General features: G+C 40.6%; 1 protein-coding gene and 1 long non-coding RNA gene across 4 annotated transcripts; one reads left to right on the top strand and one right to left on the bottom strand.

Annotated features, from left to right (window-relative positions):
* Positions 1-8,418: 8,418 nt before the first annotated feature.
* On the bottom strand, positions 8,419-26,663 carry PRDX4 (peroxiredoxin 4). Of its 3 annotated transcripts, XM_012784606.3 has the most exons (8): positions 23,613-23,970; positions 19,459-19,576; positions 16,284-16,400; positions 14,475-14,597; positions 12,341-12,471; positions 11,364-11,398; positions 8,757-8,803; positions 8,419-8,529 (listed from the first exon to the last, which is right to left on the bottom strand). In XM_012784606.3, exons 1-8 carry the CDS (start codon positions 23,854-23,856, stop codon positions 8,526-8,528), a joined length of 819 nt encoding a protein of 272 aa, XP_012640060.1. In that variant the 5' UTR covers positions 23,857-23,970; the 3' UTR covers positions 8,419-8,525. The 3 variants fall into 3 exon arrangements, with proteins under 3 accessions (XP_012640060.1, XP_012640063.1, XP_012640059.1); XM_012784609.3 differs by lacking the exons at positions 8,757-8,803; positions 23,613-23,970 and adding an exon at positions 26,180-26,663; XM_012784605.2 differs by lacking the exon at positions 8,757-8,803.
* Positions 25,054-30,203, top strand: LOC105882355 (uncharacterized). The gene is made up of 3 exons (XR_012916054.1): positions 25,054-25,267; positions 25,534-25,585; positions 29,920-30,203. It is a non-coding gene; the product is annotated as an uncharacterized LOC105882355 (long non-coding RNA).
* Positions 30,204-58,397: the final 28,194 nt, after the last annotated feature.

Raw genomic sequence — 58,397 nt, 5'->3', positions numbered from 1 at the left:
TTACTCCTCTCTGTTTTCAGATTTTGTTGTTAGCAGAGGGTAGATGAAAATTTGCGGTGAAGGGATTCAATAAAAGATACAGCATCCGTGAGATTCGTGCGAAGCTTTAGATCTGAAACCATACCATGAGGTGATCTAGGTGAGGAAACAGGACCATTTTTTCATTCTTTCATTCACCAGACAGCTGTTTAGTACACTGTGCTAGGGGCTGGGTAGGATATATCTGATTAAAAACAAGAACAATAATAAAATAGTTGCTTCTGCATATAGAACACTTGCCATGTGCTAGGTAGTCACTATCCTCAGCCCTTGGCATCTATTAGCTCATTTATTTCTTCCAATCAGCACTATGAGGCAGGTTGTGTAACCCCCTCATAGGGTTAAGCCACTTAGGAAACTGAAGCACAGAGAGGTTAAGTAACTTGCTCAAGGTCCAACAGCTAAGAAGTGGTAGTGCTGGGATTCAGAACAAGGCAATGTGGGTCCAGGGTACTCTTGGCTAGTACACTGTACTTGTTTCAAGGAATATAGCAAGGGAGATCATACCCAATATCACAATGTCACCAAGAAGCCAAAGGTAGGAATTCTCATTAATCTACAGCCAAGACAGTTTCTTTTTTTTTTTTTTTTTTTTTTTTTTGAGACAGAGTCTCGCTTTGTTGTCCAGGCTAGAGTGAGTGCCGTGGCGTCAGGCTAGCTGACAGCAACCTCAAACTCCTGGGCTCGAGCGATCCTTCTGCCTCAGCCTCCCGAGTAGCTGGGACTACAGGCATGCGCCACCATGCCCGGCTAATTTTTTTATATACATATCAGTTGGCCAATTAATTTCTTTCTATTTATAGTAGAGACGGGGTCTCGCTCTTGCTCAGGCTGGTTTTGAACTCCTGACCTTGAGCAATCCGCCCGCCTCGGCCTCCCAGAGAGCTAGGATTACAGGCGTGAGCCACCACGCCCGGCCCAAGACAGTTTCTTGATGGGAGGGGAACTTGAAGTTCAGAAGAGACCAAAAGCAGGCTACACAGAAGAAAAAAGTAATCTCTGAAAAAGGTACTCCTAGGAAGGAAGTAAACTTTAGTGTGTGAGTTCTAGATCAGTGGTCATAAAATTGACTCTGCCTCAGAATTAGCTGGAAAGCTTTTTAAAAATTTATATTAGTTTATGTAATGTTTATTGAAATCACAGTTAATAAGCACCTCTGACATAAATAGTCATGGGAACAAACCCAAGTGTCTCTTGGAGTTATGCAGTTTAACTCATGGAATCGAGAAATGCTGAAACTTGTCTCTCAACACTGTATTATCATCCTGAGATTTAGCTGGCCCTTTAATATAGCATTTTTCCTGTCTACCTATGACATGTTGGGGACTGGCAAGGCTAGGTAGCTATGGGAAGGGATGGGCCCTGGGGAGTTTTGTCAATGTGTTATGTGGAGTTCAGCTGAGAGACCTACTGCATGCTATTGTATAGATTATATTAATACATTATATATTTAACCATTTATTGCTGTATACTGAAACTTTCTAGAATTTTTTCTGCTATTATAAACAATGTTGTAGTAAATGTCCTAAATACCTAAAACATTTGATCCCTAAATTATTTACTTTAGAAAAACACAGAGAAGTGAGCTATCAGCATGTTGAAGGCTTTGAATACGTGTTTCACGTAACCCTCTGGAACAGTTGCACACATTCGCTTATTAGCAATTTCCCTGAACTTGCTGATTTTATCTTTTCTTTTTAAAACATCTTGCCATTTTGATAGGTGAAAAATGACACTCACTAATTGCCTTTCTTTGAATTCTGAAATTGAACTTAAATTGCTTATTGTCTTTTTAGTTGAATTGTTCAAGTAATTTTGGATATCAGAATCTTAGCCCAAAATCTGTTCTCATCTACCAATACAGATATTTATAAGAACTAGGGGTTTTTTTTTAATACAGGACTTTAAGAAGGTGACATGAAGCAAACTAAAGGATGTACAGTAGGTTCTGGATTATTAGTGTTCTGCCTTTCTTCCTTAAGGAATAGAAGAGAATTTTTAGTCAGTGCCAGTACTGCTAAATGTCTAGCATGGATCTTCCTCATGTGGGTCGGACATTGTTTTGTATTGAATAGTCTGTGCTGAGATCCCAATTTTACTTCAGGCTTTTATTACCAAGTTCTCAGTTTTTGCTTTGATATTTCTTCAGTGTGCAGTCTTAGAATATGGTGTCTTTATCATTGGTTTCTTTAGAAGAGTTTACTTCACTCTAGTATGATTTGCACTGTGTTGGGTATGTCCATGTGATGCTGTAGATCTTTTTTCCTGTGGTAACCCAAATGCTCTGTCTACATATTCCCTTTGGTACCGATATTCTCTCAGATATAATCTGCTTTCTCACACTTCTTTGAATAGAGCCAGGAGCTCAATTCCCGAAGAACTTAAGTTTTCACCCCACTTCCCTGGGATTTCAATGTTTTATTTTTCTTTTTGATGAATCTGTACATTTTATCTTTCTAAAGACATACTTGATTCTGTAAGATAGCTGGGCTCACCTGGGAGGTTCTTTTGCTCCATGTGGCATTGGCTGGAGTCACTCAGTCAGCTGTGTTCATCTGGGGCTGGGCATTTGGCGCCTTGGTTGGGATGGGTGGGGACTCTGGCAGGCTGGTTAAATTTCTTAAATGATGGCTCGAGGGCTCTAAGAGCAGCAAGACAGATTCCCAGGTCTTAACCACACCATCCTCCTCCTCCTCAAAGCCATTTTCATGGAGGGATCAATAGTGTCACTGAAGTTGGTAAGGATAAGCACTGGGAAAAGGCCACTGATTAGGTGACTAAGAGGTTGTTGGTAAGAAAAAGCAATTTCAAAAAAGTGATACAGCCTGGACAATAGCAAGACCCCATCTGTACAAAAAATAGAAAAATTAGCCAGGTTTGGTGGTGCACGCCTGTAGTCCCAGCTACTCAGGAGGCTGAGGTAGAAGGATCCCTTGAGCCTAGGTGTTGGAGACTGCAGTGAGCTGTGATGACACCACTGCACTCTAGTCTGGGCAACAGAGCAAGACCCAGTCTTAAAAAAAAAAAAAAGTGATGGTGTCTTGGGCCAGATGGCAAGAGGCTGAGTCATTTCAAGCACTTGTGTGCCATTCCCTGGTAAATTCCTCACTGGTGCTATCAAGATGCTCTTTTATAAAAGTTTTATTGACAAGAAACGTTAGGAAACAGTGCATGACATAACCCTCCTTGGGTGTTTTATAATGTATATTAGCTTACCAAAGACTGAAAATAGGGTCATAAAAAAAACCTTCACTTTTAAAAATCAGCTTTTGTCAAACATATTTGGCTACGGGTCTGTTTTTTAAATATATATACCTATGAACAAACTGAACACACTAGGAACTTTTATAAGTTCTTATAAGTTTTATAAGTTCTTATATAGCTTTTATAAAGCTGGGATCATACTCTATGTTTTTGTAACACGAAAAGGAAGTCTAGTATATTGTCCAAGGAGTGAGTGGTTATGTCCTCTTTTGCTTTGAAGAATCAAATAGTAGTGTTATGATTCTTAAAACCAAATTTAGGATGACATTTTAGATCTGACTGACTTTTCCAGCTTTTGAGGGTTGGCAGTCTTGCTTTTTAACAGGAGTATAATTGGTTGCTGTCACTGCTGATATTTTATAAAATGTTAACTTGTAACAATACATTTAACTTGACAACTTCTGAATAATCTTTTAGCATTATGACCCTTTTTACAGATGAGAAGAGGGAGGCAAAAGGAACTACATCAGGAGGATGGTAAAGATTATAAGATGTTTGCTTTCATTCTGATACAGAGAATACAAGTTTGTATCACTGATTTCTCTTTCTGAGCAAGAACTTCAAGCTAAAATTCAACAATGCATAATGCTTTAGCGTGAAAACATTTGGAAGGAATTAAGGGTTCTTTATTTGGTTATAGCACCTCATGGCAACTTGTATATTACTGAAGTGTGGCACAAACTTGGCAAAAAATCAGTTATAAGATGTAATCATCATAAGGTAAGAATTTTTATATACAACTAACACATTAGTTTCTTACTGTGTGTCAGGCACTGAGCTAATTACTTTAAAATATATACTCTCATTTAATCCTTACATTAACTCTTAGAGGTCAATGTCATTATCACCCACATTTTGCAGATGAGGAAACTGAGGCTTAGAGAGGGAAAATAACTTCTCAAAGCTCACCGTGTAACTATGTACATGGGATAGGCCCAGACTAGGTCTAAAATCTTGGTCCTTTGCCACATTTCTTACATATTTTCTCAGCTGTTATGCTAAAGGGTTAACTAATGCCATATATACATATACAATCGATTTTCAACCATAAGAGAAAATGATGGCTGAAATATTTTTGGCATTTGGTTTAATTTCCTCTTAGAATAAGCCTTTTATTACAGGTGTGATTGACTCCTTAAATTGACTTGTCAATGTTTTCTTTCCCTTCCCTTGGCAACAAATAATAAATTTACTATAAAATAGGTAACAGAAAAGAGAAATTAAAAGTAGGGATTGGGGCCGGGCGCGGTGGCTAATGCCTGTAATCCTAGCACTCTGGGAGGCCGAGGCGGGTGGATCACTCAAAGTCAGGAGTTTGAAACCAGCCTGAACAAGAGTGAGACCCCATCTCTACTAAAAATAGAAAGAAATTACTTGGCCAACTAAAAATATATAGAAAAAATTAGCTGGGCATGGTGGTGCATGCCTGTAGTTCCAGCTACATATGTATCTCCTCATCTGGCTGTTTATTTGTATCCTTTAAAATATCCTCATAAACTGGTAAATATAAGTGTGTTTCCCTGAGTTTAGTGAGCTGCTCTAGCAAATTGGTTGAGTCTAAAGAAGGGGGTTGTGGGAACCTCAACTTCAAGCCCATCAGTTGGAAGTTCTGGAGGCCCATACTTGCGACTCGTGTCTGAAGTAGGGGCAGTCTTGTGGGACTGAACCCTCAACCTGTGGGATCTGATGCTATCTCCAGGTAGATAGCATCAGAATTGAATTGGGTCAGAAGATGCCCAGCTGGTGTCTGCTGTAGAATTGCTTGCTTGCTTGTTCGTAGGGAAAAATCCCCACACCATGTAGTCACAGGAGTCTTCTGTGTTGATTGTTGTGGTGTGTGAGAACAGAGGAGAAATAGTTTGTTTTACAACCTAATATATGTATATCTGTATCAATATATATAGACACACAAATATATATATTTATATATATGCATTTTACATATGTGTGTATATATGTGTATATATATGCATATATATATACACACATATATATATATTCCCCCCAAAGAGACCTTTAAGGAGGAATTTACCTGAAATACATATTTTTCACACTTTATATATTAATAACCTTGTATTCAAAGATACTTCAGTGACATAATGTCACAAAGTTCATAGGTAACAAAATAATACAAAGATGCATTCCATGGAGGGGGGGAATAGGTTATAAAAATATTAAAAATAGTGGTTAATGTGTTTTAGAAGCAGATATACAACCTGGAAGTCTGTTGACAGATGAGAAGTTTAGGATGTAGGGTTAGATGCACCTGTGGACAGAGAAGAGATGATGGGGGGGGGTATGGGGAGTGATCCCTTGTATGAGATTCTGGGACAAATAAATCCCTCAGAGTGGTCCACCATGACCACTGAAAAGCTCAGAACACTGGCAAGACTTAACAGGGAAATACTTAACAGAAGACCAGGAATTAGAAGAAGCAGGGAATTACAGATGCATGGGAAAGACATAGCCTGATGTGTTTCATAGACACTTCAGATCACCTCTTGACCTATTATTTTGGATAATCTCCTACTGTCGTGGCATGGTTCTCACCTCTTACTGCACAGGCAGCTACAAAATGATACTGGTCATCTCCTTTCCTTAATCTATTGGCAGTTGTCTCTAGAGCAGGGTTTCTCAACCTCGCCACGATTGATATCTTGGGCAAGATATTTTTTTTTTTTTTTTTTTTTTTTTTTTTTTTTAGTCAATAAGGTATATTGGCACAAGATATTTCTTTGTGGGACTTTCCTGTGCATTGTAGGGTGTTTAGCAATATCCCTTGCCTCTACCCACTAGATGCCAGTAGCATTTCTGCAGTTCTGACAATAAAAACATCTCCAGACATTACCATGTCCCCTGGGGCAAAATCCGCCCCCCCCCCTTGTCAGTTGAGAAGCACTGTTCTAGATTATGGTAGGTCAGCATGTTTTGGGAGTCAGTGTCCAGTAGCTGCACCCTGGTCAGGCCCAAGGCCTGTCTCTCCAGTAGGGCAGGGGACTATCCTTTCTGAATACTTTTTCCAGTCTGCTGAAAAAGGCTACAGATCATCTTTAGATGTAATTTTGGACTTCATGGACTTTCAGAAGTCAGCTCTTTGACAGTTTATAAAAGGCACTGAGAAAAGGGGTGCTTTTATTATCCAAAGGCCATTTACTTCACCTAGTTAATATGAAAAGTGGTGAGCCAGAGTGTATTTTCACTTACTTGTTAAGTACCAAGAATGACTATATTATTAGTACCTGTTTCAGTAATCAAATACTACACTTCTTCAGGACAGAAATTTGCCATTTGTTCCACGGATGTATACTAAAGAAAGGAAACTATTAATCAAGAAGACAACATAAGAACCCCAGAGCTGCAGAATTAAAGAAAAGTCAAAACAAACTACCACAAGGTATTTTACAAACTGAGTGCCCACTGGCCTTCTCAGAGGTCGAATTTCCGTGTTCCATTCAAACATCAAGAAAACACGAGCAATCTCAGAATTGAAGATTGAACTGAATCTCTCCAGTTTCTCCCACTGCCTCAAACAATGTGTTTTAAAACATTTCAGACAATAAACTAAGCACTTTTCCTTTGCAAAAAGAAAAAAAAAATCAAGAAGACATAGGCTTATTCCAGAGTAAAAAATTTGTACTTTTCAGATCAGAAAGATGAAATCTGCTTATTGGATTTCAATTATATTGTACATATTGACAAGATTATCATAAACCTGTTTAAACAGCCAAGGACCAGCAGTCTTGAACTTTACTAATAGGTTGGTTTCTAAATTCCATCTGTAAGCTAGCATTTAGAACATACTTTGCTACAGAAAAATGCTATAAATTGGCAGCTGGGTTCCCATGTCCATCTACAATTGTCTGTCACTGACTACTTAGCACTTGTGACAGAACTCAGAGGCCCCCATCATTTCCAGTGATGGCCTTACTCAGGGAGGAGGGCTTTCTGTGAGTATTGAGAGGCGATTAGCATGGAAGATAAGATTAGGTTAATTCTCCTGGGTACCAGGTCCCTTAACTACATGGCATTATGTATAATTACAAATGAAGTAATTGCTATATTGGGGTGGCAAATGGGGTGATAAAGTAGCACTGGAGTTCAGCTTTGTATATGGTTGTTAAGAGCTAGCTATATATATTTAGGTATTCAACTTTTTTTTTTTTTTTTTTTGAGACAGAGTCTTGCTCTGTTGCCCAGGCTAGAGTGCCATGGCATCAGCCTAGTTCACAGCAACCTCAAACTCCTGGGGCTCAAGCAATCCTCCTGCCTCAGCCTCCCGAGTAGCTGGGACTACAGGCATGCACCACCATGCCCGGCTAATTTTTTCTATTTTTAGTAGAGACAGGGTCTCACTCTTGCTCAGGATGGTCTCAGACTCCTGGGCTCAAGCGATCCTCCTGCTTCGGGCTCCAAGTATTAGGATTATAGGTGTGAGCTACCGCGCCAGCTTGGGGATTCAACTTTTATTTGTTACACTAAATATAAACACATCACTTGTTACTTCTTAACAATTTGGTACACATTGAAAATGTAAATTTAGAGAGGGGGTAAAGGGCTTTATGTTATTACAGAGCAGTGAGTTATGGGGTTAGCTATCCCTATCATATTGCAGAAGGTGACTGTACTGTTCTTTACCACTACTCTCAAAGGTACAGAGAATACCTTTGCCACAGTGGAGTGTTAAAAGCTCATAAAGTAGAATTAGCCTGTGTGGGTACAAAGACTGATTTTTGCCTTTGCTAACTAGCTATGTGACTTTGGATAAGTAATTTATCCGAGCTTCAGTTCCTTCATCTGTAAAATAGAGAACTCAAAGAGTTGATATGAGGATTAAATCAAACAATGCATCTAACTTGCTTAACACAATGCTTGGCACATGGCATGTACTCCATAAATGTTATTATTGCTGTTACTCAGTCTGATTCAGTTAGACACTTCTTCCTTTGGAAAGATAGGGGGAATAACTACTTGTCTTTTGGCTTCAGTGTTTAACCTGAACACTACATATTTCCAAGAAATATGTATTTATATTCTCCAAGAGAATATACCTGAACACTACATATTTCCAAGAAATATGTATTATATTCTCTAAGAAATTACTGCTATAACACAGTGTGGTAATAAAACAGTGAACTTTATTGAGAAGTTCCAAGCATCATGACTTGAGGAAGTATTTCAATTCTGTTTATCGAAATACTTCAGTTTGCCAGCTGGATCTGGGATTATCTGTTAAAACAAAATAGCAAATTAATCACTTTAAAAGGCAAAGTACATCATCAGTAGTCTATATGTTGACTAAAGAAGATAAAGATTATTTTTGCATATCAAATTCTATCATATATATTTAAGAAAAACTATATTTTTCCTATCTACTAATTTCAGCTATTCCAAAAGAAATCATTTATTTGTTTATAAATTAACATCTGTACTCAAGCACCCCAAAATTTACTTACAGCTCTTCTTTCGGCCACCAGGCTTTCATGGTATCTTCAGGTTTGATCTAATTAAATCAAACACATTGAGAGCATGGCTACAGATGTTAATATATTTTTTAAATCATTTGCTGATAAAATGTTGGTATGCCACAATAACCTGAAAAGGGGATGGTGTGTTCATTAAGGATTTACTAAGGTCTAAAATGCAACTTTTTAGGATAATCTCAAGCTGCAAAGTAAAAAAAAAACCTCATATATATTAAGCATTACTGCTAATAATTAGTTAATGAATAAAAATACTCTCATGGTCTAAGAGCACAAGAGTATTTAGAAACCTATTACATTTAAAAAATTTCTTCCAGGGGCCGGGCATGGTGGCTCATGCCTATAATCTCAGCACTTTGGGAGAATGAGGTGGGAGAATTGCTCGAGGCCAGGAGTTTGAGACCAGCCTGGGTAACATACTGAGACACTGTTGCTGCAAAAAAATGAAAAAAAATTTTTCCACTATAATTTGACCTCACAATTAGCTATGTTACTTGCTAGTAAATATGTAAAGTAAACCTATCTTTATATATAAAAAATAATATAATCACTGTATTCACTGATTTTGAACTAATTTCTGATGGGTTTACAAAACAGCTTTGCCTTTGAGGTCAAAGTTAATGTTACAATAGCAACTTACTCATCTCTACATCCATTTGATGGATCTCAAAGGAAATTTGAAGCCATACATTATTTTGAGCACTAGGTAATTTAAACTATAGATTAGTCATTAGTTTACATTTATTGGCTGTGAGGCTCACAGGTAGAAATATGAATCAGAAGCTGCAGGCATAAAAAGTAGCTTAAGAAGCCTTAAAAAGCATTTCTCGATAGATCTTCAAGGTATAGGGCACTTCCCCTGGAGGTGTAGCAAAACCAACTGTGACTGATAAATAACATTACGTAACACTAATTATAGAATTGTGCTAGGTATCTAAGTCCCAACAGATCAGTGAGATCTTCCAAGAAATACAAATTAACTATGAAAGACATTACAGGATGAATAGTATACATTTCAGAAAACATGTTGACTTGATTAACTTTTGGAGGCCACAAACCCCTTTTGAGAATCTGATGAAAACAATCTGATTCTCCCTCCAGAAAAATGCATGTGTTATCATATACTGTATATGGTCATTCTTTTCTATTTTTAATTGACAAATAATAATTTTATATATTTATGTGTCTCATCATTTTTTCAACAGACCTGCTATTCAAACTATTATATAGCCATACAGTATTTATTAGTTAACAACATAGCCAAAGTCCCTGCCCTTGGAGTTACATTCTAATTCTAATTTTAGGTTGTGGTAAATGCTTTTAAAAACAGGTTGATGGGGCTAGGTGCTGTGGCTCATGCCTGTAATTCCAGCATTCTGGGAGGCCATGGTGGGAGGACTGCTTGAGGCCAGGAGTTCAAGACCAGCCTGGCAACATAGTGAGACCCCATCTCTACAAAAAATAAAAAAAAATTAGCCAGGCATGGTGGTGTGTGCCTATAGTTCCAGCTACTTGGGAGGCTGAGGAAGGAGGACTGCTTGAGCTGAGCCCAGGAGTATGAGGTACCCCAGCGTGAGTAACAGAGCAAAACCCTGACTCTAAAAAACCCTGACTCTAAAAAACAAAACTAAACAAAATAGGTTTATGGGATAGTTCCTGGGTGGGGGTAAAGTGGTGACAAAAGATTTCTAACATAACATTTGAGCTGAAATATGAGTAAAGAGAGGGAGCCAGTAATGCAGAGAGCAATGCAGAAAGAACAGCAAGGACAAAGGACCTCAGGCAGGAGCCAGCTTAGCATGTTCAAGGAATGGAAAGGAGGCACACCTGAAGTTATAAGAGTAACTGTCTACTTCTGATTGTCTATGGCTAATGGTACTTTTTTTTTTAAGTTTATTAAGGACAAAAATCTTAGGAGTCTATATTTTTCTATTATCTTAAGGTAACAATTTCCTCCTCCAATGCTCTAGTATTTTTCAATTTTCTAACTACAGTTTGGGTAAAACTCTTGATTTTTAGAAGATAAAAATGTTATTTCAAAAAAGGTTCAAGCGAATTTCTAAATTGTGTTTTGGCTAGAGACTACTACAAGGGCTGTTTATAAATTATATAGCCTCCCTAAATGAAAGAATATACCTGTTTCAATCTTTTCTTTCTTCATGACATGGAAAGAATCATTAGTTTCAGTATTAATTAAGCCAGATTTTCTCAAAAGCTTTTTATTACATATAGAACAGTTTTGCTTGTCACTGTTTTCTTTGCTCACAATATAAGAAGAAATTCCATACATGACCTCTAAGGCCTACCAATCTCCACTCTGCCTTTCTTGTTTTTTTGGAATTATATATTTCTCTGGATATTTGGTATTAAAATTCACAGCATTAAACCCCAAATTCTGCTTTTTCCAGTTTCAGCTACTCTTCCTACAGTCAAAAGAATGTCTGTACTCTATGATTTCTGCTTAGCAATGTTTACTTCATTTACAAAATCAAGACAGTTGTATTACAAGGAAAGATTATCCTAAGGTTGGCTTTTTTTGGCTTGAGCTATCCCTTTAACAGAAAAATCAATATGACTTACTGTTTCACTACCAGGTTTCCAGCCAGCAGGGCAGACTAAAAGGAATAAAAATGGGCAAAAGATAGTTTAAAAACAGAGTTCAGTTCTCTTTAGCAACTCTTGACTTTTTCTATTTCCATATGAAACCAAAATTAATAGACTATATTAATAAGAGTATTTCCAGACCACTGAGCACTTGACTTCTGTTAGCTTGCCTACTCGTACCAAGGAATTTTAGTCATGAAGCTTAGCAGCAGACAGCTCATCTATTTTCATTTTTACCAATTATGTTTAATAACATTTATAATGTAAGAAATCAAATTGAATGTCCCTCTAATCCAGTTGGAAAGTTTGGGAATCTGGTGAACTGAAAGTCCTGGGCACCGCTAAAATTCCTCTGAATTTACATAAACTTCCAGTAAGCTTGTGTACTACCTATCTTGTGGTATTTTGTACTGATGCTGTGGTTCACTGTTTGTCAAGAAACTTTAGGATATATCCAGACTCAGTTACTATTTTAGCAAAATGATGAACTGATAGATTACCAGAGTGTGATACTGAGTAAGCCTGAGGATTACATTATTACACTTGATCTTAGCCAAAAAGTCAAGAAGCAATTGAGGATTACATTATTTTAAAAAGCTAAATCCAATAATGTAAACATGCAAATAAAACCCATGTTACTAAATATTGCCAGATGGGCACATGCTAAGTTTACAGAAACATAATTTGAAAAATTGTAGTAGCAGAAACTTTTCTCTTTGAGCTTATCAAAAAGGACCATGCAGATAATGAATGCTTTTTGCATATTACTCAGTAAGCAGAAAATATTAGAGATATTTTGTTAAAAGCACTTTAAATTATAATTTGGTCTGCTAATAATTTATAAATAATCAGAAGACTTTGGAACCATCTAAATTACTTTTAGGATGAGAAACCAACTAATTATGCTGTTATCTCTCAAACTAAGATATCAAAAGGTTAGAAGGGAAGGGTACCTTCTCCATGTTTGTCAGTGTACTGGAATGCTTGAACCAAACGTAGTGTCTCATCCACCGATCTACCCACAGGAAGGTCATTCAGAGTAATCTGTCTAAGGATTCCCTTGTCATCAATAATGAAGAGACCTCTGCAAAACACAAGAATGGTAGAGGTGAGGCCATTTCTTCTCAGTTAAGACAAGTATTAGTTAATGTAAATTTCTGTACCATCCACACAGAATGATGCTATACAAAACAACATGCCTACTTTACTGGTGTATACATACACACCCCCCCCCCAACACCCACCGCCCCATCAATCTAGTATATAATTTGGGATTGTCACTGCTCAATTGTACCCTTAAAAATTTGTTTTTGGCTAAGAAATGTACTGTAGTATTATTTATGGTTGCTTAAGATAATCTGATTTAAAAAACTATGTGCATGTGTTATTTTGAAAATAAAAAAATAATTAAAAAGAAACTATTGGCTCAAATAAAATAAAATAGCTAGTATCAGGTAATTTTACTTGATTAATGTTTAAATAATTCCACATTTTAAAATTGCCTCAGTTTTTTCATACTCTTTGGGGATTAACTTAGTAATAGACTTTATTTATTTGGAGCAAAGAATCATTTTATATTGATTAAAGGTAGAACCTACAATGGAAATATTATATTCAATAACTTCTATAAGCCAAATGACATACCTTTAAAATATATAAACTTGATATTAGTCAAAAGGCCAAGAAGTGACACAAAGCACTTCTTGCAATCAGCAATATAACAAAATTATAACTGTTTTAGGCTAAAATTGCCCTCTTTTCAAATAATTCTATTAACATTTGTTAGCTCAAGTAACCTAGTGAGAGCTCCTGGGTAAAATATTTCCTTTTCTCACTCCGAAAATATAAGTGTGCTAAATACTATGATATTTGTTTTTAGAAAAAACATTACTAGAGTCAGTTTGGAAAAAGGAAAAAGAAATGAACAAGGAGTTGGGGGACCTAGGTTCAAGTCTGTGTTCTGCAATGAACTACTTATATAAATTTGGCAAAGTTCATGGAACTCCAGAATCTGTCTCTTTAACCTATAAAATGACAGGGTTAATGAAAGACCTCTAAATAATCTTCCAGCTCTAATAATCTATGACACTAACATACTTTAAGTAGGGCTATTGTAAATTAACATAGTTTAAGTTTAGCAATTTAATTATTTTTAAGGATATCTACAACATTTTTGCAAACAGAACGAAATAATATTTCATGGTCAAAACTTGTATCTTCTAACTCATAAATAACATTCATTTCTTTTTTTTATATATTTAGATTCAAGCCTTTATTTTGTTTAAATAAATCCCAGCTTTTGTTAGCTTAAAAAATGTCACCTTTACTCCAATATGTCAAAGGAACTGGGTACTAGATTACTACAAAGTTCTTTTTCCAGAAGACCTTGTAAGATAACATAGGAAGAAATATTCAGTACTGTAAATTCTAGACTGTGATAAGTGACAAATAAATTTACTAACACTGGTAATTTACATGGAAATCAGAGAAACAGTCAATCTAACATTACATTTCATTCTTTTTTTTTAGACAGAAGTGATTAAACATGTATATTCAAATTTAAATTATTCATAAAAAAATTTTTGATGTGCTATATCACCGTTGTTTCTTATGCTGGAGACTCAGACTTGTGGGGGGAGGGGAGGAAAGGGCATTTATTGAAACCTTAAAATCTGTACCCCTATAATACGCCGAAATAAAAAAAAATTAAAAAAAATTTTGTTAATGGGAGGTGAACAGGTGGAAGGGGGGAGAAGGGGAGGGGCACACACTTTCATGGTGGGTGCAGGGCGCACCACTTGAAGACTAGACACGCTTGAAGCTCTGGCAGAGTGGGGTGGGGAGGGGGGCAGGGGCAAGATATGTAACCCTAACAATATTTGTACCCACAGAATTTGGGGAAAAAAAGATTTAAAATACTTTGATTTATCATAAATTTGATATATGATTTATCAAATTAGCAAAACATTTATTTCTAATAATGCTTGAAGCTAATGCCACAGCTACTGTAGTTATGAATAACATTCATTTCAAGGAGGATTATAAATATACTTGGATTTGTCATAATGTAAAACCACTGAAAGGTACCTAAGAGTGTGGCCTGAGTCCTCTAGATATACACCATAGTCCTTTGAGATCTGATGGTTCAAGTCTGAAAGAAGTGGAATCTTTATTGGCCCAAGTCCTCCTTGTTTTCGAGGGGTATTAATCCTGTAACAGAAAACTTAACTCTCAGCTAAGTAAACAGCATATATTAAAACAGCACTCTTTCTCTGCATATGCATGTGCATACACACAAACACACACAATACATTCATTCTTCCTCTAACAAAAACAGGCTAATGTACTTTCTATTTTCTTGCTTTCCCCCCCACTTAATATATTCATGTCCTTTAAACATTAAAGATGAATATATACAACACATTTTTAATGTACGGACATACTGATGCTCTCCACTTAGGACAGGGCTACATCCTGACAAATCCATTTTAAATTGAAAACACTATATGCTGAAAATGCTCGTAATACCCTACACACCCATTGTAAAGTTGAAAAACTATAAATTGATCCATTGTAAGTTGGGTACTATCTGTACTATATTTTACTAATCTCTACTGACAGACATTTAAACTGTTTCCATTTTTTTTGCGTTTATAAACACTACTGGAAACATCCTTGTATTCTCATCTTTTTATACTTGTCTGATTAATTTCTAAAGTGAAACTGATAGATCGAAGGATATGTACTATCATAAGCATAACCTAAGAACTGTGATCACAAGACAAATCCTTGAGAGAGGCAGGATACAACTGGATGACATTTTAATATTCTGAGACAAAGAAACACAAAGTCCACTTGAAGTAGTGAAGGAAGTTATAATCTCAGATGTATCAGTCCTCAGATTTAAGTACAGGTTGAGTATCCTTTACCCAAAGTGCTTGGGGACAGAAGTATTTTGGATTATTTGCATACTTGCAAGTTAAGCATCTCTAATCCGAAATCCAAAATGTTCCAATGAGTACTTCCTTTGAGTATCATGTCAACACACAGAAAAATTCAAATTTTTTTGAGCACTTTAAATTTTGGATTAGGGATACTCAACTTGTATTCTGTAACTGGAAACCAGGAGATATGAGCTGGTACCCCAATGGGAGGGCACTGACATAAAAGCTAGAAAACAGGGCAATGGCCCCAGTTCTAACATACAAGTAGAAATCTCTGGTTGGTATAAAACCTATTCAGCTGAGAACATATCCCCAAATTCTCTTAGAAAAGTAATCCCAAATTATTTGGGATGACACTTTTTCCTTGGTGGACATGTGTTTTGATCCTAGGAAGATTTAGAATTACTATAGAAATAATGAAGTAAATTAAGCCTATAGTTTTAATATTTTTATATTAAGAAATAATTGGTATATATTTATATGTTATTTGTAATGTTTAAGAGAATTTGGCACATTAGAATTATAAACTTGTTTCAATTTGTAACTTTTACATTAATTTTTACAAATTACTGCTTGAAAATTATAAAATCTGAGTTTGACTTGCTATACTAGGCAACTATGTGACAGAGAAATGGTATATTTTAAAGGTTTTTTTTCCTTCAGATTAAGGTTACCCAATTAATCATAATAAAATAATCATATAATCCAGTGGCTTGTGGTATAGAAATCCTATCTATTGCATTTAACTTTTCCCTCTCATTTTGAAATGTCCTATAAAATCCTTAAGCATTTTTACCATGACTGAACTAGCAGCTTTTTGTATTACTCATATAAATCTATTCCGGAAATGTCTGGTAAATGACTATATTCCTATCATGTTAGGAGTTATCTGCCCATGATTTAAGAGTAAATCCATTTCTTTTTCCTACAAATATAAGTGTAAGGTACTGACCAGGCCAAATGGGTAAACTGTGAATCAACAGAGCATGCTACCACTTCAGTATTTATGGATCTGAATTCTTCAATTCTATCACCAAAAGCGATGATTTCAGTTGGACACACAAATGTGCTGAAAGTTAAAAAAAATTCATTATTCTCAAAATAAGCATATATCTGAACTTTCAAATGACTTTTTACAGATACCTTTAGTAAATAAAAATGCACATTAAGAACAATTTTATATATGAAACTTCCAATATTCCCTTCTCCCTTATGGTAGTACCTGCACCATTTTATTAGCTTTTATTGAATAATACCTTATATAGTGTTTTACAAAGTTAACATCATTGCACTATTTTTTTTTTGATACATTTCTATACCAACTCTATGAGCTAGATGCATCTGTCTGTATTCTGGAGATGAGACAGTGTTCTCTAGTCCATCCCTCCCCACCTCTTTTTGAAAAGGTCCTTTTCTACCTCATCTCCCAGTCCTGGGCAGCCAGGGATTTTACACCTTAATACCCTTATATTGTCAGAAGGGTATGTTTAGAGAATATTACCTGGGGCAGTATTTTCAAACCATGGTAGGGACTCCTTAAACCTGTTTAATGAGTTCCGATTAACATTTAAAAAAGTAAAATATGGCCAGGCACGGTGGCTCACGCCTGTAATCCTAGTACTCTGCGAGGCCAAGCCAGGCGGATTGCTCAAGGTCAGTTCTAAACCAGCCTGAGCAAGAGCAAGACCCCGTCTCTACTATAAATAGAAAGAAATTAATTCGCTAATTAATATATATAGAAAAAATTAGCTGGGCATGGTGGCGCATGCCTGTAGTCCCAGCTACTCGGGAGGCTGAGGCAGGAAGGATTGCTTGAGCCCAGGAGTTTGAAGTTGCTGTGAGCTAGGCTAAGGCCACAGCACTCACGCTAGCCTGGGCAACAAAGCGAGACTGTCTCAAAAAAAAAAAAAAAGTAAAATATAATAGAAAATATGAGAATACATTGTACATAGTATAGGTAAGTTATGAAACATATGTATACATAGATGCATATATATGTTTGTGTTCAACAGTGGTATTCAAAAATATTTAACAACCTTAACTCATAGTTGGCTTTAGCTCTGGAGGTTTCTGAAAGGGACCAGGTAGAAGGGGTAACTTGGAAAAGAAGGTGTGGAAGTGGCTATTTACCACCTGGTATGGAAGTTTTTCAGTATTTTAAGGAGCATGGCTTTGTTGGTACATATAGACTGAAGAATGATATTCTATATGTGTGCATGTGTATTGGGTGGCAATGAAAAATATATTTTCTACTGTGAGCCATGTTCAAAAAAGTTTGAAAAACATAGATTTAGGGGACAAGTTCCTACCAGAGCCCAATACAGGATTCTAAAATGTTTCAGTTGTTCAAGAACATGATGGCCATGTACAAGCAGACAGTTCTAATCTAGGAATATGTCCCAGGAAACCTGGGCTACAATATGTATTTTTAATATTTTCTAAAGGGTAGGAATGGTCAGTCTCTGCCTTCCTTCGTATTATCCAAGAAATACTACCTAGAGAAACATTTGCCCAACTTCTTAATGAAGACAGAGAAAAAGTTCTGGCAGAAAACTGAAGGGTTATGTTTGTAACTTTCCTCCTCATAGACTGTGGCAAATGCTCCAGAATTCTTCCTTTTCTAGCCAGGCCCAGTCCAGCATTACATAAAAACAGGAAGAAGCTATCTTAGCTCCTTGTCCTAGAAAACCATTGCTAATCTCATGCTCCAATTAGGTATGTCTTATTCATTATGGAGTTTTAAATAATACTAGAGAAACACAGAGCATATTTTTCTGCTGTGTTAGACTAATTTCAAAATTCAGAGTTAGCATTTGTTATATACATTTAACACACATTGTTAACTTTCTGGTTTTATAACATTAATTTGGAAGGCTTATCATTTTTTATATCTATTAAGATTTTTACTTCTGGTTTCTAATAGAAATTAAGTTATACTTTTTAGTTAACCAAGCCATAGTACAAGTTGATTAGAAAGAAGTAGGTTATTACTAATTTAAAAGACTATATATTATGCAGATTCATAACTTGTTTTAGTCTCAAAGTACTAATTTTTGGGACTTCTTCCCATTTGGCTTAGAGCAGGGGTTGGTAAACTTTGGTTGATAGGCCAAATCCAGCCTATTTTTTTATGTAGATAAAGTTTCAATAGAACAGAGCAACATGCATTTGATTTATGGTTGTCTGAAGCTGCTTTGTGCTACAATGGTAAAGTTCAGTAGCTACACAGAGATGATCACAAGACTAAAATACTTACTATCTGGCTCTTTACAAGAAAAAGTTTACCAACCCCAGGCCTAGAAACAACCTATAGGAATGAGCTTAAGTATACCCTCCCTGCAAGTTTAAATTTTATCTACATAGTTTTAGATTAGTTCTAATGGAAAAAGGCACAGTGGCAAAGATAGAAATATCTTCTACTGACTTTTTGCAACCAAAAAATAAATTTAAATATAAAAAAAGTAAATGTTGGAGTAACTCTTTATTGGTCTCTTTTCACTTTCATGGGATTTGAAAAACACTCAAAATAGTGTTTTGCAAAATAAAATTAAATCATCAGTGTGAATAAAGCTGTAAGAATATTTACTGAGTCAACTTTCTGACCATCTACAAAGATGCTCACTGTTGCAGAGTTAAAGAAACCCTCAATAACTGTAACATATTAATAGGTATTATTCCTTAAGCAGTATATAATATTTTCCAGAAAATGTTCAAATCCCAGGAAAGCAACAGATGCAGTAAAAATAAAAATGACAAAACCATAGTTAAATGGTATCACTAGATAAAAGGGATTATTAATTTTCTAGTTAACAGATATGTTAAACAGAATTATGGCATAAGTGTTGCTATTAAATGCTTTCTAAAATATTATCAGTCCATTTACTTGCCTTAGTAGGTATAGTTTAATGAACATATTGTAGCTTTCCTCTAACTATTCCATTATAACACAGTCATGTAGATATATAAGTATAATGTATTGAGGTCATTGTGTTATGACTGAAATATATAGATGTTGCTCTTTTTAAGAGCCAAGGGATGAATAAAGTAATTTTTAACTATTTCATGTTCTTGAATCATGATTGATAAAGACTGGGTTTTATCAGCTGCTATTTACATGTATTACTTACAAATCAAGTGGATAGAAGAAAAAAACCAAGTATTTCCCACGATAATCAGTTAACTTGAGCTCCTTAAATTCACCATTTATCACAGCTGTTCCTTCCCAATAAGGTGCTGACTTGGAAACTAAGAAAGAAAAAGACATGATATTCTATAATACCGAGAAAGTTGGTGGAATGGCAGAGGACATCTTTAGAAAATCAGTAAAACTTAGGGCTTCTAAACCTTTGGATCTTTTTGGCAGTCTGGGAAGCTTATAGATTTCTTAGAATAGTGTTATTGAACTCTAAAGTAATACATAGAATTACAAAGGAAACAAATTATATTTAAATTCAATTATCAAAGTATTGAAGAACAGATTGGTGGCCGGGCGCAGTGGCTCATGCCTGTAATCCTAGCACTTTGGGAGGCCGAGGCGGGTGGATCATTTGAGCTCAGGAGTTCGAGACCAGCCTGAGCAAGAGTGAGACCCCATCTCTACTAAAAATAGAAAGAAATTAGCTGGACAACTAAAAAATATATATATAGAAGAATTAGCCGGGCATGGTGGCACATGCCTGTAGTCCCAGCTACTTGGGAGACTGAGGCAGTGGGATTGCTTGAGCCCAGGAGTTTGAGGTTGCTGTGATCTATGCTGATGCCACGGCACTCTAGCTGGGGCAACAAGAGTGAGACTCTGTCTCCAAAAAAAAAAAAAAATAAATAAAAAAAAAAAACAGATTGGTGATATAATAATGCATGTGTTCTTTTATTAACACTTTAAAACCGTAAGATCTAGCAGTGATCTAACTACCTAAGATAACGATGAGTATAAATGATGTTTTCAGATACCTGCAAATAACCAGAATGTAGCATGAAAATTTCTGGGATTCTATTGGTGACAGCTATAAGCAAGTACTGCTGAAGCTAGTGTGGTTTCTTGCTGACATTCATAATAGGAGGCAATGCTAAGTTTCAGTTGGGCATGAGTGAAAATATACTTTTTTTTTGGAGACAGGCTCTCATGCTGCTGCCCAGGCTAGAGTGCAGTGGCGTCATTATAGCTCACTGGAACCTCAAACTCCTAGGCTCAAGAGTTCTGAGTAGCTGGGACTACAGGAGTGTACCACCATGCCTGGCTAGTTTTTCTGGTTTTTGTTTGTTTTTTTGGGGGGGTAGAGATTGTGGAGGGCAGGGTGTCTCGCTATGTTGCTTTGGTTGGCCTCAAGTGGATCTCCTTGTCTTGGCCTCCCAAAGTGCTAGGATTACAGGTGTGAGCCACCATACCCAGCTGACCTTTTTTTTCTATTCATGCTCACAGACCCCTTACATTCTACTCCTGCACTAAACTCTACTGGATACTTCACTATAGCCCCTACAAGTTATCAATGTCCTACATTTCAAATAATTAGATTTTTCTTTCTCTAATGGCAGTCTTCCAGACGTACTTATTTAGTTTGTCCAGCTTCTCATATATACATGGAAGACCTGCTGTAGATGAGGCAACACTCAAGGAGGTGGAAATTTGCAAACACATCAGATGAGAACTGAATCCCAGAGCATGGAATAATTTTCCTAGAGAGCACTGAAAGAGGAGACACCCTTGAACAAGTTTCAAGTTACCTGATGGAAATTGAACAGTTCATGCTGCTCTCTTGTAAAGGTACACTGTAATTCTAGCCAATACACTTTGATAATAATGTACCTTCACGCTCTGTTAACACATTCAGACAGCACTTATACTTTAAGAACCATTACATACATTGAGGTTAATACTTGCTTTCAAGTTTGACTAAGGTTTCTAGAAAGCAAGGCTTATACTTTTGTATAACAGCTAGCCAGCATTTATGGTCACTCTGAAAATAGAGACAAACTGAATATGAATTTCTCTGTGAAGTTAATATATAACATGTGATTACTTATCTTAGCCTACCTCATATAAGAATCCTGATCTGATTAGGCAAAGGCCAGGAGGGAGAAACACATAGCAGAAGGATACTGAATTATATATGCTTTATATACATTTCTTAAAATGCTACTCAAGTGAGAGGTTATAATAATTATAATGATGTTATAATGATACTCCTTAATGATGTTAGTGTATTGGGAAAACCATATCTAAACATTGATTTTGGAAATGTTGGGTTCTTAAGAACTGCAGTTACTTTGCTAAGACCTATAAATGGAATCCCCAAAGCAACCCCATGCATCTATTAAGAAACAAAAATTGTCCTGAATATAAATTATATAATAAACATATAAAGATTCTGGTATAGTCTGAGCAAGAATGAGACCCCGTCTCTACTAAAAAACAGAAAAAATTAGCCGAGCATGGTGGGGCATGCCTGTAGTCCCAGCTACTTGGGACGGAGGCTGAGGCAGGAGGATCACCTGAGCCCAGGAGATAGAGGTTGCTGTGAGCTAGGCTGACGCCATGGCACTCTAGCCTGGGCAACAGAGTGAGACTCTGTCTCAAAAATAAAAAAGATTCTGGTAAATGCAAATAAGGATAAAAAAGAATGTTTAAATCCTCTGTCTTTATAACACCTATCAATTTAACTACTGTTAACATTTTTCTTTTTGTTTCTTAGCCATCCATTCATTTTTCTGGGAACTACTGTTAACTTTTTGATGTCTGTCTTAGCAGTCTTTTTTAAACACACAAATTTGGATCAAGTTGCACTCCCCTTTTTTTTCTCTTTAAAGGAAACAAAGCATGAACAGTTTTTCATGTAACTAAAAATTATTTGAAAATATGGTCTTAATGGCTCCATAATATTCAATTTTATGAATAGAAGTTCTTGTATCTTTAATTCTAGATATGCCTACATATGACAGAGAAATGTAGCAAGTAACTAAAATTTAAAAAGTTTTGCTGGTAAAGGGAAAGGTATTATTACTACTATTTTCTGCTTCCATAAGCAGTTTCGAAGTGCCTGTATTTCCTAAGGGAAATATATGTAATATCAGTAAACACTTAACTGGCTGACATATTTCAAAATGTCTTCCCAAGCAAGTAAAACCAACTGGACTTGGAAATACTCATTTTAAAAGTGAAAGACTGGTTTTCTAAAAAATAAAAAATCCAAAAGTCGCTACCTTTCAGCAGGAAAGAATTGGAAATGTTTTGGGAGGCAAAACAGTTTTTTTCATTTATTACTCCCACCCCATCCTAAGTCATAACAGCATTCCATTTAACTCTGGAGATTCATAACTTAGAAGCATTACTTTTTTATGGAATACTGGCAAGGAACATGCTGTAAAATTGAACCACAAAAGCCAAATACACTCCTATGGACTGTCAATCTGTAGGAAAAGCAGGTTACTGCAAAGCTAGCAAGGGACAGCTTTTATCTACAGCTGGTCACTTCTTTTTGGCTAATTTTAACATCCAGATGCAGCAGGCCACAACTTTCTCAGTATCTACTTAGTCTGACGTGTCATTCCTGAAAGTGGCTATTAGCTTTGGACACTGGAGAGAAATGTAAATAATCAAAAACCAAATTGGCAGGACATAAATTTGCCACGAGGTTTATCATCAACCCAAATGCATTACTTCCAACCCCGTTTCTTCCCTGTTTCTCTTCAAAGTACACCCTGTTACAGGTTCTTCACTTCTGAGAAACATAAAGAGTACCCATTAACTATACAGGTTTTGGGGAAAGTGGCTTTTAATTATAATCTTCTTTATAAGATGCAACAAAAAAAAAAGAAAAATGAAACGTTTGACCCCCCCCAAGCATTTTGTTTAGCGACTTTTCTATTTAATCAAACTTTCTGTGAATCGTTATTCAACCTATCAATGTATTCTTCCCTGAAATAGTACTTGAAAAGAGACGGGACGTGCAGCAGGCACTTTGTGATGTTTCAGGAAGTGTTTTAGTTTGCACAACATCCTCGATGCCCGCAAGCCCGAGACTAGGGCCATTCTTTCTTTCATCTGTGGCTTTTAGAGTAACCACAACCTCTTCCAAAATCTGACTAGTGGAAACCATCCCTTTCTTCACAGCTAGAATCTCCCTTTATCCTACCCCCTCCCCCTCTTGGAGAGAACCACGCCAGCCCAGAGCCCGGAGGCAGTCCAAGGGGTGCCGCCCAAGCCCCGGCCCCAGGGTGTAACCAGTGTACACGTGTCTCCGGGCTCTCTCCACCCCCACCCCACCCTTGACGGGGCACCACCTACTCTTGGCTTTGCTTAGGTGCAGGGAATGGTCTGCGACCGAAACCCGGGATGCTTCCCCCGGGTACACTTGTCCACCCGCGTAGAAGTGGCACTCCTCTTCGCGGGTCCGGGGCCTCTCTTCTGCCTCCAAGCCCCGCAGAGGCCCAGCCGGCAGCAGGAACAGCAGCAGCGGCAGCAGCAGGAACTTTCGGACCCGGCCAGGGACCGGCATCGTCGCAGCTAGCAGCAACGGGGGAGCCTCCATGACCACACGAGTGCAAAAACGGGTCCCTCAGTGCGAGCGCAGCTTCTCCCGCCGCCAGGCAGCTACAACCGCGTGCACGACGCCCGCGCGAGCCGGGGCGCGGCCTCGCGAGACCTGCCCCGCCCCCCGCTCCGCGCCCCGCCCCGCCCCGCGCCCCGCCCCCCAGCTCCGCGCCCTGCACCCCGCACCCCCGTCCCCCACCTTCCCGCTCCGCGCCCCGCCCCGCCACGTGGGCACCAGCCCCACCTCCTCGTCCCCAGCCAGCTTTTGCGCCTGCGCCCCGGGGCGGGCCAGGGCCGGAGTATCGCCCAACTCTGCAGAGGTGTCCAGGGCTCGCACGGTGCCGCCCTTTGCACTGTTTTAGACATCCTTCCACGCCCATCTCATCCACAAAGCCTCACCATGGCACACCATCCACTCAAAAGCTGGAACTTACCTATACGCCTGTGAACGGCTTGCATTTTATACTTCTAATAGACTTTTTTTAGAAAGTCACTTAAAATTTTAAATTGACACATAATTGTATATATTTATTGGGTGCAATGTGATCTTTTGATATATGTAGCCAATGTGGAATGATTAAATCATGCTAATTGACATATCCATCACCTAGTTTACCTATCATTTTTATGGTGAGACATTTCAAATTTACTGTCCTAGTTATTTTAAAATATACAATACATTATTATTGGCTATATTTACGTGGCTGGTTACCAGAGGCTGGGAGGTGGAGGGGGAAAGGGAGGGATTAGGGAGTTATTGGTCAAAGGGTACAAAGTTTCAGATAGGAGGGATAAGTTTTGAGATCTAATAGTCATTTACTCATTTTTTTTTCCTTGAAGTGATTTGTGTGAACAGTGCCATGGCTCCCCTTTCTAGTTGCAGCCCTTTTAAGTCCTAGGAAAACTTCTCCAATAGACAAGGGTAAACAGGTAGTTTTTGGTGACTTATGATTGTGTCTCAAAGATGTCTATTTTTTTTTTAAATCAAGACTTGAAAAGTTCCCAGAAAACCTTTTCTCCCAGCACAGTGTTGTTCCATTCTCTGACAATTGCCCCATCACCCACCCACATAACCTCTCCCCCTTCCTCCTCACCCACTTAAAGCCCTCTCCCCGCTCCTCCGCCCCCACCGTGGGCACCGCCCCCTTCCCATCGGCCACCTGGTGTTTGCGCCTGCGCACTGGGGGCAGGCCAGGCTGTCAAGCGTCCGCCATCTTTGCGGAGACCCTCTTGTGGTGTCACCTGTAATTGCCCTCCTGCTCACCCACCATCAGTACTGTTTTAGACCCTGCTTATCCTTCCATGCCCACCTTTTCCACAAATCCTCACCAGTGACTGGCCTCCCGCACTCAGCACTGTTTTAGAGCCTCTCATCCTTCCACATGTAGCTCTGCCACAAAGCTATGGAGGTAACCGGCCTTCAGCCCTTAGCACCGTTAGACCCTTTCATCCTACCACAAAGCACTCCTCCTTCCCAAAGTGAAAACTAACCTTTTTGCCTCGACTGGCTTGCATTTTATCCCTCTAACAGTTTTATTATTTTCCTTGCAGTGACCTGTGTGAACAGTGCCATGACTCTCCTTTCTAGGGTTAACCTTTTTTAGGACCTCGAAAAACTTGGAGAAGATCTAACCTGAAAAGCAGTATCTCTAGACTGTTTCTTATCTTCTAGCAGGGAAGGATCTACAGGGCGAACAGGCAGTTTGGTGACTTAAGCCTGTCTCAAGGTGTGTGTTTTCCTTTTTAAAATCAAGACTTGAAAAGTTCCCAGAAAACCCTCTCAGCACATTGTTGTTCCATATTCTGACAAATACACCATCAGCCACCCATTTGCTAGGATGGGAGGTGAAGACACAGCATACAACAGAAAGACAGGAGCCACCAGCAGCCTATATGCCCCCAGGGTCCCCTCTGTCTTCCTGTGAGCTCCTGATATCTTTTCTGAATCCCGCAGAAGCCATTCTAACAGTCTGTTTTCCTTTGTTTGACCATCAGCTCCCTTGGGCTGACATCAATTTCTAAGTCCTCTTTGTTTCCCAAAGTATCTGGCACACAGTAGGCGTTTGATGTTGCAAGCACTTGATTTCTAAATAACACCTACTATTCCAAACAGCCTGTCTCAGTTTCAGGTTGCTTTCACACATTATATACTTGCTCCTTGTGACAACCCTTTGTGGCAGATAGAAAAATTTCCCCTTTCTAAACTCATCCCTCACCTTAGTTCTGTCCATTGTATGCTCTGCTTTCTGCTTCCTGTGGGCAAGGGATGAAAAAGGTGAAGCCATCCCCCTTCTGCCAAGGGAGGTAGAGCAGGTACTTACCCATTACATTGTCCGACAGCTCTTCACTTTCTGGGGGCACATAGATAGGAGGCCTGGGACGAGGTAGCTCTCGCTCCCATTCTTCTCCTTCCCTGGCCTCCTGTTCTACATGAAAGGGGAGTGGAGCCCGGGGGGCTCGGGACTGAGTTCCAGGGATTCGGTTCAGGCCTATGCTACGTGGTCGGCTTCGGTGATCCATGGTGACTGTTAGACAAACAGCCACAAACCTGAGTGAATTTCAGGCCCTGAGCTGGGCCTCTAAGTTTGGACTTGGGAATGTAAGCTTAGAGACAGTGTTATGTCTCTTTGCTCTGGGCTAAGGTGAGATGGTCTAGCTGGCAGCAGGGACTGCCCACCAAGTGGGCCCCAGTAAACCTCCTGCCCACTGGAGAGACTGACCAGGTTGGCCAGCTCTAAGGTACCTCCTGTTCATCCTCAGCTCCACTGGAACCCCTTGGCAGCTGACATTCTGGGTGGTAGTTGCTCTGAATCCTTCCATCCAATGATATTTGTGCAGACATTGTGCTGTCATAGTGACATCAACAAGGAGGCTTGAGGTGGGGGCCTTGCCCTCGAGGCACTTAACATCCAGCTGGTGTCAGTTGCCCATATTAATAATAAAAAACCATCAGACACTGAGGGGTGGTTCTGAACCCAGGATGTACCTCAGAAACACTTGGGGAGCTTTAAAACATTCAAGTGCAGGGACCATAGCCCCAGACATGATGATTTAACAGGTCCTTGCGGGGCTCCAGTTGTCTTTATTTTTATAAATGGGCATGTCTGGTTAAGAACCACCGATGGTGGTTTAAGAGCACAGGTTGTAGGGTAAGCTGTTTTTAGGTTCAAATCTGAGCTTTGCCGCCTATTGGGCTTGTGGCCTTGAGAAAAGTATTTAACCTCTCTGGGCCTCAGTTTCTTAATCTGCAGATGAAAGACAATAATAGTTGCCCCGCGTTGTGAAACTGGAATGATAGAATACATGTAAAGCCTAATTTTGAATGTGGGCCAGACCTAGGGACTCATTTCTAATGAATATGGCAAAAGTAATGCTTTATTACTTCTGAGGCTAGGTCATGAAAAGAATAGCTTCTGTCTATCTTGCACCTGGATTACTCATTCTGGGGGAAGACTTTTTGTCCAGTTTTTTTATTGAGAAAAAATTCACAAAACATGATTTTTTTTCATTTTAAAGTGTATAATTCAGTGGTTGCTAGTACAGTCACATTGTTGTGCTTTATGCTCACCACTACCTGATTCCAGAACATTTCTATCACCCCTCCCCAAAAACCCCATACCTATTAATCACTCCCAATTATCCTCTTTCCCTCATCCACTGGCAACAACTAATCTACTTTCTCTGTCTATAGACTTGCTTAGTCTGGATATTTCATCTAAATAAAATCATACAGTATGTGGCCTTTTGTGTCTGGCTTCTTTTAAGCATAATATATTCGAGGTTCATCCATGTTATATCACATATTGGTGATTCCTTGCTTTTTTATTGTAGTAAAGTATATATAAGATAATATTTACCATTTTAACCATTTTAAGTGTGTAATTTAGTGGCATTAAGTACACTCACATCGTTGTACACTCATCATCACCATCCTCCAGAATTATTTTATCTTCCCATTAAACACTAATTTTTGATTACTCCCTCCCTGCCAGGCCCTGAAAACCAACATTCTACTTTCTGTTTCTATGAATTTGAATACTTTAGGTACTTTATATGAGTAGGATCGTATAATATTTGTCCTTTTGTATCTGGCTTCTTTCACTTAAGCTTAATGCTTTCAAAGTTCATCCATGTTGTGTGTATTGGTACTCCATTCATTTTTATGGCATAATAATATTCCATTGTTGGATATACTAGTTTCAGTTATCCATTCATAAATTAATGGATATTTGAGTTGTTTATACTTTGAGAATAATGATGCTGTGAACATCCATGTATAAGTTTTTGTGTGAACATATGTTTTCAGTTCTGTTGGATTTATATACCTATACTGGAATTGTTGGGCTCTATGGTAACTCTATGTTTAACTTTTTGAAGACCATACCATTTTTCATTCATATCAGCAATATATTAAGGTTCTAATTTCTCTACATCCTCTTCAACATTTTTTATTGCCCAGTTTTTGCTTATAGTCATCCTAATGGATGTGAGGTTGTATCTCCTGGTGGTTTTGATTTGCATTTTCCAAATGATTAATGTTGAGCATCTTTTTATGTGCTCTTTGGCCATTTATATATCATCTTTGGAGAAATATCTACTTAAATCTTTTGCCCATTTAATAATTGAGTTGTTTTTATTTTTGTTGAGTTGTAAAAGTACTTATATATTCTGGATACTAAATCCTTAATCAGATGTATGATTTGTACATATTTTCTCCCACTCTGTGGGTTGTCTTTTCACTTTCTTGTTAGTGTCCTTTGATGCAAAAGGGTTTAATTTTGATGAAGTTCAAGTTATATTTTTGGTTGCTTTCGCTTTTGATGTCATGTTTAAGAAGCCATTGCTTAATTCAAGGTCATAAAGATATACACCTATGTTTCCTGCTAAGAGTTTTGTAGTTATAGCTTTTATATTTATGTATTTGATCCATTTGAGTTCATTTTTTTTTTTTTTTTTTTTTGAGACAGAGTCTCGCTTTGTTGCCCAGGCTAGAGTGAGTGCCGTGGCGTCAGCCTAGCTCACAGCAACCTCAAACTCCTGGGCTCGAGTGATCCTTCTGCCTCAGCCTCCCGGGTAGCTGGGACTACAGGCATGCGCCACCATGCCCGGCTAATTTTTTATATATATATCAGTTGGCCAATTAATTTCTTTCTATTTATAGTAGAGACGGGGTCTCGCTCTTGCTCAGGCTGGTTTTGAACTCCTGACCTTGAGCAATCCGCCCGCCTGGGCCTCCCAAGAGCTAGGATTACAGGCGTGAGCCACAGCGCCCGGCCTGAGTTCATTTTTGTGTATGGTCTGAGGTAGGGACCAGGAACACTTTCTGAGCACTCATTATGTGCCACTGTCTTTGGGAGGCAGCAGTAACAAAACAGACATGTTCCTGCTATTATCAAGCTAAAATTCCAGTGATGCTCACAAATATCAGTCAGTGGTCTTATAAGTGACTATATGTAAATTGACTTGATTATACAAAGTTTCTGACCTATAATGGGGGCCCAGAAAGTGTGGGGACTCTGGGAGAAGGGCATACAATTGTATGGTTGGCAAAGTTGCAATATTGTTTTGGGGCTCGGTGATATGGAGGAAATCCCCATCTGACATTGTCATGGGGATATTTGCAGGTTCCTTGGGAGACCTCAGAGTGTAGGCCCATGACATATCCTGTATCTTTCCTCTGGCCACTTAGACTATTTTTACTCCCTAGGCCTTTTTTGGCCCACCTTTGTGTTGGAATCCTTCCACCCCTCTGGGTGGCATGCTTAGTTACTTTTCCTTTTAAAACCATCTCAGGCCACTCTCTTTTATGTGATCCACATTTATTCCCTGGAAACAGATTTTTCTGCACTTGCTGGGAGTTCAGTTTACATTCAAGGCTGCTATTTTATTGTCCTTTCTGCAAGGAGCTTCTCCAGGCCCAGCCTCTACACTTTTCTTTTGTGAGTCAGACACTAGTCCCTGTGATCCTTAACCTTCAGGAGATATAAGTCAAGCTTTCTGAAGCTTTTTGTCATTTGCTTGAGGTAATGGGGAAGCAACATTTGTCCCTTTCTCATTTCAGGAGAATTCATCTACCAAGTTGTGTGAGCATTCAGACAGCCTTTGGAGAGATCCATGTGGGAAGAAACTGACGCCTCCCACAAACTACCAGAACTGCCTTGCCAGGCTTGTGACAGTACCTCCTTAGAAGTAGATCTTCCAGCTCCAGTCAATTCTGATGTTGCAGCCCTAGCTTATATCTTGGCTATAGCCTCATAAGATACTCTGGGCCAGAATCTCCAGATCAGCTATTTCTGAATTTGTGACCCACACAAACTATGAGTTTAATAAATATTTATTGCTGTTTTAGACCTAAACAGTAAAGCTTTAGTACAGTTCCTGGTAAAAAACATTGTTACTCTCCTTATTCATATTAGAAAATATCAGAGTCAGTTTAAAAAGTAGTAGTTCAGAAGATTAAAGGTGGGCTAGTGTGCTCAGGAAAGGCTCATAAAGCAGAGTCATGAATGGTTGTCTTACACTGTATGAACATTTAAAGTAGCCCTTAGACCAATATGGAAAAGTTTTGCTGCTTTATCATTTGTACATGTAGGCAGGATTCAGTAGTGGGAAAGGATGGAAGAAGGGCAAATTTCAACATGATTTTCACTTTAATTTACATTTGTTAGAATGAGTAAGAAAAGAGTGCCTAATGACCAGAAGACTCTCTCAGACATTTCTCACAAGCCAGGGACATGTGTTTTTCTACAGTAATCTTTTTAAAAAGTCTTATAAAATCTTAAATCTGAAGAAAACATAAAAAAAAAAAAACACTTTAAAAAAATTGGCCAGGTATGGTGGCTCATAACTGTAATCCTAGCACTTTGGGAGGCCAATAAGGGAGGATTGCTTGAGGCCAGGAGTTCAAGACCAGCTTGGGCAACATACTGAAACCCCATCTCTGCAAAACAAATAAGAAAAATTAGCCAGTCATGATGGAATATGCTTGTAGTCCTAGCTATTCAGGAGACTGAGGCAGGAGGGTCCCTTGTGGGCAGGATTTTGAGGCTGCAGTGGTTTAAGGAAAGCGGATGAGCATCCTAGTGGTCTAGAAAACAGTAGGATAGAAGTATTGACATTGGCAGGGATAAAGTAAACCCCAGGATCTGGATGAATCCAGGGATTGTATAACATGAGTCACCCTCTTAATTTAAAAGAGGAGGAAATTTGAACCTAGGAAAGGGTACCAAGCTAGAAAATGGCAGAGCTTGGCTTTGAGCTCAGATGTTCAGACTCCAGATTCCTTGTTGCTCCAGTGGTCTACTCTTTTTGCAATGCAGTCTTCAGGTTTGAGATGGATAGAATTTTGTGTTTGTTTTGTAAAATGTGAGAACCTCATCATTTTTTGCATTTCTTTTTCCTTTGTAGTATTTTATTTTTTTGAGACAGAGTCTCACTTTGTTGCCCAGGCTAGAGTGCCGTGGCATCAGCCTAGCTCACAGCAACCTCAAACTCCTGGGCTCAAGCGATCCTCCTGCCTCAGCCTCCCCAGTAGCTGGGACTACAGGCATGCACCAACATGCCCGGCTAATTTTTTCTATATATTTTTAATTGGCCAATTAATTTCTTTCTATTTATAGTAGAGACAGGGTCTCGCTCTTGCTCGGGCTCAGGCTCAGGCTCAAGGCTGGTTTCGAACTCCTGACCTTGAGCGATCCTCCCGCCTCGGCCTCTCAGAGTGCTAGGATTACAGGCGTGAGCCACTGTGATCGGCCTCCTTTGTAGTATTTATCAAAGTTAGTAATTATGCATTTCTGTGATTATGTGATAAATGTCCATTAGGCTATAAACTCAACGATGAAAGGGACCTTGTCTGTTTTGCTCATAGAAATATTCTCAGTAACAGTTAAAATGTCTGGCAATACTATATTCCCAATAAATAACTACTGAGAATATTAATGAGAACCTGATCATTAAGGGGAGGTAGGAGATCCTTGTTAAGACTGAGGTCATTTGCAGGTGTATATATTTTATGAAATGGGGAAGAAGGGAAAGATGGAGAAGGGAGAACCAAGAAAACAGGAGAAAGTCAAGAAAAAATCGAGGAAAAACAGGGTTAGGAGTGAAAACTATGGAGTGGGGAGCCATAGAGAGGAGGGAAAGCCAGTATCCCTTAGTCCCATTCTTCTGTGAGTTGTTAGGGTACCTGCAGACCCTGCCACTTGTGTGCCTGCTGAAGCTTTCTCTGAGTTACTTGCCTCCTTGTTTTTGGAGGATCAGCTCCTGTGTGAACTTCTCTCCTACCTTTCAAGCAGAGGTTTTTAGACTAGTGGTTTTATCAAGGAGCTTCTGTTCTTTCATATTTAAAGGGCTATGTAAAAATTACTAGAAGTATAGGTTGTGCTTAGCTGAGAAGTCATTATGTGTTATAATTTCCAGCCATGGCCTCTCAAATAGTCCAGTTTTCTGAAAGCTTTTGTTATTTGCTTGAGATAGTGGAGAAATCATTCTTTTTTTAGGAAAAGTCATCCACCAAGTCTTAAAAGACATTCCAGCATCTTCTGGAGAGGCCCATGTGGGAAAAAACCACTTTGGAAGCAGATCTTCCAGTTCCAGTGGATTCCGATGACTGCAGCCCTGGATAACATCTTGACTACAGCCTCATGAGATGCTGGGCGGCAACCTCCTAGCTCAGTTGTTTCTGAATTCGTGACTTGTACAAACTGTAAGTTTGATACATGTTTTTTATTACTTAATTTTGCAGCTTTTTGAAGTAGAATTCATATACATAAACTTTGCTATTTTAAAGTGTACAGTTGAGTTTAGTATTTCTACTGTTATTTAATAATTACCACTCTTTCATTCCAGAATGTTTTCATCACCCGAAGATGATACCCCACACCTTTTAGCAGTCACTCTCAGTATCCCCTATTCTCTATTACCTGACAACTACTAATCTATTGTCTGACTCTATGGAGTTGCCTATTGTGGATATTTCCTATAAATGGAATCATATAATATATGGTCTTTTGAGAATAGCTTCTTTTTTTTCTTTTTTTTGAGACAGAGTCTCTCTTGTTGACCAGGCTAGAGTGAGTGCCTTGGCGTCAGCCTAGCTCACAGCAACCTCAAACTCCTGGCTCAAGCAATCCTTCTGCCTCAGCCTCCCGAGTAGCTGGGACTACAGGTATGCGCCACCATGCCCGGCTAATTTTTTTTTTATATATATATTAGTTGGCCAATTAATTTCTTTCTATTTATAGTAGAGACGGGGTCTTGCTCTTGCTCAGGCTGGTTTCGAACTCCTGACCTCGAGCAATCCGCCCGCCTCAGCCTCCCAGAGTGCTAGGATTACAGGCGTGAGCCACCGCGCCCGGCTGAGAATAGCTTCTTTCATGCAACATAATGTTTCAGCGTTTATCCATGTTGTAACACATGTCAATACTTCATTCCTTTTTATGGGTGAATAATATTCTATTATCAAGGTATAACATATTCTGTGTATTGATCAGCTGATGGACATTTAGATTGTTTCCTTTTTTGTCTATTATGAATAATGGTGCTATGAATATTTGAGGATAAGTTTCTGTGTGAGCATATGTTTTCAATTATTTTTGGTATATGCCTAGACTGGAATTGCTGGGCCATATTTTGTGTTTGACTTTTTGAGTACCTGCCAAAGTGTTTTCCACAACTGCACCATTGAACCCCAGCAATGTATAAGGGTTTCCATTTCTCCAAATCCTTGCCAACTCTTGTTACTGTTCTTGTTTTTCATTATAGTCACCCTAAGAGTGACATGGTATCTCATTGTGATTTTGATTTGCATTTGTCTATTGACTAATGATGTTGAGCCTCTTTTCATGTGCATTTTGGCCATTTGTATATCTTCCTGGGAGAAATGTCTATTCATATGTTTGCCCATTTTTTTTTTTTTCCGAGACAGAGTCTCGCTTTGTTGCCCAGGCTAGAGTGAGTGCCGTGGCGTCAGCCTAGCTCACAGCAACCTCAAACTCCTGGCTCAAGCAATCCTCCTGCCTCAGCCTCCCAAGTAGCTGGGACTACAGGCATTCGCCACCATGCCCGGCTAATTTTTTGTATATATTAGTTGGCCAATTAATTTGTTTCTATTTATAGTAGAGACGGGTCTCGCTCTTGCTCAGGCTGGTTTTGAACTCCTGACCTTGAGCAATCCGCCCGCCTCGGCCTCCCAGAGAGCTAGGATTACAGGCGTGAGCCACCGCGCCCGGCCTGTTTGCCCATTTTTAAATTGTGTTGTCTTGATTGTAGAGTTTTAAGAGTTCTTTGTTTATTTTGGATACTACAACCTTATCAGATAAATGATTTGGACATACTGTATACTTTCTCATTTTGTGGATTTTTTTCACTCTTTTGATACTGTCCTTTGAAACAAAAAGATTTTAATTTTTTTTTTTTTTTTTTTTGAGACAGAGTCTCGCTTTGTTGCACAGGCTAGAGTGAGTGCCGTGGCGTCAGCCTAGCTCACAGCAACCTCAAACTCCCGGGCTCAAGCAATCCTGCTGCCTCAGCCTCCCGAGTAGCTGGGACTACAGGCATGCGCCACCACGCCCGGCTAATTTCATATATATATATTAGTTGGCCAATTAATTTCTTTCTATTTATAGTAGAGACGGGGTCTTGCTCTTGCTCAGGCTGGTTTTGAACTCCTGACCTCGAGCAATCCGCCCGCCTCGGCCTCCCAGAGTGCTAGGATTACAGGCTTGAGCCACCGCGCCCGGCCAAGATTTTAATTTTGAAGATTTCAAATTCAGTTATTTTTTCTTTGGTTGCTTATGCTGTTGGTATCATACTAAAGAAATGATTGTATAATACAAGGTTGCACATAATCACAAGTATTTTTCATTCTAAGATGTTTATAATTTATAAATGGGAGAAGTTGATTATGAAAAGGGAGGAAGGAGAACCTAATTGAAGCCCAGGATTCTAAGAAAGTCTTGTAGTACTGGGCCTCTGATCTGAGTCAGAGAGCCACTGCATTCTTTATAGATATTCCTTTGCATAATAAACAAGAATAGGAGAGAAGTAAGGAAAAGTAATGATAAAGAGGAATATGGCAGAGAAAGGGAGAACAAAGGGGACAGGGAAGAATACTGGGAAGTTCTGGTGAAGGCAATCTAGTGTCCCTTTATCTCATTTTTGTAGGTGTTGTCAGGGTGTACACAAATACCCCACATATGTGACTGTCAGGTTTTTCTGGACCCAAATCCACCTAGTTCTTAGAATTTTCATATTGGCTTGTCTCCAGTATGATGTTATCCATACACTTTTAAGCCTGCATGTTTAGTATTGTGGGCTCTCTTAGGATGCCTATATTGTAAATTTAAGGACTCCTTAAAAATTTGATTTCACTGTAGTTTCACACATCTAGTCAGCATGACCGACCAACGTGGGTAATGCTTCATTTTGGAGAACACTAGTTTCTCATGTTTATATTTGTTCTGCTATTTGTATAGCAGCATGTCAGTCCTCCAGACTCCACACGCTCCACTCCAGTCCAGGAAGCCTGAGCTCAAGTTTGTGTGCTAGGTAGTGGAGGTACCTTGAGTGGTCTGTCCACTCAAATGGTATATAGGCCCCTAGTCGAAGCTGTTGAACTTTCACAAGGACTGGGTGCTTGTTGCTCCAGAGCTTTTGACATATTGACTCTATGGGATTTTAAGTCCTTCCTCTCAGAGGCTGCTAAGTCCACTATGTTCTATGGGAAATATACAGGTGAGACCCTACAGGCTGAAATGGGATGCTTTCATTTAAGCATCATAGGTGTCAAGTATGGCACCATTGACTCCTGTCTCAGAAGTTATCTGCCCACATGTTCCCAGCCACTTCTTTCTTTCTTTCTTTCTTTTTTATATTTTGTGGAATCTGTTGCTGGAAAATTATTGTATTCCTTTGGAGATATCATATTTCCTTTCTTTTTCATGTTTGTTGTGTCCTTACATTGATATCTGTTCATCTGATGGTGTAACAGCCACTTCCTTCAATTTTTTTGGATTGGTTTTCACAGGGGGAAGACTTTTTTCCTGAAGTTGTGTGTATCTACAGGGTTGGTTGGGTAAGGCATTTTAGCTTTGATTCTGGATGTGTGCAATAGTGTAGTCTCTGTGTAATTTCTTTGGCTGTAAACAGTGTCAGTGGTGTCTGTGGTTTCCTTAGTGGCTTAAGATGTAGTTGTTAGTAGTGGCTGTGGTGAGGTTTTGCTGGGGATGGGGACACCAGGTGGGTCAGTCCTCAGGTCCCAGTGGTAGCAATGGCAGGTTGAGCATGCCTGTTTTTGGGGCCCTGGGCGGTATATGTGTTAGCAGGACCAGGTGGGCTGATACTTGGGCCTCTAGGTGGCTTACTCAAGTTTTGGCAGTGGCAGCAGTGGGCTGCATGAGTGAATTCACTGAATGGTCCTTCAGTCCCTGGGCAGCGTGCATGGTGTGGAAATGTCCATAGGCATGGACTATGTCCATAGGACTACCCTTGGGCTCTCACATGGCACACTCTTATGGTAGCAGCTGCTGGGACAGGCTGTGTGGGCCAGTTCCCAGGTCTCCAGTTGGCATGTACAAGTGTGTACTAGTGGTGATAGTAGCAGCAGGCTGGGTAGGCCTGCTCTCAGGCAGGAGGAGTGCACAGATTTCAGCAATGGTGGATGAGGCAAGGTGATTCCTAGGCACCTGGGTGGCTTGTTTGGGCACTGGGGTAGGTGGTGCCAGATTGGGCAGGCCTGTCCTCAGGCCCCCTAGTGGTGCACATGGGTGTAGGCTGTCATGGGCAAGGTGTGGGGATCCCTCTAGCAGAGTGCTTGGGTGACAGCAGCAGTGGTGGCAGTGAGTGGGGAGAGCCTATCTTCAGGGCATGTGCAAGCACTGTGGCCCTGCTACTAGGAGGGGTGGTATTGCTGTCAATGGCAGCAGTTGCAGGCAGGCAGCTCTTAGGCTCTGGGGAGCGTTGCTGTCAATGGCAGCAGTTGCAGGCAGGCAGCTCTTAGGCTCTGGGGAGCATGCGCTTTGGTCCCTGGTGCTGGTGGCTGTGGTGGCGGCAGTGGCAGCAGTGGAGGAAGCCAGTCCTTAGGGCTTGTGCAAGTGTGTAGTGGCTTTGCTGTGTGTGGGGTGTGTGTTGCTGCCACTGGCACATGCTTTGGCTCCTGGCAGTAGCAGTAGTGGTGGTTGTGAGGCTAGGCAAGCCTGGGCTCATGACACATGCAAATGTGCCCTGCTGCTGGTGGGTTTGGTGTTGCTGTCAGTGGTAGCAGTCCCAGGCAGGCAGGTTTAAGGTTCTGAGGATCACATGCTTTGGCTCCCTCTGTCTTGGGGCAGCCTCCCCAATGTGCTACACTGCCCATTCCCTGGGGCGCAGGGCACCGTGTGTGCTAGAGTGCTTGGGACCCTGCTGCTTTGCTGGGTCCAACTGGTGTGGCACCACTGAAGCCCTCTGACTAATGCATGGGGATGTCAGTGGGGCTCCATGGATATGTAGATACAAGGGCTGTTGAGCCCCAGAGCAGGATGTGGTCTGGTAGGGGTTGGGTTCTCAAAATGGTGCTGTGTTGCAGCTGCTTAAGACTCGGGGAGTAAGTGTGACACAGCATGAGCTCCCTCTCTGGAATAGTGCCATTACGTAGTCTCCAGGGAGCTCCCTGTGCTAATTTTAGGGCCCGTGAGGGTCAAGGGCTCTCCTGTAGTGTCTCAGTTCATTTAGCGTTGCTGTAAAGGAACACCTGAATCTGGTAATTTATAAAGAAAAGAAGTTTATTTGGCTCACCGTTCTGCAAGCTGCACAAGAAGCGTGGCACCAGCATTTGCTTCTGGTGAAGGCCTCAGGCTGCTTCCACTCGTGGCAGAAGGCAATGGGGAGCTGGTGTGTACAGAGGTCACATGGTGAGAGAGCAAGGAAGAGAGAGAGGTTCCAGGTTCTTTTTAACAGCTCTCATGGGAACTAATAGGACGAGAACTCACTCATTACCATAAGGACAGCTCCAAGCCACTCATATGGGATCTGCCCTCATGAGCCAAATATCTCCCACTAGGCCCCATCTCCAACATTGGAGATCATATTTCAACATGAAATTTGGAAGGGCCAAAAACCCAAACTAAATCCTGTGGCTAGGGTTATAGGAGTCTGTCAGTCAGTCCCCACACTATAGAGCCTCTCTGAGCTCCCAGCTAATACTGGCTGAGCTGGTTGCCTCACTTCCCTTTCCTTCCTTGCATTGGGCGTTTCCTGTCACTTTTTATTCAAAGTGTAACCTGATTATTTCTTATGCCAGCAGGCCATGCTTGTTGGCTTTGGGCATTATGGATCATTGTGATAATGATGGTGAATACAAGGTGACAACTAATAATGTTTTCCTGGTGTAGCCAATATGCTGGAGGATGGCAGATGTTCTAAGTTGGTACAAGGCATATAAGGAAGGAATTGGTGAGCCACATAAGGACGACCTGGGCATACTGTGTGGGTAAGGTAATGGGAGGATGTAAAAAGGCAAATAGCTGCAGGGAGTGGTTATACTGACATCCCATAGTTATACAGATCCACAGATCTTTTCTCAGGCCTTGTTTTCAGTAAGACTGATGATTCCTTTACCCCTATGACTTTTATTTTTTTATTTTATTTTTTCGAGACAGAGTGTCACTCTGTTGCCCGAGCCAGAGTGCCATGGCGTTAGCCTAGCTCACAGCAACCTCAGACTCCTGGGCTCAGGCAATCCTCCTGCCTCAGCCTCCCGAGTAGCTGGGACTACAGGCATGCACCGCCATGCCCGGCTAATTATTTTTCTATATATTTTTAGTTGTCCAATTAATATCTTTCTATTTTTTAGTAGAGACGGGGTCTCTCTCTTGCTTGGGCTTAGGCTGGTTTCGAACTTCTGATCTTGAGTGAACCGCCCACCTCGGCCTCCCAGAATGCTAGGATTACAGGCGTGAACCACCACGCCCGGCCTTCCTATGGCTTTTATGCTTCCCTGTTGTTCATCCTTGTTGCTCTGATCTTTCTATGACTAGTCTTTCTCTTCCTATCCTCTAAGTTTTGGTATTCTCTAAGGATCTGTCTTTAAACTCCTTGTCTCAGGTCCCTCCTTTGCCAAATCTCACTAGTGTGAAGCTGATGTCTCTGTCCATATTTCCTCTCTTAACCTCTCCTATTGCTTCCAGCTTCCTGCCCTAAAATCTCTACTTGTTCATTTCTCTCTCATGTAAAATTATGGGTGGGGAACTCTAGGGCTGGTATTGGGTTGCTATTATGTTACTTTGCCATCGTAGACTGTTGTCTTCTTTCACACATTCAGGGATTGCTCACCACCACGTATAGCCTTAGGAGGAGGGGCAAGAGCAAGGAGCTAAGGTCTGTAGCAGGGGCTTGGTCATTTGCTTAGGTAAACTTCTAATTCTGTGAAATAAGGGGAGTATGAATGTTGGTCAATAACTAGCCTTTTCTTCCCCAGGTAGCTTTACTATTCATCATACAGCAGCTTAGTATTCTAACCAAATTTGTAGTGGACTAGAGAAGTATTGGAGCTGCCCTCTCTCTGTTAGCTGACCTTATGTCCTCAGAACAGAGAAGTCTGAAAGGTCATCATATTGCAGTGCTGGATTTCTTGTAGTTCCTTTTGTTCTTTCTGTCATCCTTTAATAACTTTAAATATCCAAGTTATTTTTATGGCTATGTAAACTTTATGCTACTTGAGTCTATTGTAAGCTCAGTTCAAAGCTATGTGGAGGTAGTATCCATTGTAGAGCACCAAAAGGGATGAGACTCTGGTCAAAATAGGCACCAGGCCTATTTTGGTTGTTTTTGTTAGGGATATTTCCTGGTGATGGGTGAAGGTAATGAAGTATTAATAGTAGAATGACTATGTTAAAGAAAAAATGTTTCATTGTAAAGTTTAGTGGTTCCACTAGATGGTAGCAAAAGGTTACATTTTGTACTTTCACAGTGATTGGGTTATTTATAGTATGCTCACATCTCTAAAATTGGAAAACCAATTTTGGAAAAGTGAAAATTATATCTGAAATACTGGTTTCTTTGGAATGCTGGTAAAAGTTGTTTTCTCAATAAAATAGTCTTTGTTCAAGTGGCAAGAAAACACCAGTCTTAGGTCTGGAAGAGTACTTTATTTCAGTAGTCAACAGCTTACACTTGTTGGCAGTGTAAGGACCCTTTTCACTTTAAGTTGTTTTAGTGCCTTCCTCCATGGGAACCCAATGCTCAGGTGCCCCTCCCAGCCAAGGGGCAAACAAGACTTTAGGTAGACACTTTGCTGATAAAATCTTTCACCCTAGGTCTTAAGTCCTGCGTGCATTACTCTATACACATCTTTGTACAGAGGCTTCAGAGTGCCTGCATTGCTACCATGGTACATACAGCACTAAAGGGGGTCAGGTGTTAGTGTAAATTTTGAAACTCTTTGAAATTTCTTTATTTTCTTTTTAGTTCTAAAGCAGCCTTATTTCCAAAAAATGAAGCATTTTTCCCTTGTATGAGTGAGTTTTTGTCTCAAGCTGTACATAACATCTAACAACTCAGATGCAGTCAGTCCGTCCTTTTCTAGGCTCCTTCTGACCTCTTCAAAGATCATGAAACAATTTTGGAGAAACAGCAGATAAATTTATGTTTTACTGTAATCCTTTTCTCTATTCTCATCCTCAACGCATTTTCAAATTTAAAAAGGACATTCTTTTTGTCCCACACTTTGAAAATATGATTTTATGTCAGGCCAACATTTTAGCATCTTTTCTATGGCTGGAGGCAATGACAGCCATCTTGTAAGCACATGTCAAACGAGGTTATCACGTTCTTATTAATCATGGAAATCAAGTGTTAGATTCAGTAAAAAATGTAGGAGTTCAAAGCAAGGATGGTAAGCTAAGGCTTATCAATTGAGAGTTATAAATGATTGTCTTAGACTTGTGTGTTAGGCCATTTAAACTTTGAAAACAGCCTCTAGTTGAGTATGGATAAATTTTGATTGTCTAACATTTGTACATGTAGTCAAAGTTAGGTAGGAGGGAAGGATAGGAGAAAGGAAGATTTCAAAATGATTTTTATTTACTTTTTGGAGAAAGGGAGAAGGGGTGGGGGCAGGGAGAGAGAGAGAGAGAGAGAGAGAGAGAGAGAACTAACTTGCTCCTGGAAATCCTCTCTCTAGTACTCCTCACTGGCCAGGCCCATATGTCTTTCTGTGATATTCTTCAAATATCAAGATTATGGGAGCTAGTATTTGGCTCATGGAGCAGGCTGCATCCACATAGAGACAGCCACTTAAGTGATGTGATTCCATGAGCCCCTGTAAGTCCATCCATCTCCAACTGTCTGTCTCCATTATCTGTTCCATTGTGGGCTACTCTGTCATTGGCCCATTTATTCTTTGTGTTGAGTCTTCACCTTTTAATGCTCTTTCCCAATCGCACTCATACAAATTAATCTATTAAAACAAACCCTTGCTTACTGGTGTCAGTAGCTCTCATTGTGTGTGTGTCCCCCTTTATTTCCCAAGCTTCTGTCCCCAGGAGAGTAGATTGTCTCCTGGAAGCTTGTGTTGTCATGTCTGTGTAAAAATATCTATGGTCTGTGTTTCTGAAAAAAGTATCTGAATGTAACTATAGAACTTGTGGTTAAAAGATAAAGAATTAAAAGTGATTTTGTCATTTAAAGGACCAGGAGCCAATTTATTGTATACAGTGTTTAATAATGTGTATTTAGTGTTGAAATGTGGTACATGTTTATATTGTGAATGTTCATGTGGTCTCAGAAAAATTACTCTGATGTTCATTGCTTGCACTGTATGTTGATGTCCTGTTAATTGGCAAGTTGAAGGTGTCATTCATTCTCTATGGCTTTTGATGCCCACTGTCAAGGAAGACGTATGATCCTTAGCAAGCTTCAGGGCATATTTACCAGTTAATGATATTTGTTTTACTTATTATTTTTTATATTATATTTGAAATATTTAATTTTTATAATTTTATTAAATTCTTACCTTTTTCCTTATGTTGATGAGGTATCAAGCAATCAGTTAATGATATTTGAAATAATATGAGTACAACTAATGTCATTCACAAACTAATATATTCTATGTTCCCAAGAGAATACTTGTAGCTCCTACAGCACTGCTATCAAACTTGGCCCGTTTGTCTTACAGTAAAAGAGGAAAAAGTATGTGGGGCTTTGCCAGACCTGCTATTGGCATATTGACTCCATGGGATTTAAAACTCTGCCTCCTCCTGGAGGCTGCTAAGGTCGACATACTCATTTGGAAAAATACAAGCATGGACCCTCAGGTTTACTAGTGAAGTATGGAACAGGACCCAGGGGGCAATAACAGACCTTATTAATAAAATGTTAGGTAAAAAGGGGCATTTGGTTACATGAAAATGTACTGAAGTCCAGCCCTACAGTTAGTGAGAAAGAAGTGATGGTAGGGAATGTATTTGAGCAAACTCCCAATGAGATGATAGAGGCTTCCTCCTTGACTAGTAGATGAGGGGGCCCTGCCAGTTGTGCTGGATGGTAATGAGTGGAGATCATCTCATGCTCGCTGACTAATCCCACATTCAACCCACTCTGGCCAGGATCACTTTGCTGACAGGAAGAGAACTAAGAAGACCTATACCCCTTTGCTGAGATCTGTTTGGACTGATGTGTATCTAACGCATTCAACACCATTGTTCTACCTAGAACTTCGTCCTTTCAAGAACACAAGAGGTCTAAGGCATGGTCGAAGCCTTTCCTTTTCTACCTGGAAGTGGAGGCTTTATACTCTGGTCAGGTATATTGGGGACTTGATGACTCTCAAAGTTGTCAACCTTTTTAGCTCTAATGTGCACTGGGGCAAAAGTCACTGTGGTTGCTATAGATCCATGGACATGGTCAAAATTTACTTTGGATGTATAAATACTTCTCAGATTAGACTGTGGACTGATGTTAGTTTATGGGCAGGCTCCTCTGGACCAATACACAGGCAAGTTGTAACTGATACTGCAGAGTGTACAGTAGGAAGAGTTGTATTAACTATGTATAATCCTTTTCTTTGTTGTAAGGGATATTCTCAATGGGGAGATGCCATAATAGAATAGTGGTAGTGAACATTAATACAACTGGGAACCCACCAGCCTTCCCAGCCTAGAAGCATTGCTAAAGCAGTATAAGATACCAAGTTGGAAGGGCATGTGAAAGGAAAGCCCTTGACTGATCAAAAAACCATATGATAATTGAAGTCTCACTGTATCATACTATGAGCTCAATGTGGCAGTAGTCCTCCTTGTTCCTGTACTTCGAAATATCACAATGGTCATGGATCCATTGTGCTAAATGAATGGCCTGGCACACAGCAATGGACATGCTAATACTTTGTTCAGATCCCATTGTATCCCTGTGTTGAGAGCATAATTGGCTTCATGGGACTATGATTATAATCTTTGTTCACTTTGCTGCCCCACTGTGACCTATACTTTCCTGTCATTTCTCACTGGTGGATAGGCCGAGACCTAGGAAAGATTGAATTCTGAGCAGAGGTGTCCAGGTACCATTGAATGATGACATTATTCTGATTGGAAGGACTAAGGACAGCATATTGTCTGTGTTAGATAGATGGTCCTGTATCTGAGTAACCAGCACTAGAAGATTAACCCTGACAAGAATCACTAGACAGAACCCACATATAGTCCTGGTGAAACATGTGAATTGATGCCCTGAGTATAATCCTTGAGTTTGTTCAAGAAAAGCTGATAGCCTTAAGAATACCAGAAAACCAAGAGCATATGATAAAGCTTGATCATATTGGATGGACTTTGTACCTCACATGGGGATCCTGCTCAGCCTATTACATAAGATTACTCAAAAGTCATTTGAGTTGAGCAGCACCCTGACTTCAATACAACTTCAATCCAACAAGCTGGTCAGACCCTCGTTCCACTCATGCCAGTCACTCGTGCAACACCATTAATGCCTGGTTTACTCATTCCTTTGATATACAACTTTCACTTACAAATGGATGTTGCTTGGATAATACCTACTTTGCTGGTATCCACTGGCCATGGAGACAGTAGATACCTTTACAAAGAGTGGCACCGACATCCTCATACCCATGGCAAGTGGAATAATATGCCAGGACTCTTATTTGAACTCTGTTTTATATTTGCATTAAATGACCACATCAGGTCAGATTTGGGTGCCACTTTCAGAAGAAAAGATACCCAGAAGTGGGAGGTTTGAAGGGACTCCTGCTGAGCATTTATGCCCTATATTAATCTCCAACATTAGGAGCTATCAAAAGGTGGTCTGGATTCTTTGAGGAGAGACTGAATAAGTGAACAACTTATACTAAGGTCACAGTGTAGCATAGGCTAAGAAAGCAAATTTTGGTTCTAAAGGTGGCGTTTCCCCAGCTGGTACCCATTTTAATAGAATGTTTAATTATGAGGTAGAGGAGGAGTGAAGGATGCCCAGAGTCAAAATGGGGTGGAAATACCTACAATACTGACAATTCCTTCTAAAATCTTTCCTCCTTTTTATACCTGAATATTTTATATTCCAGATGTGGGTGATGGGCTAATGTCTGCTTAACCACTTTTTGGTCAAAGTTTTCTCAAGATAGCTAAGAACCACACTTTAAAATTTTGGGTATTTGGAATGTTTTGTCCTTTGTACCATACCTCTGGCCAAACTTTTACATTCTAAGATACATTGTTTTCAATATCCTGTTCGAGGATGGCTTTCAGGGATGTGTCTGATCCACAGCACCTTTATTCTCTATACTCTTATAGGTAATTGGATGAATTAATTTTCCCATTTTACTTATTTAAAAAGTGAGAGAAGCCTGTATCACATTATTCCATCATTCTCATTGGTGGGATGCCTGCAGACTCCACTACATGTACATATGGCTGCGTTATATTCTCGCTGGGGCAAAGTCTTCTCTTTGTTCTTAGAGAGAATTATTAATGTTGTATTATTTCTGCTAAAACTTATCCTTCCATTTTAAAGCCAGAGAATTTACATTGATGGGAATTCTCTGGAGGCCTCTTTTCTATTGTCAATGTCTCCTTAAAAAGACTTGGCAGTATTGGGCAGTTGACTACTCCAACTTTAGATATTGATTCAGTCTCTGTACCCAGTGTGTGTAGCCCTTCATTTTAGCAAAAACAAGCTCCCTGCATATGTACTCTTTCTGCCAATTGGATTATAACGTACCAGAATTCCAGACACCAAGGTAAGAAGCATGAGCTCAAATTTCCCTGTGGTGCTGGTGGAACCTCTGGAGGCCCTGTGGTCCATGTTGATCTCTTGTGTGGACTAGGAGGTCAGGGTATCAACTGCTTTTGACAGATTTACTCCTTGGATTTTTTTTTTTTTTTGAGACAGAGTCTCGCTTTCTTGCCTAGGCTAGAGTGAGTGCTGTGGCGTCAGCCTAGCTCACAGCAACCTCAAACTCCTGGGCTCAAGCGATCTTCCTGCCTCAGCCTCCCGAGTAGCTGGAACTACAGGCACGAGCCACCATGCCCGGCTGATATATATATATATATATATATATATATATATATATATATATATATTAGTTGGCCAATTAATTTCTTTCTATTTTTATGGTAGAGACGGGGTCTTGCTCAGGCTGGTTTTGAACTCATGACCTTGAGCAATCTGCCCGCCTCGGCCTCCCAGAGTGCTAGGATTACAGGCGTGAGCCACCGCACCCGGCCTACTCCTTAGATTTTTAATTTTCTTGTTTTCTGGAGCCTGATGATGTAACAGTGCCTTTTGGGGAAAAGAGGTCAGACCTTGATGATTGAAACAGAACAAGTTGATTGTGAATGGACGGGAGAAGATTCTAGATCTGCTCTCTGTTCATTTGGACACATCTAATTTAGGAAACCATACATATGAAAGATGAGTATGTGGGAATATATTCCATTAGGATTGCCTTGCCCAGCTACGCCTAGGCACGTTTTCTTGAATTATTGGGTACTTGTCTTCAGTTCGAGAATCTCTGCATTCTATGTAGCTATCTATCACTCAGCATGATGAATTGGAATCCAGAAGAGTTGGGAAAACAGAAGAAAAATAGAAAAGGGGAAAGAAAAGAGAAAAGAGATGTGAACTGGGAGAAATCTAGGAATGCCAAGTGGGTTATATTGTACATGTAATCCAGTATCCCTTCATCCCATCCTTTTCTGAGTTGTTGGGGTGCATGTAGATCCTGCCATATACATGACTAATTTCACATATGTTTTCTTTAGTAGCCTCATTGTTGTATGTACTTGGAGGATCATCTCCAGTATGCACTTCTCCTCCACCCTTCACCCAGCAGTGGGTGATGTGCAATGCCTGCAGATTTTGTTTGGGATCATTACTTTTTAAGCTGGTCTAGCACCTCACTTTAGAATATGAGAGTGTTTGATATTTATTGTCTTTGCCTTTGGATCCTGTAATTGTTTATTAGGATTGCCACAATTAAGTACCACAACCTTGGTAATCAACCAAAACGATAAGGAGATTATCACCTAACCCCAGTGAGAATGAAATTTATTGTTTTACAGTTTGGGAGGATAGAAGTAAGAAATCAAAGTATTTGCAGGGATCGTTTCTTCCGAGGTATGCGAGGAAAAGTTATTTTCTAGGACTCTCTCCTTTGTTTGTAGGTGGCCATCTTTGTATTCACATGGTATTCTCCCTATACATGTGTCTATGTCTAAATTTCCTCTTCCGATGAGTATACCAGCAATATTGCATTAGGACTATGAGAATGACTTCATTTGAATTCGATTATTTTGTAAAGACCCTATTTACGAAGACAACATCTGCCAAATTACTTATTTGATAGTGTGTGTTTTTTTTTTTTTTTTTTTTTTTTTTTTTATTTTGGCATATTATGGGGGTACATATTTTAAGGTTTCAATAAATGCCCATTTCCCCCCCTCCCCCCAAAAGTCTGAGTCTCCATCATGACCATCCCCCAGATGGTGCACATCTCACTCACTATGTATGTATATACCCGCCCCCCTCCCCCCTCCCACCTGCCCAATACCCTATTACTGTAGCACCTATGTGTCCACTTAGGTGCTACTCAGTTAATACCAGTTTGCTGGAGAATATATCTGGTGCTTGTTTTTCCATTCTTGGGATACTTCACTTAGTAGTATGGGTTCCAGCTCTAACCAGGAAAATATAAGGTGTGCTATATCACCATTGTTTCTTAGAGCTGAATAGTACTCCATGGTGTACATATACCACATTTTATTAATCCATTCTTTGATTGATGGGCACTTGGGCTGTTTCCACAGCCTTGCAATTATGAATTGTGCTGCTATAAACATTCGAGTGCAGGTGTCTTTTTTGTAGAGTGTCACTGGATCATTTGGGTAGATGCCCAGCAATGGGATTGCTGGATCAAATGGTAGATTCACTTGTATCGCTTTAAGGTATCTCCATATTGCTTTCCACAGAGGTTGAACTAGTTTGCAGTCCCACCAGCAGTGTAGGAGTGTTCCTCTCTCTCCGCAACCACGCCAGCATTTATTGTTTGGAGATTTTTTGATAAAGGCCATTCTCACTGGGGTTAAGTGATATCTCATTGTGGTTTTGATTTGCATTTCCCTGATGATTAGAGATGTTGAGCATTTCTTCATATGTTTGTTGGCCATTCTTCTGTCTTCTTTAGAAAAATTTCTGTTCAAGTCCTTTGCCCACTTTTTAATGGGGTTATTTGATTTTTTCTTCCTAATTTTCGTGAGTTCTAAGTATATTCTAGTTATCAGTCCCTTATCGGATGCATAGGATGCAAAAATTTTCTCCCATTCTGTAGGTTGTCTGTTTACTTTCATGACTATTTCTTTGGCTGTGCAGAAGCTTTGTAGTTTGATCATGTCCCATTTATTTATTTTTGTTGCTGCTGTGATTGCCTTTGGGGACTTCTTCATAAACTCTTTGCCCAGGCCGATGTCTAGGAGAGTGTTTCCAACTTTTTCCTCTAGAGTTCTAATAGTTTCATATCTTAGGTTTAAGTCTGTTATCCAGCGTGAGTTGGTTTTTGTGAGAGGTGAAAGGTGTGGGTCCTGTTTTAGCCTTCTACAGGTGGCTATCCAGTTTTCCCAGCACCATTTATTGAAGAGGGATTCTTTTCCCCAGCGTATGTTTTTGTCTGCTTTGTCAAAGATGAGACGGCTATATGAGGATGGTTTTATATCAGGATTCTCACATCTGTTCCACTGGTCAATATTCCTGTTTTTGTGCCAATACCATATTGTTTTAATTACTACAGCTTTGTAGTATAGTTTAATATCTGGCATATTAATGCCTCCCATTTTGTTTTTGTTGCCTAGAATTGCTCTTGATATTCGGGGTCTTCTTTGGTTCCATACGAAGCGTAAAATTATTTTTTCTATATCTGTGAAGAATGCTGATGGGATTTTAATAGGTATTGCATTGAATCTGTAGATCAGTTTGGGTAGTATAGACATTTTGACGATATTGAGTCTGCCGATCCACGAGCATGGTATGGATTTCCATCTGTTTACATCCTCTGCTATTTCCTTCCTCAGTGTTTCATAGTTCTCCCTGTAGAGGTCTTTTACCTCTTTGGTTAAATATATTCCTAGGTACTTTAATTTCTTTGTTGCTATTGTGAAGGGAATTGAGTCTTTGATTTGGTTCTCAATTAGATTGTTGTTGGCGTATATGAATGCCTCTGATTTCTGTGTATTAATTTTGTATCCTGAGACTTTACTAAATTCATTGATCAGTTCCAGGAGTTTCTTGGTTGAATCCTTGGGGTTTTCTAGATACAATATCATATCATCAGCAAACAGTATAGTGTGTGTTTTGACATCCCATTCAATGCAGGATTTCAGGAATGTACCTTTCCTCTGGCCACCAGATGCAGCCTGGCTTCTAGAATTTTGTGATTCTCCTCTTTGGGTTCCCTCTTTTCATTCCAAGGACTTCTCTTGAATGTTTTGATTTTAATACAATCTTAGGCCACTCACCATGTTAGCATGCACATACTGACCTTGTAAACACAATAATCTACATGTGGTAGAGTGCAGCTCACTCCAAAACCAGATTTTTTATTGTACCTTCTGAAGGGAGCAGCTTTAGCCCCAGGTTTTTGAGTTCATTGTGAGCCAGATACTAATCCTTGTAGTCACAAACTGTAAGCTACTTTTTTCTTTTAGTGTTGTAGCTTGGATTTTTTTAAATTTCAGAATATTACAGGGGTACAAATGTTTAGGTAACATATACTGCCTCTGTCTCACCTGAATCAGAGCTACAAGTGTGTCCATCCCCCAAATGGTGCACACCACACTCATTAGGTGTGAATATATCCATCCCCTCCTGCCCCTCCCACCAGCCCAACACCTGATGAATATTATTACCTTATGTGCACATAAGTGTTGATCAATTAATACCAATTTGATGGTGAGAACATGTGGAGCTTGTTTTTCCATTCTTGTGATACTTAAAACAAGCGTTTTAGAGGTGTTTGTCATTTGCTTGCATTGAGGTAGAATTAAACTTTGTCCCTCCCATTTCAGGGTAAAGAAAAAGTTTGCCAAATTCCCTTTCACAGGCCCATGTGTCCACATGGAGTACATAAAACTTACCTCTGCAGGATGTGGATAAAAACTTAACCTCTCCAGATATTACAATGGCTCAAGAGAGAAATCAAAGCAACAACATCCAACCCAACAGAATGAACAGTAATCTACCTTACCTATCAGTTCTCTCAATAAATGTGAATGGCTTAAACTCTCCACTCAAGAGACATAGGCTGGCTGAATGGATAAGAAAATACAGGCTAAGTATATGCTGTCTTCAGGAAACACATCTAACCTGCAAGGATGCATACAGACTAAAAGTAAAAGGGTAGAGGTCAGTATTCCAGGCAAGTGGAAGCCAAAAGAAGGCTGGCGTGGCAGTTCTAATTTCAGATGACTTAGTTTTTAAACCAACAAAAGTAGTGAAAGACAAAGAGGGTCATTATATAATGGTGAAGGGCACAGCTCAACAAGAAGAGATAACAATTTTAAATATATATGCACCCAACTTAGGTGCACCCAGATTCATAAAGCAAACCTTACTGGATCTAAGCAAATGGATTAATAGCAACTCCATAATCACCGGAGATTTCAACACCCCACTGACGGCACGAGACAGATCCTCCAAACAGAAAATTAATAAAGAAATAATGGACTTAAACAAAACTCTAGAACAATTGGGTCTGACTGACATTTACAGGACATTCTACCCAGAATCCACTGAATATACGTTCTTCTCATCAGCTCACAGGACATTCTCTAAGATTGACCATATCCTAGGACACAAAGTAAATCGCAAGAAATTTAAAAAAATAGAAATCATACCATGTATCTTCTCAGATCACAGTGGAATAAAAGTAGAAATCAACCCTAACAGAAACTCACATTTCTACACAAAAACGTGGAAATTAGACAACCTCCTACTAAATGATTGCTTCATTTAGGTTTGGGTTTGGTGTAGTCTGACCTTCTTTTTCCAGCTCTTTGAGTCGTTTTGTTAGATTGTCTATTTGTGATCTTTTTGTCTTTTGGTTATAGGCATTTATGGAGATAAACTTTCCTCTCAGAACTGCTTTAGCTGTGTCCCAGAGGATTTGATAACTTGTCTCTCCATTGTCGTTTTCTTCATAGAATTTTTTTATTTCCATCTTGATTTCTTCATTTATGAAGTAATCATTTAGTAGGAGGTTGTTTAATTTCCACGTTTTTGTGTAGAAATGTGAGTTTCTGTTAGGGTTGATTTCTACTTTTATTCCACTGTGATCTGAGAAGATACATGGTATGATTTCTATTTTTTTAAATTTCTTGCGATTTACTTTGTGTCCTAGGATATGGTCAATCTTAGAGAATGTCCTGTGAGCTGATGAGAAGAACGTATATTCAGTGGATTCTGGGTAGAATGTCCTGTAAATGTCAGTCAGACCCAATTGTTCTAGAGTTTTGTTTAAGTCCATTATTTCTTTATTAATTTTCTGTTTGGAGGATCTGTCTCGTGCCGTCAGTGGGGTGTTGAAATCTCCGGTGATTATGGAGTTGCTATTAATCCATTTGCTTAGATCCAGTAAGGTTTGCTTTATGAATCTGGGTGCACCTAAGTTGGGTGCATATATATTTAAAATTGTTATCTCTTCTTGTTGAGCTGTGCCCTTCACCATTATATAATGACCCTCTTTGTCTTTCACTACTTTTGTTGGTTTAAAAACTAAATCGTCTGAAATTAGAACTGCCACGCCAGCCTTCTTTTGGCTTCCACTTGCCTGGAATACTGACCTCTACCCTTTTACTTTTAGTCTGTATGCATCCTTGCAGGTTAGATGTGTTTCCTGAAGACAGCATATACTTGGCCTGTATTTTCTTATCCATTCAGCCAGCCTATGTCTCTTGAGTGGAGAGTTTAAGCCATTCACATTTATTGAGAGAACTGATAGGTAAGGTAGATTACTGTTCATTCTGTTGGGTTGGATGTTGTTGCTTTGATTTCTCTCTTGAGCCATTGTATTATCTGGCCTTTAATCTTTGGGTTTTGGTTGTTTTTATATTCATGAGTTTTTATTATGGTGCTCCGTGCGTAACACTGTTTTGAGTAGTTCTTGTAGGGCTGGTCTTGTCTTAGTGAATTCTCTGAGACTTTGCTTGTCTGAGAATGTCTTTATTTCTCCTTCATATATGAAGCTTAGTTTTGCAGGGATAAGATTCTAGGCTAGGCATTGTTTTGTTTCAGAAGAGTGAGAATGGGGCCCCAGTCTCTCCTTGCTTGTAAAGTCTCATTAGAGAAGTCTGGTGTTATTCGAATTGGCTTTCCCTTGTAGGTTACTTGCTTCTTTCTTCTTACAGCTCTTAGAAGGGCCTCTTTAGTTGATATTTTGGTCAGTCTGATGACTGCATGACGTGACGTCTTCCTGTTTGCATTGAATCTCCCAGGGGTCCTCTGGGCTTCTTGAACTTGTATATCGAGATTTTGAGCAAGGCCTGGGAAATTTTCCTCTATTATATCTTCAAAAAGCTTGTCCAGCCCTTGAGTGTTGTCTTCTTCCCCTTCTGCTAACCCTGTGACCCTCACGTTAGGTTTTTTCACATAATCCCACAGCTCTTGTAGGCTTTGCTCTTTTCTCTTGTTTCTCTGCTCTATCTCTGTGACTGATTTATTTAGTTGGAGGGTGTTATCTTCAAGCTCTGAGATTCTTTCTTCTGTTTGATCTACCCTGTTCTTGAGACTTTCTACTGTGTTTTGTAGTTCCCTGAATTGATTCTTCATTTCCAGGAGTTTGGTTAAACTTTTCTTCATTGTGTCTATTTCTTTAGTGAACTTTTGTTCTAGGTCCTGGAGGCTTTTTGTGGTTTCTTTGTGTTGGTTATTGAGTTGTTGTTGCAGGTTGGTGAGTGTTCTTATGATCCACATACGAAATTCCTCTTCTGTCATTTTGGTTGCCTGGTTTGGGTTGGTGTCCGTGTCTAGGGGGCTGGTGCTCCTCTTTGGGGGTGTGTTTTCCATTTGGTTCTTCATATTTACTGAATTCCTTCGCTGATTTCTTCCCATGTCGATCCGTTGTTGTTTCTTTCCTTTAGGTTTTTGTTTGGGTATTCACACGCCCTGTTTAGTTTGTGAGCCATTAGGTGGTGTCTGTGGGTGAGATTCGACTACTCCCTGTATAATGAGTCAGTGGATGCCATGAAAAGGCTGTGCAGGATGCCGTCCCTGTCAGTAGGTGGCTCTTGCTTGGAGGAACAGGATATGCTGTTGTTTTTGTGTCCTGTTATCAGCTCTTGTTCTGGGCAGAGCTGGGTTGGGTAAGCCTGCCCTCAGACACCACCACTGTCGTTAGCAGGGGTCAAAGTTCTGTTCTCTGCTTCCAGGAAAAGCTGTCAGGGCGGGGCTGGAATGGCCCCACTCAGCCAGAAAGTCTGCTTGTGGGGGTGGGGCTGTCTGAGACCTGCAGTCTGGAGCAGGCCTCACTTCTTTCCACCCTCCTCAACTCCGAAGCTACTCCTGGGCCTCTGCCAGCAGGCCAGACCACAAGCCACCAGGCCTCCCCGGACTGTGATGCCGGCGGGGAGGTTCCCTGGTCAGGAACGCCACCTGGGCTGGGCGTACAGCCTCCTTTTGGGAGGAGGGTTCCCCTCTAGGACGCTGATCTGCCCCTGAAGGCACACACACCTCAGTAGGCTGTTCACATATATCCCTTCTGTGCCCCGGGCAATGCTAGACCTCGGTGCATGGGATCTGGTCTGCAGGTCCCACCTCTGGGTCCCAGAGTTCAAACTGTATCCCCACCAGGGAGAGGAGTTCCGGTCCCAATTCACCCACAGGGAGCCCAAGCTGGTTCTATGTCTCTCAGCCTCTGAGTCGGCACCGTTCTCCTGGGAACACCGTGCCAGCAGCACCTGGGAGGGCTGGCGGGTAGAGAGCTCACAGTCTGAGTTCCCCTGAGTCAGCTGTAGGGTCCCAACAGGGAAGGTCCCGTTCCCTGGAGGTGCCTCCGGCTTGTGGCTGTATTGTCTCTCTGGGCAGCCGTGGGTAGGGGCGGCGGAGGGGAGAAGGAGGCAATATGGCACCTGCCATGCGGCTCGGGTCTGTGCACACGGAGGTGCCGGGAGGGAGTTGGGAGCCTGATGCCGCGTCTGCTACAGGCTCACCGCTGGCTGGTGGCGGCCATCTCTGGGCTGGTGTCCGCAGGTCTCTCCACCCGCTGGGGAGCCCACCAGCAGTCCCAAATGCAGGGGAGGGGAAAGGTGAATTATCCACCTACCCTTGCTGCTGGTCTCCAGGCTGCTCCGGCGGTCTCAGCTTCCAGTTCTCTTCCGCAGCCTCTTGCCGTGGAGTCTCCCGGGGTGTCAGGTACCCCTCCTTCCGGCCCTCTTCCGCTGTATGCTCGTCTTCTTGCTTCTTTTTTCTAATATCTGGTAGAATCTGTCTTTTCTGCAGAGACACTCTGTCTGGCGGTGTTTCTCGTCCGCCATCTTGATCCTCCCCCCTCTAATTTTTTTTCTCTATATATTAGTTGGCCAATTAATTTCTTTCTATTTATAGTAGAGACGGGGTCTCGCTCTTGCTCAGGCTGGTTTCGAACTCCTGACCTCGAGCAATCCGCCCACCTCAGCCTCCCAGAGTGCTGGGATTACAGGCGGCGTTAGCCACCACTCCCGGCCTTCTCTTAAGTTTTAATCTTAATACAATCTCAGCCCACTTAGCATGGTAGCACTGACATGTAGACTTTGGAAAACAAAGTCCTTTCTTCATAATGTGGTTACTGTTTAGTTTACTCTAATGCCTGCCCTCTTATTTTATCTTTTGACTTGGGCAGCTTTAACCACAGTTCCTTACTCCATTGTGTGAGCCAGATAATAAGCTTTGTGTTTCACAATCTCTTGGGACTTAAGACTAGCTCTTTGAATCCCTTTGTCATTTGCTTGAAGCCAGGGAAAGTAATCTTTATTCCTCCCTCTTTAAGGTGGAGAAAATGTTTTTTCTACAGTCTTTCTCAGGGTTCATGTGTCCACATGGAGAAGACAAAACATACTTATTCTGGAAGTAGAAATGCACTTCACTCCCCAGTTAGCCCCCAATACACAGCCATACATATTGTTTGGCCTGATCCTGCTGAGTGAACTATTGGAGGAGTTGTTTTAACCATATGTAAATCTTCTCTTTATTGTAAAAGATGTTCACAATTGGGGAATGCCATGATTAGAATAGTAGTACTGGGAGGACATTGGTACTTTAAGAAGGGAGTCTGACAACCTCCTTATTTGCTGGCAAATTAATAATGTTCTCTTTCCTTCTCCAGAAACCGCTTGCCCTCGTTTTTCTGATGCGGCCTTAGGGACAAATGAAGAATTTTCAGTAACAGAATTTGGTGTCCTTGGGAGGGCCCATTGGTGCCTCGGTGGAATAGCACCCTGCAACTGCTGGAAGAGGCAGGGAGCATCCCTGGGTCAAAGCCATGGGTCTTCGTGGGTAGGAGCAACTTGTTTTAGAGGTGAGAGAGCAAAGGATGGCCCTAGAAGCTGCTGGATCCTGTTTTAGCTCTGGGGAATTCCCGTCTCTATCTCCTGGAAGTAGATGTGGCTCCTCGCAACCTGAACTGAGTTGAGGGGAAGGAAGTGGATTTGGGAATATCTGGGTAGCCTTGACCATTTCTTTGTTGAGTTCCCTGAGGTGTATCCCAAGACCCTGATTTTACCCATTTGGGGGGTTTTCAAACCTTCCTGTTGGTTTTGTTTGCTTTGAGCTGCCTTTTGGGGGGGGGTGGAAGTTGGGCATGGAGGTTGGGGTGGAGGTTGAGTGGAACTAGGGAATCTGGTTTGAATTTGGAGTCCATTTGCAGTTCCCAGGGTATGAGAGGATTGGGCTACCATTTGGGGAGGGGTTCCCAGGGAAAGGGGGGATTAGGCCACCCATTTTGGGAGGGGTTTGAACCTTCCAGCCCTGCAGGGCATTTGTTGAAGGTCCAGGGAATGGGGGAATTAGGCCACCCATTCTGTTTGGGGTGGCGTTTGTCCCCTTTGTATTCCTATTTGTTTAATAGGCCCTGGCACTTTTGTGTTGAGGATCTCTGTATTGTCTGTTACTTGTGAGTTTTGTTGCAACAAAAGGAAGCTCCATCTCAAAGCCCTTGGGAAAAAAAACTTTGGCTGAATAGTTAACTTATAGTAAAGAAAATGGTGTTATTGTAAACCAATGTGTGTGATGGAGTGTGAGGAGAAGTGGCTGTTAAATGAAAACTCCCATTTGATTGATAGGCTGTGGCATTTTAGATTGCTTGTGTTGGCAATTCTCGCTATTGTTTGTGTTTGATTGTTTGTGAGTTTTTGTGTGGAGTGTCAAAAAAAGTGGTGCTTGATGGTCCTTGGTTTATTCTGAGCTATTGATTCTTTTCCCAGGAATTTTTTATTTGGATCCTAATTTTGATTTGGAGGTGCATTTTAAAGGTTCTTCTCCATTACCTCTTCTTCCCAAAATTAATCTCAATTGGCCTTTCTGTGCTTTTGCAAAAGAGGAAACCAAACTGTCTCATTTGTAGATAAATAAGAACCTGAGTTATATGTAAGAGGGTGGGAATGACTCTGTGGTCAAACACTGTGGAGTCCCACCCACAGTCATCAGGCTCTGACCCACTACACTGAACTGCAGACCACAGCCCAGGTACTTCTTTTAAAGAAGAATGGGAAACCAATCCTTTAAAAATAAGGAAAGACAAGGTGAATTACCCCCTTTGGGTACCCCAGTTGGTTTTCATGGTGCCTCTACTTGCAAGTATTTGTATAAATTGGGAGGTTCAAAGGCATGCCAGGTTTTCTAGTATGGCCAATTCTTGTGCACAGATTTTTACTAAAGGGAAAATTATATCATGGAAAATTCAGAGCGCACATGGTCAACCTTCCACTATAGAGTTAAAATGTTGAGTCTTAAGCTCTCTGCTTGAGATAAACTCATTGTTTATGGTATACAAAATGATCTGTGTTTGTAAGATTTTTGATAAATGAGGTCCTCCTGCCCCTACCAGAGCCCTGTAGCCAGATGGAGTGAGGTGCTGGGAGGGGCCCCAGCCCAGGAGCAGACTCAATGGGAGGGAGGATCGGCACACGTGGTCCACCACTGAGTGGCGTGCAGCAAGGGGGAAGGAAGGCCTGCTGCCACTGCCATCTTGGCACCTTGGGAAGGACTGGGGAGGGTGCCTCCTGACCTAATTCTTCAATCTCACTCCTATTAAATTATGACTTGGGGTCAGGAATGGTCTCTCCTTTCCCAGCAGGGAGCTCAATTTGGCTAGAGGGCACCCATAGTCAGGGCAAGGCAATTAGCACAAATCCTTCACAGCTGGTTAATATGGCCTTTAAGCTAAAAACTGTGTGTGTTCTGCTAGCTATGCCAGCCAAGGATCCTTTGAGACAGTCAAAAGGAAAGGCCACCCTAGGATGGGGTACAATCAGTGTGCTTTTTGGAAAAAAATAAGGACATTGGAAAGAACCCTGCCCCCAAATTGCAAAGGGCTCCAGGTAACAAGAAACCTTCAGGAAAGCAAATGGTTCCTTCAAGTCTAGGATTCAGATGATGAAGGAGGGGACCCAGGGGGCCCCTTCCACACTAGTAGTTCCAACCCAAATATCCCCATAGAAGCCCTGGGTGCAAATTGACAATGGGGACCGGATTAGTGGACTTTTACGAATGAGGGGGCCCAGGGCTCCATGCTTCCCCACCAAAGCCCCAGATGCGGATTGACAGTGGGGATTCAATTGGTGCCAAACTGCATGGACAGAAGCAGTTCCGAGGGAGGGGGCTGCCCCCCACCTTTCTGCTGTGGCCCAGCCCATGGCACCAGATGCACATGGCGCTCTGCAAGCCAGGTAGTGGTGAGGCAGCTGTCAGCAGGTGGTGACTGAAAAGTCCCTGCAGCGGGCCCAGAGGGCAGACCTAGGCAAGCAGCAGGAGCACCAGGAGCTGTTCCAAAAGCAATAGAAACTCACCTCTTAGGACACTGCTAAGCTCCTGCTGGATGAATACCAGGGCCTGATGAAGCATGAAGGAGACTGCCATTGTGGAGCAGTTCACTTTAAAGTTAAGGCCCTGGTAGATCTGCACATCATTACAGCATTGCCAAGAAGAAAGCTACCAAAAGTGAGTAAGGGCATATAGGCTGACAGGACCCCAGGATCTACAGAGAAAATTTACATTCTCCATAGCAGAGAGTATGGATACATGCAGGATCTATGTGCCACTAATGATATTGTTCAAATGACTGTGAATGATACTCAGTTGCATTTGAGTGGCAGGATTCTGGGACTGGAGGGGCCTTGCAATGCTGTTGGACTGTGTTAGGGGCTTTAAAGGGGCTCTCCTGCCCTGTTTGATGGGAGCTTAGCAGGGGACTTGTGGAACCTGCAATTGGACAGATTTTCAAACAGCAGGTTAATACACATGTTAGGAGTGTGATGATGCCTTGAGGGATTTGGTGGGACCTCATTTGAGAGGACCCCGTTTGCAACTGTTTATGTGGTTGGGGCAGTCCAAGGACAGAAAGGTAACCTACTACACAGAGAGCCAAACACGTAGGGGTCTACCCTTTCAATGATTGGCAACTTCACTTAGATGCCTAAGCTTGTCTTGGTAGGTGTCTTTTCAGGCTGGGTAGAGGCTTGTCCTACCCAAAGGAAAGAAAGGAGCATCTGAGGTTACTGAGATCCTTGTGGAGAAACTCACTCTGAGATGGGCTCCTACCAGCAGCTGATAGGCCCTTAGATGAGTTCCTGCACATGTACAGGTACAGGCCTCGGAGGATGATGGAATGATGGGCATCAACAGTTCAGGGAAAGAGGTCATGCAAATGGAAAATAACATGCTAGTCATGGAGGCCATGACAGACAGCTACAGAGACAGCTTGACGTCAGAGACAGCTCGGTATCACTGTGTTTGGCTATTCCATGAGAGTGCCCTTCAGGGCAATCTCTGCTTCCCACCATCTATACCTGGATCTACTGCACAGTGTCCTGTGATCACCCATAA

Source organism: Microcebus murinus, chromosome X (genome assembly GCF_040939455.1).
Source record: "Microcebus murinus isolate Inina chromosome X, M.murinus_Inina_mat1.0, whole genome shotgun sequence".
NCBI lineage: Eukaryota > Metazoa > Chordata > Mammalia > Primates > Cheirogaleidae > Microcebus > Microcebus murinus.
Note: the sequence above shows the minus strand (reverse complement) of the source record. Positions and strands in the feature narration are given on the sequence as shown.

Excerpts from the sequence above, each read along its gene's own strand:
- PRDX4 (XM_012784606.3), bottom strand. The coding sequence starts at position 23,856 with ATGGAGGCTCCCCCGTTGCTGCTAGCTGCGACGATGCCGGTCCCTGGC. Across the intron at positions 14,598-16,283 it reads CAGTTTACCCATTTGGCCTG|GATTAATACCCCTCGAAAAC; the intron begins GTCAGTACCTTA and ends TTTCTGTTACAG. Across the intron at positions 12,472-14,474 it reads GACTCAGGCCACACTCTTAG|AGGTCTCTTCATTATTGATG; the intron begins GTACCTTTCAGT and ends TGTGTTTTGCAG.